This window comes from Eumetopias jubatus, unplaced genomic scaffold (genome assembly GCF_037043125.1).
Source record: "Eumetopias jubatus isolate StellerSeaLion01/CBP00866 unplaced genomic scaffold, mEumJub1_p1.0 scaffold_14, whole genome shotgun sequence".
Lineage (NCBI taxonomy): Eukaryota > Metazoa > Chordata > Mammalia > Carnivora > Otariidae > Eumetopias > Eumetopias jubatus.
Genome location: NW_028274820.1, coordinates 102,527,997 through 102,597,410, shown reverse-complemented (window position 1 = coordinate 102,597,410; position 69,414 = coordinate 102,527,997). Strand labels below are relative to the sequence as shown.

The following is a 69,414-nucleotide window of genomic DNA, read 5'->3' as shown; positions in this document are numbered from 1 at the left end:
TGGAATCCCAAAGTAATTCTGTACCACCTGCCGTCCAGTTTTTTTCCCAGGTAAGGGAGTGACAGGAAAGCCTCATTCTATTCCGATCAGGCAAAGGGAACCAGCATTCTCCTAGGAGTTAGGCTGAGCTGGGTAATGTTTAAAGAGACCCGTTCCCTGGGACATCCTCTGGTAAAGACTGTGGGGAGATGCAAACACGCCTGAACCAGGGTTTAAGTTCTGGTTGGGGAGGTCAGGCCGCTACAAAGAACACGCAGGGTAGAAGCGTCGGATGGGGGCTTCCTGAGCGAGGGGAGGTCGCCTATTTGAGAAAGGGCTGCAGACGTAGATGGGGGCAAGTCTGTCGAGGTGGGGTCGGCGTGATTGCATATACCCCCGGGCGGTGCAACAGGGGCTGTCCCTTCTCCCGCCTGACCCCAGGCGCTCCAGGACGGGTGGATGCTCCCGGGGCAGCCCTTGGAGGTTCCGTCTAGCGGGGCGCCGCCGGTCAGGCCGGGCGGCGGGGAATGGGGGCTCGCGAGCGGGGGCTCCCTACAAGGGCACATTTTGGGTGCCGGTCCCCGCTAGGGTAGAGGCTCCCTAGCTCCCCGGGTCGGAGAAAGCCCACGGGGCGTCGGGGCGTGTCCTCTCCGTCGGCCCACCACCGCTCCCTGCTCATTGGCTGTTAGAGAGTGAGCAGCAGGAAGGTTGCCCATTGGCTACGAGGATGTGGCCGCACCCGCGCTCTAAGCCCCGCCTTCCCACCCCGCCGGGATTGCGAACAGCGCCACCTCGTGTCGGGGTAGCGCGGCTTCGCGGAGTTTGGAAACCCCTGTGTGCTGTGTGCTGGTTTCGGATGCACTCAGCAAATGTTGCATGCGTGCCCACCGTGGGCAGGCCTTGTGCCCGGGGCTGATTTCCCCTGCATGGCAGGGACAGGCTTGTATGTCCCGGGGGGATAGCACCACCCTCCTAAATTCCTTTCATCTCATCCAAACCACGCTACCCTTTAGGAATTTAACAATGGAATGGGGAGTTCATTCTCTCCGGGAGTGGAGGTGGGGGTGGTTTCTAGCTACTGTAGCGTTTCTTCATTTCATTCAGTCCTTACGTCTAGCCTCAGCTTCTTTCCAGTGAAAAAAGCTATTTCTGATTTCAGACGTTTTGGGAAGTAGGGACATCCCCGATGTTGGTTTTATTTTTTTCTCCGTGAAAGTGCTGCTCGACATACAAATTCATCTTTTGGACTGTGGTCCCCAGTTTGGGGGAGTGTGTTTCCATTGTTGAGACTTCTTAACAACTAAAGTACCTGACTGAGATGTGTCTGCATCCATGTCGGTCACAGTAATGGGACACCCTGAGCCCTACTTAGAGTCCAAAAAGGGGATTTTATAACTTAAAGGAGATGGTCATTGAGCGTTCCCTCTCAGAGATGGGTCATATCATTCCTGATTTTCAAGTCAGATTAGAATCTATAAATTCCTACCCAGGTCACTATACCACTTCAATGAAATGTGGTATTCCTGTTAAGATTTGTTGACAGAGCTTTGAATTTGGCAGAATTTTGAGTTCTTTATCTCTCTTTTTAATTGTAAAATGTAGCACATATACAAATGAACATTAAACATATAAATATGGTTGTATGATTAATTATAAAACAAGCTTACATACCTCTAAATCAAGTAATGCTCACTGCCCCAGAAACACCTCCAATCCCCTCGTAACAACCCCTCCCTCTCTCCCTCACTCCACAGGTGACCCATGTGATGGTTCTTGTCAAACCATTTCTTTTCTCTAGACTAGTGTTTTGCCCTCTATGTATGTATTCCTAAAGGATATCGATTGGTTTTGCCTGTTTTGAATTTTCTATAACAGAATCTTACTGAAGACTTTTTTTTGTACCTTGCATAAATATTTTGCTCAATTTCATATAGTTGTGGGTGGTTCATTGCTCTCTAGTTTTCTACTTTGGGAGTTTGCAACAATTTAGTATCTCCATTCTGCTGAGGCTAGATATTAGGCTTGTTTGCAGTTTGGGATGTTATGAATAATGTTTCTATAAATGTTTTTGTACATATGTGCTGGTGAGTATGTGCACCTGAGGGTTTACCTTGGAATGCAATGGTGGAGCCATAAGCCATATATCTCTATTTTATGAGCTCATGCATGTTTTTCAAAGTAGTTGGACAGTTTACTTTCCTGCCAGCAGTATGTATGAGACTGTCCACTGCTCCACATCCTCCCCGATACCTGATATTGTCAGACTCTAACATTTTTGCCAAATATGGCTGATTAGCTTATGTTATCTTATTGTGACTTTAATTTACCTTTCTCTGAATATTGATGAAGTTAAGCACATTGTGTAAGCTCATTGGCCATTTGGATTTCCTACTATGTAGTGTGTCTGCTCAAATCTTTGACCATTTTTTTAAAATTGAGTTGTCTGCCTTACGATTTGTAAGAATTCTTTATATTAGATTGAACCATATGAAATCGCTGGTATTTGACCATTCTGACCTACAAAAAATGGCAGTTTCATATGGTTCAACGTAACACATTCTCAATACTGGCCCTTTGTTAACTATTTGTATTGAGAAGTATTTTATCCTGTTATGTGGCTTCTCTTTTTGTTTCTTCATTCATTTTTTGAGGGTCAGAAGTTTCTAATTTTAATGTGGTTGGATTTATCAGTCTTTTCTTTAATGGCTAATGCTTTTTGTGTCCCGTTTAAGAAATCTTTCTTGTCTTTTGAGCTGATGGTGACCAGATTGTGGGGGCTTGGAGCTATGTTCTCAGGGCGTTCTGCTTTGGGGCCTGGGTCACCCTGCCCCACTGTGGGGTGGGCAGATTCCTTTGCCCCTGAAGACTTGGCTTGATGGGGGAGGGAGAGGCCACTCCTGGGGTCCTTCTTCTGCGGATCCTAATTTTCCAAGAACAGCTTTCCGGAAGATTGCTTCCTCACCATTCTTGTTGCGTGCGGGAGATCTTTCAGTGAGTCGGCAGAACAGTGTGTCCCTGGGCCAGGGTGGGGCAAGACCGAGCTAACATCTCTGCGGACGCTCAGGCAGGGTGGGCTGTGATGGGGTGAGTCCAGCTCAGAACTGTTATATCTGGTTTCTGAATTGTGTCCGAGGAGCAGATGAGGTGGGGCAGGGAGAAAACTGACTGGAGACTGTGGAGGGGTAGGAAGCGCCCCGCCCGCCCTCTACTTTTGGAGTTTTGGGTGTATAATGACATGATTCTGACCAATTGGCTCAGGCATCAGGGCATGCCTGATGGAGGCGGAGGAAATGTCATGGTTTATTGGCTCTTACTCCTCAGTGTCACCTGGGTTGGGCAAAGTAGGCGACTGTCCAACCTGTTCACAGTTTCATTTCCAGCACCCACAGTGCCTGCCACACGGGGCATGGGGGTATTAGTAGATATTTGTTCAAAAATGCATTAACCGTTTTCAAAGCATTGTTATGAAAAAGTTATTTTTTTCTTTTCTAGTTTCTCCTGAAGAAAACTTTTAGTAACCACTAGGTGGCAAGGTTAATCACATCTATATGACTTATAAGGGGGAATTCAGTTATGGAATTGGGGATTTGAATTTAAATTGAATCTTGCTTTAATTTTGTTTTTGAACTCAACTATTAAGTTTAGAAAACATACCATCATAAGAAATGTTTGCAAAGTTAAAATAAAGACCCTGGTGAATTACTTCCTCAAGCTAAAGATGGTACGGATTTCTCTTCTATCTGGTTTCTAAATCAGTCCTTTTATGGCTCTACTGGATGTAAGTTCTTTCTGTTCTTCATTCAGATAAACGAATGTCAACTCAGTTCACCCTTTTGCTCAGAAGTGGCGTTTTACTGTCAGAATCTGGCAAAACCTCCTTTGTTTATTGCATTTGGAGGATCTGAGTCTTGGAGAAAACCTGGCCCCTTCACAAGCCATGTTCACAGCTCCCCCTCGGTCCCCCACCCCTCCTGCCCTCCCTCCTTCACAGCAGCCTCACAGAGTCCCTGGTCTTTGGTTTCTTTTCTGCAGGAAATCAGATGTCATGCCATCCCTGCTTTTCGTTAAAAAACAAAAAAACCCACACTAAAACCCCTAAGAAATGATGTGTTTATTTGAAAATACAGCTAAGATCACAATCTTGAAGTATCTATTTTGATGGGGAAAATGAAGATATAGATATATATATATATATATATATATGGAAATGACTCTGAGATTTTGAGATAGAGATAGGCAAATAATCCCCAATTTATCTCTTTATCATTATGGTAAAACTGACCTTTTTGTTTTTTCCACGAACTGTTCAGTGAGTTTTAATACATGCATAGATTGGCATAACCAACACCATGATCAGGATAAAGAACAGTACCATTGCCCCCCAAACCTCCTTTGTGCTACACCTTGTTCAGTCACACTAAGATGTTTCTGTACCACATTGTGCCTGTACTTAACAATTACAAAAAATATTGTGCCACTTCCTCTGGCCATCATGGTTTCTGAGGAGAAACCACAGAAATTTGGATCATTCTTCTCTATAGGTAACGGGTCATTTTTGTTTGGTTGTTTTCAAGATTTTTTCTTTGTCTTTAGTTTTTAGCAGTTTGATCCTGATGAATCTATGCTTGTTACTTCTTTGAGTTCATTCTGTGTAGGGTTCATTGTGCTTCCTGAATCTTGAGGTTTATGGCTTTCACCAAATTTGGGAAGTTTTCAATCATATTTCTTCACACAAACAAAAGTCATTCTTCTGGATAGCTTTCATTTGCCTCTCCAGACCGTCTTTCTACCTCTCTCTAGCCTTCTCTGTGCCCCCAAAGAGAGTCTTATGTTGATCGCATCCGTAAGCTCTTACGTTCTACGATGTTGGGTTTGGTTGTTAGGGAGCACTGGCAAGAGATCAGAGTGGGATAGTTTGGGTATTTATCCCCTAGGACCCCTCCCTGAAAGGTCATCTCAGGCTGGCTGTGTTTCTACGGGAAGGTGACAGCTCAAATCAAGCACCATCTCCATCAGCTTTCTCGGTCTCTGGCTGAAACACAGTGTTCCCCTCCCTCATCTTTTGGGCTGAAGGGTAATGACATCCTCTCCGATCCCCCCACCACCCCCCCACCACTGCCCTTGGTTACAAACCCCAGTATGGTACTTTCACTTATCGCTTCCTACACTTTGCTGGCCCCCTTGTACATAGTCCCTTTATCAAACACTTCTGGACCCAGACAGGTAGAGTGGTTTGGGGGGCTCATGATCAGCCTTACTCTGTCACCCCCACCATTCCTGAGGACCCCTGACCCCTGAACAGGTAGCTGTCTCCCATTGTCTTCACCTGCTTTTGATCCTTTTCCGAATTTGGGCATCCTGAAGAAAAAAAGGTCTATTTGATTATCACTGACAGGTTTTATACCAATTGATAGAATTAATGACTTTTGCACTAGTCATTGTTTTACATTGTTTTGAAATTAACTCAAGCAAAGGAAGTCCTGGTGTGTACTTTTTAGTGTGATTATCTCATTCATACAGAAGAGGACAGAAAATGGATATGTGCAGTTTTTGTAATCATAATCATAATGTGTCCACCAACTAGGTTAAGAAGAAACTGCGATCACTCCAGTAGACCTCTGTGTAGTTCTCTGTAGACACACCCCCCCTCCCCATTCACCCCCCACTGGGAGCAAACTGCTATCCCGATTTTCCTGTTATCCATCTCCCTGCTTTTCATTTTAGTTTTGAGATATGTCGGTATAAAGAACACATTCTTTGATTTTGAAGAACCCAAGAGCAAGCACAAAGCTAGGTGTGTAGGAATGGTCAAGACAGCCCCGCATGAAGATCGGAGACTGGACTGCCCTCCTGCAAGTTGTGGAAACCCTTTCTGGTGGAAGTCGGTGCACAGTCAGGAGCATGTCTAGGGAAATGTAGAACTCACCGGGTTTGAGGCACTGGCAAGGCTGTATTGTGGGCCAGAAGGAATATGGTCAGTGGGTCATTGTGTCTGAACTCCCACTCACTGGACTCGAACAGAGCAAAGCAGAACCCTTCTGTGGGTTATATATATATATGTGTGTGTGTGTGTGTGTGTGTGTGTGTGTGTGTGTAGGACTATCCTGGGCATACCCAGGTGGTAGGATTCTGAGGGGACAGGCACAGGGTCCAGACAATTCAAGTAAAATACGAGCCTGATCATCTCACTCTTTGATCTGATGCTGGTTGATCATACCCCAATTCTTCTCCTCTGACTCTCATTTTACTCACATAGGCCCAAATGATGCTTCTTCTCTAAAGTAATCCACATTTGTTTGACAAATTTATACTGTGAGGTGTCCAATTTTTAGATGCTGTTTGATTTATATTTATCACTAAATCCTTCCATTATCCTTGGGTTTTAGGTATAATTGCTCCCACTTTAAAAGTGAAAAGACTATTGCCCAGGAGGTCTTTGTAAGTGACCTAGGGTTGAGGAGCTAGTAAGTGGCAGTGGCTGAGATTTGTGCTCTGGTCTTCTGACTTCAGACTCCGAACTTGCCCAGAGCACCGTGCCTGCTTCATTCTCCCTGTTGTCTCCGGTTTGGCTCTGCCAGCTGGAGAGCTTTCTGGTCCGAATGCCTGCCTTGTCCAACTCCTTATTTGGGTTTCACAGGACAGTGAGATTGTCTTTGCTCTTCTTGGTCTTTTGATCTGTATCATTTGGAGAATTGGATAAGCAAGTACTAAGAAAGTCTGTTGAGATTCTGATCGGAATTGCGCTGAGTTTATGCATCCATTTGAAGTGTCTTTACAAAACTGAGTCCTCCCTTCTATGGACATGGTGTATGTATTTCTATTTATTCATTTATTCGTAAACATTTCCCAGTAATTTTCTTAATGTCTTTTTTTTTAAAGATTTTATTCATTTATTTGACAGAGAGAGACACAGTAAGAGAGGGAACACAAGCAGGGGGAGTGGGGGAGGGAGAAGCAGGGCTCCCGCTGAGCAGGGAGCCTGATGTGGGACTCGATCCCAGGACCCTGGGACCATGCCTGAGCTGACACTTAATGACTGAGCCACCCAGGTGCCCTTTCTTAATGCCTTGAATATATAAATTTGGTCATAAGTAACTCACGGTTTCATTGCTATTATAAATGGCTTCTCTAAGAAGTTATTTTCTCTTTTTTTTAAAATCAGTAAGGAATTAATTTTTCTCATATACACATATTAAAAGGTGAGCAATTCAGGGCTGATTTGGCCCATGCAGTTATGCTATAGAAGGCACAGGCTCCTTGGGGCTTCCTTTGCACCGTCTCCAGCCCATGGATAGTACCCTTCTGGCTACAAGATGGCTCCTCCAGCTGGAGGTACAGGTTCCTGCTTCCAGGACGGAATGGATGAAATGGGAGAAGGAAGGAGAGAGTGCCTGCGGGATCGACCACAGTGGCTTCTTCATCTGTAGGAATGCTCTCTGCCTCAAAGTCTGATTTTAACAGAGCTGTAGCAACTTACTTGTTATGTAACAAAATATTTGTATTATATATATAATATGTAATTGTTATGTCCTCTTACTGTCAAAATCTTTCCATACCTTGTAAACAGCATATGGATGAATTTTATAAAAATGCAGTCTATCTTTGCATTTTAAGGGGATTATTTAGTCCATTTGTACTTATTGCAAATACTCATATAACTTAATTTATAGCCTTTCTATCATCTGCTTTCTATTTGTTTTGCCTTTTTTAAAAATTTTTTTATTGTTATGTTAATCACCATACATTACATCATTAGTTTTGGATGTAGTGTTCCATGATTCATTGTTTGTGCATAACACCCAGGGCTCCATGCAGAACGTGCCTTCTTTAATACCCATCACCAGGCTAACCCATCTCCCACCCCCCTCCCCTCTAGAACCCTCAGTTTGTTTTTCAGAGTCCATCATCTCTCATGGTTGGTCTCCCCCTCCGATTCCCGCCCCTTCATTCTTCCCCTCCTGCTATCTTCTTCTTCTTCTTTTTTTTTTCTTAACATATATTGCATTATTTGTTTCAGAGGTACAGAGCCCTTTTTTTTTTTTAAGTAGGCTCCATGCCCAGTATGGAGCCCAATGCAGAGCTTGAACTCACGACCCTGAGATCAAGACCTGAGTTGAGATCAAGAATCGGACACTTAGCCAACTGAGCCACCCAGGCGCCCCTGTTTTGCTTTCTTAAATGTTTCTTTTTATCTTTTCTCTGTTCTTATTTTTTATTTTATTTATTTATTTATTTTTTTTAAAGATTTTATTTATTTATTTGAGAGAAAGAATGAGAGAGAGAGAGCACATGAGAGGGGAGAGGGTCAGAGGGAGAAGCAGACTCCCTGCCGAGCAGGGAGCCTGATGCGGGACTCGATCCCGGGACTCCAGGATCATGACCTGAGCCGAAGGCAGTGGCTTAACCAACTGAGCCACCCAGGCGCCCCTCTGTTCTTATTTTTTAACTGAATTTTTTCTTTCTCTATTTTTCTCTAAACTGAAATTTAAAGTTTTATGATTTTTTTCCCTATTTTTTGGAATTACTATTGAATTACTAAAACACTTAAATTTAGGTGTTCGGTGGATGAACCCATAAATGAATGAGCTGACAAATGCTAAATATAATCAACATCTTTACTTCTTTTCCAAACAACACAAAGACCTCATACCCCTTTAATCTACTCATCCCTTGCCAGGAAGGATGTGATGTAATGCTGGCATTGACTGCTTTTAATACATCCTCCTGGTCTGAAATTTTAGTCTGATGTGTTTGAAGCTTCTTTTAATGTATTTTATTTGAGAGCCTCCAGTAAAAACCCTGGGCTCTGAGTCTTCAGCGGGCTTCCTTGAGCAGAAACACTGCATATGTGTTTGTAGGAGAGCCGACCATACTGCTTCGTCCTTGGCCCCCCATCTTGTTCATGTTTGCTAGATAGAAATGCCAGCCAAGGTTGGGATAGGGAGCCCCCCATCTGTTAGAGATAACACAGTCTTTCCCTTTCCTGATGCACAGGAGCGCCACAAGGTCTAAATGAAGGGTCGCTGTCAATTAGGAGCATGCAAGTTGTCTGATGTGCATGCGAATCCTTTGATCTCAGACAGTGCCCTTCTTCGTGTGTGGTCGCTCTACAAAATCTGAGGACTGAGGTCGGGACTTTGCAGAGATTAGCTCTGTAGCTGCCGTGGACCCCCCCCCCCCCGCACCGCCGTCAGTATGTGAGCCTGAATCAAACTGTGTATAAACTTTATGGAGTGGCCTCTTCGTTTTCTGGTCTCAAAGTCCACCTTTGAACAGTGTTACTGTGCGGCCTCAGTGGTGGGAGGACATAGGACACCTGAACCCGGATTCCTCCAGAGTCCGCCTGATGCGCCTTTGTCCCTTGTTGATGGTGCTGTGGCTAAAATGTAGCCATGAGTACAACCCTGTGCGGAGTCCTACGGATCCTTCCAGTGGAGCACTGAGTGTGTGCTTTCAAGACTCAGCACTCTGAATTCATGATACTACTTCCACTGGGGCCTATTCAAGATGGCCATGAACTTAAACATACACGATTTGTGGCGTGTCTCGCAGTCGTGGGTACCTTTTCATGGGACAAATTCAGGGTTTCTACGTCATCATCTTTCTTTCACAAAATGATTTCCAAAGTGACTGCATTTTGGTGTTATATTATCTATTTCTTACAATTTCCAAACAGCCAAAAAAAAAAAAAATCCAATTCTCAGTTTGCCCAGCCTTCAGTCTCTTAAATCTGAATTTTAGGGAGAGGGGCTCAGAGTCCGCACCCCCTTCACCCTTGGTGCGCAGGCATTTGGACCTCCAGTCCCAGAACCAGCCTCTAAGAGAGTTTACTTTCAAGGCCGGCAACTCCAGACCCAGATGGGAGGTTGGGAGATGGAGGAGCATCGTAGGGTTGTGTTGCCTCATCCTCCTCTGCCTTGCCCAAGAGACGTTCCCTGGAATAACTAAGCAAGAAGCTGGGAGAAACAACAGGACAGTTTATTGTCATCCCGGCTCACGAGGGGCCGTGAAGCAGGGCGGGAGGGTGCAAGGTGAGCCAGAAATGGGCAAGAGTGGTGTGATGATTGGTGGAGGGGGCCATGGCAGTGGCTGTGGCCATGGCACGGGCGCGGGAGGGGGAAGGAAGGATAACTAGAGCTAGTGCAGAGTCCCTTTTCCCCAGCCTGGTCCTTCTCCCAGGAGCCAGAGACAAGGGACGCCCACTCCAGAAAGAGTCCAGGCATGAGTACTCAGGAAAAGCAGAGCTAGATTTCACTCAGTTCCAGCAGTTTCTTCTGGTCTGTTTCCTAAGGGAGGCAGAGGGGCAGGACAGTGTGGGGAGAGGAGGTGCAAATTCTTTCCTCCAGCACAGCTTCGTCCTGGAGCCAACCGGATCCAGCATAGCCTCATAGTACCTGATGCCAAAAGCCCCAGCGTCCCACCATGGATACAGACTTTCCTGGCTTCCTGGGGTCTTTGTCCTGGGGGCCACTTGGTCAGGGCCAGGGGCTCTCTGGGCCGGGCCCCCACTGGGGTAGAAAGATAGGCACGGTGCCCCTTGGGACTCACTCTAAGGGTCCTTTTCCCTCCCCAAGCCATGCCTTCTCCATCTCTGCTCCTCTGGACACCCCTGCCACCCAAACACAGACACATACTTTAGGGACTCACCTTCTTACATCGGGACCTTCTCCAGCAGTACAGACACAGGGGAACCAGAGATGCCAGAAGCAGCAGAACCCAGACACCCAACAGCATGACCTAAAAGCTTATGAACAGGGCCTGGGGACAGAGGACCAAAGCTGTTGGCACCAGAGTGACTATGCCATCTGCTCTGTCTCTCCCTCATTTTCAACACAGGGCCTCTCTCTCCCCCTTCATCCTCACATCTGTAGCTTCTGGAGGGGTTGAGGAAGGAGCCCTGCACGAGGGAGGGGGTGTTGACAAGTCTAGCATGCAGAGAGCAGCCAGAAACCCCTCTCACCAGGCCTCAGTGTCCTCATCTGAACAGTGACAGGCTCAGGCTACTATTCGGTGCCCCGGCAGCCTGAAGGCTGGAGAGGATCCAGGGAGGATGTGCATTTAATCCCTCTGCAGCACTTTGCACCCTTGCAATGTTGGTTCATTTATGAGTATTTCAATGTTTGTGTTTTCCATGAGTCTGGAACACTGCCAAGCACAGGGACTGTTTCTAGTCTGTTCAATGCCACAGCTGTGGTGAGAGTAGTCTAGCTGGGTGTGGAACAGGTGACGCGAGCTACCATCTTGGCCCTCCCTGCCCAGCGCCTGCTGCACCCCTTCCTCTGCACCCCCCCCACCGCCACCTTCAGCATGCTCAGGTGGGAGAGGCACAGGTGCATCCTTCTGGCTTCGTCCGGACTTGGGGTGCTAGGGGGCGCGGTGGCCTGAGACCAGGCCGTCGAGGAGACATGACAGATATAGTCTCTAAAATAAAAGTGGTGCTCATAGAAATTACGAGCCCCAGTGACGATGGCGGCAATGGCCGTGGAGAAAGCTGCCAGGGCGAGCAGGGTCCTCAGCAAGGCCTGGTGAGACTGAGACCTTGGAGACTCAGTCTCTCCGGGAGCCCAGCCGGGGAGACATGGGTGGGCTCTGGGCAGGAGGCTTGGTTGGGGCGGTCTCCAGCTTCTGGGCCTGGCGTCCCACCCCAGCCCTTCCCGAAACTCAGCCAGTAGATGCCACCCCGTTTCTTGTAAATGAAGGCGACAGCTCCAGCCAGCACAGCCTGGGGACAGATGGAAGCCAGACTGGGGCTAGCCCAGGAGATGCAAGCCCTCCGGCTGCCTGCTTCTGTTTCCCTTTGCAACCCCCACGGACAGAGCCAACGATTGGCCGGTCCTTCCTTGGAACACTCCATGTGGACCCGAGGTTTTGAGCTAAGCTTTGTTGTCTGTAGTTAGTTAGGCCTGGGTCAAACTCCTGAGGTGGCAGGACCCTCTGTTTTAGTGACATCGAAGAGCCCTCCCTCCCTTCTCCAAAACCCTCCTTTTAAAGCAAGGGTGCTTTATGGAGGTTCCAGATGGGGGCGTGGAAGCCCTAGTTTGTTGGGGAAGCTCTCAGTGCAGGATGGGTCTGTGGGTGGCCTCTGGTCCAGGCGCCTGTCCCGGCAGTGCCCTGTGACCCCGTCACCTGGGCTGACAGAACAGGAAGTCTGGTGGATTCGAATGGACAGATGGATTCGAATCCTGTTTGGTGATGCTATAACTAATCTGAGTGTTTTGCCATTGGGTGGACGAGGATGATTACTTTTGGCTCTTCTCTCAGTCAGTATTCTGTGAGTGTGGGTGTGCCGAAGGGCCCCTTGGTGCTACCACGACCTGCCCCCAAGCCCCTATTGCAGATGGCACACACCCATCTGTGGACATTCACCACTCTCCTTTGGTGGCACTCACCAGATTCCCACTGCGTGGAGGACCCGCAGAAGGCTATGGGAAATGACGAGGAGTTGACCTTATCTTGTAGACTATACCCTCTCTGGTATGTTCTGCTCCCCATCTCAGTGCAAGAGTCTGGAAATGAGCTGGGTCCTAGGTCTTTGGTTGATGCTTGCTGCTGAACCTGGGGGGAGGCGGCCAGGCTGGCGGGAAACCACGAAAACTGGCCATGTGACTTTGGTCAGACCACCACTTCCCTTGGCTATTTTCTCATCTGTAGAAACAGGGAATCAGCCTCGATAACTTCGGGGCTTTTCGACTGCTGACATTTTACAGTATCCTGGTGATGGTGATGGTCTATCACCTCTGACAGGAGGCGAATCTGTCCCTTCTTGGCCCATCGACCCTCCTCCTGCCCGACTCACCACAGCCCCTGTCCAGATGGCAGCTCCTGAGCCACACAAGGTGCAGTCATAGAAGATTTGGAGGAAGCCCCCCAGAACTCCACTCAACACCCCCAGCATGATCTGCACCCACCTGGAGGAAGAAGAAGAACCTAAGAAGCTGGCTCCCAGATCCCTGGGCCCAGGAGCAACACTCTGCCCCCATGTCTCAGGCAGCTTTAAGGACCTGCCACTCCAGGTATAAACAACAGGAACCACGTGAAGGAGAAGGAGGGGAGGGGGGAAGGAGGAGGGCAAGCCAGCCCACGCTGGGTCTGGCAGAGGGGAGAGGGTAGCTCAGGGCTCCACTGGCTGGGACTGTAAATGGCCATGGCTCCCCCGCACCCTTTTAGCCCAAAGCCCACCCTCCTTCAGCTTTTATTGAGAAAGCCAGTAAGTTAGTAAAAAAAAGTCAGAAATAGATCACAGGCAATCTGGATTTCTAATAAGGAGATAAAACTGGCTGAGCCTCCAGTTCCAAGAGCTTGGCCATGAGCGTGCACAGCAAAAGGAGGGTCTTCTTTTCCTGACACAGGGAGCCCGGGAGCCCCTCTGGGCCCCTACTCACCCAGGAGGCCACCAGCATCCGGCTTCTGCCCCAGGTCTGGGAGGTGGCGCCAGGGGCAGGGGACCGAAGCAGGAAGCACCCACGTATCAGGAGCGTGGCCAGAGCTGACTCCTGGTGGATGTGCACGTGGATGTGGGTGGGCTGTGAGGTCCCAGGGTCCGCCTCACCACCGTCTGCTGTCCCCATGCCTGCGGACATCTGTCTGGGAGAGAGGAAGGGAGGGTGAGCGAGGAAAAGTTGGAGGATGTGTTCAAAGATCCCATTGGCCGTTGGGACTGGTGGAGGTCTCTGGTCACAGAGCAACGTCCTTGGCCCTTTCTCCAGGGTGTCACGTCAGGACAGCCTGACTGCTGGTACAGTGGCGACCGCTGAGCCCACTGGAACCTCCCCCTTCACCCCAGATCTGCTGTCCCCTCCTCCTCCCACGGCGTCAGGGTCTGGACCAAGCAGTGCCCCGCAGTCCTCACCTCCCCATCCTCTTCTGCCAGCCTGCCGTCACAACCCCCACCCTGAGCCCTCAGGCTACGGGGCAGAACCCCAGGCCCCACTGCCTGTTGAGCTCCCGTTGCTATAGCTACTCTGCAGGTGGGCCTGGGGACACCCCTCAGCTCCTAAGTTCCTCCCTCTCCACCAGTAGTCACTCTGCTCCACCTGGCCTGTTGAAGCTCCCCCCACCAACAATGAAGGAACCAGTTGCAGGTGAAGGTAGAGGTCAAGGCCAGCCGGACTTGGCATCAAACAGGGGCACCTGGTCTCTGCTCCTGCCACCTTCCTGGAGTCCATGGTCCACTGGTGGCTGGTTCCTCCCTCCCTCCATCCCCAGCAAGCTCTGGGCCAGGCTTTGGACGCCTGTGAGGGGGTAAGTGGGGAGTCCAGTGGGGAAGTGTCCTGGGAAAGGGCTGCCTGGTGGTGGGCCCCACCTCACCTGCTCTCCCTAGGGCCCCCGGGGCTGAGTGTGCCACAGGGATGGCCAGCTGGGCTGGGCTGAGCTGGAGCTGGAGCTGGGAACCAGGCAGACAGAGGAGGAAATTGGTGGAGCACCAGAAGGGCAGGGTGGAGGAGGGGCTTGCTGAATTTTAGCAGCAACCTCTCTGGAAGATAGCCAGGCAGAGGGGCCCCTGTGTGGGGGGTTTCCAGCTGCCAGCCCATCCCTGGGCTCTGGCCTGGAGTGTGGGCATGAGGTGGGTGGCCTGGGAGCCCATAAAGCTGATAAGCCCTGGGAAACCCCTGGAAGCTGTCCAGTCCCCCATGACCACTTTTGCAGGTGCTTTCTCAACACAGGTCTGCAGGTGCTGTGAGTGTGGGCCCTGTCTGTGTTGTGAGAGTCCGTATGAGTGTGTGTATGTGTTGTGTGTGTGTGTGTGTGTGTGCACTCATATGCGTGCACTCTGTCTTTCTCACCAGCCTGGTTATCTACTCAAGATGGAATCCCCCTAGAGGGGCCCCTTTGCCCTAGCTGTTTTCTGGGATGTTGCAAAGCTGAAGGTCAGACCCTCTTCCCTCCACCTCTCCTTCTGCTCTTCTCTTTCCCATCTACTGGTCCTCAGCTAGCTGCCTGTGGATCCTCCCAGCCCTGCTCTGCTGAGGCTCCCAGAGGACAGCAGGTGAGCAGGGTCCCTACAGACCAGGTGTCCCCTTCCCAGGAGACTCTCACCATAGGACCTTCCTCTCTTGAGGAGTCTTCAAGGCTGGCCCCCAAAGCCCCCATCCTATCTCATGGGATGCTGCTCCCAGTTCCCATAGGACTTGCTAGGGTGCGGAGGGATGCCTAGACAGGGTGTGACCTGGGGAGGGGCAGGAGAATGTGTCTGGCTCCAGCAACCTCACCAGGCCTCAGCCCTCCTTTATTCCTGGTGGGGTGGCTAAAGCTCAGGCGGTCTGGTGGTGAGAGGTCCTTCAGAGTGAAGCTGGAAGGTAGAGGGCCCAGGATGTAGCATGGGTCCTGGTCTTCTCTCCCCAGCTCCAGGAACACTGAAAGGAGCGAGACAGAGAGAGTGACCAGGGCGGCAGGGATGAGCCTCACACCCTGGAGTCTGGGGGGCATGGGAAGAGAGTCCTCATGGGACCAGCCTGGTCCAGGAGAAGAGCAGGGGGCTCAGCTGAGCTAGGGTTGGAGTGTGGTGGGGGAAGTGGTGGTACCCAGGGGCTCAGTGGGAGCTGGAGCCAAAGGCACATTCAGGGCTGCCCCATGATGCTGGCTCCTGGGACCCAAGGGAGAGATCTGGCTGGAATCCGGGCCAGACTTCCTTGTATGTGTCTGTGAACAAGTCTGAACCTACTTGTGCATCTATAGAATTGTCCAACACCTGTCCTTTATACCACTAAGGAGACCAGGTAGGCACAAGAATGACACTGCTCTGTAAAGGACATAGAATACAAGGGAAGACTTTAGGGTTGCCATCTTGCTGATGTTAGAATCGTTATTAATACCGTTGTGATTTCCATCAGTGATGCCAAAGTGGGATGCCTATTAGAATTACTTTTGGAGCTTTGCAAGTTGATTCCAAAGTGCATATGGAGACGTAACCTAGCAAAAAAGGCATGAAAGAAAAAATAACACGAGGAGGGTCACAAAATAACTCAATTAAATATTAAACTCCATACCCATCATTAAAATAGTGGCAATGGTACCTGACTCATCAGACTCACCAATGAACAGAATATAAAGACTAGAATAGATTCGAATTCCTAGGAGAATTTCATTTTTGCTCGGGAGAACATTTTAAATCAGTAGGAGAAAGGTAATATATTCCTCAAACAGAACATACCCTTCAGAAATTAACCACCTGGGGAAAGAAACCCCACAACAACTTGGATCTGTATCTTCCAACTTACAAGATAAATCCCAGATGGATCAACATTTAAATGCGAAAACTGAAAGCATAACACTACTTAGAAGAAAACAGGGAAGAATTATTTTATAATCTTGATGTGGTAAAGTCCTTTTTAAGTATGGTATATAATCCAGAAATCAAATAAAGATGGAAATTGGTTAATCAAAAAATAAATCATAAATTGCAAAGAAATATTTGGAAATCATGTCACAGATGATAAGTTTTCGAATACCCAAGATCGTATACAAAACAGTAAAACAAGAAGGACCTGGGTATGGACAGAGAACTCACAAAAGAAGGAGAAAAGGGGTCTTAAACATATGAAAAGATGACCAATATCACTCATACTAAGAGAACTATGGACTGAAACTATACTGGAATAGTCACAGAAAGCAGATCACTGGTTGCCTTGGGCCAGGGTCGAGGGGTTTATTGGGGAGAGAACATTAAGGAATTTTTGCAACATAGAAATGTTCTCTACCCTGATTGTAGCTGGGGTTGTACAAATGTACGAATTTGTCAAACCTCGCTGAGATATCCACCATAAAGGAGGCATTTTGCTGCATAAAACTGATTAAAATCTATAAAGGGATGTAATTTAACTGATATATATTTGAAAAAGATTAAAAAGTTTGCTGACACCTCCTGCTGGCCATTGAGAGGGGCAGTGGACATTCCTTGACCTTGCTTCTGTTTGTGAATGGCATGGGGTAGCCCCACACAGGGCAATATTTTTTGAAATGACACACGCATATTCCCATTGACCTGCCAATTCCCCATTGTTTGCAAGAGGAAATTGATGTCTATCAATAGGAGCTGACTGAGGGGTGCGTGGGTGGCTCAGCTGGTTAAACATCTGCCTTCGGCTCAGGTCATGGTCCCAGGGTCCTGGGACGGAGCCCCGCATTTGGCTCCCTGCTCCTTGGGGAGGCTGTTTCTCCCTCTCTCTCTGTCACTCCCCCTGCTTATGCTTTCTCACTCTCTCTTCTCTCTCTCTTAAATAAATAAATAAAACCTTAAAAGAAATAGGAGCCTGCTGAAAACAATCATGATGCATTCAGACAAAGGAACACTGTGCAGTCAGACAAATGAGTGAGAAAGCATTTTATGGACTGATGTATGATTATCTTCAAAACACAGTTCGGTGAACAAATCATTGTGCAGTTAGTTTATGTAGTATCCTGCCATTTGTGGGAAAAGGGGGAGGAGAATATATTTTATATGCTTCTCTATGCAAAAATGTCATTGTGGGATATATAAAAAATGATAACATTAGGCAACTAGGTGGCTGGGAAAGAAAGATGGGAGGGAGGGTTTTATAGGTATATCCTTTTATATCTTTTGAATTTTTTAACCATATGGAAGTATAATGTATACATATATATATTAAGTCCCTGAACTAATTCAGATTCCTTTCCTTGCCCAACCCAAGACCCAAACAAACTGCGTCAGACCATTCTGGGGAGAGGCCCAAGAATATATGTGGTGAAGAACTCTAGAGGTGATTGGATTTGCATCCCAGGTTAAGGCCACTGTGACACAGCTACCTGCTCTGGGAAGATCCTTTGGATCTTGACAAGGGACTGTTTTCTCTCCCTTCACTCATGCAACATATTCCTTTTTATCTTCGCTGGTTCCCAGACCTCAGTTTTCTACGTCTTCTTCCCAGCAGGCAGGATGACCCAAAACATGGTGACTGTGAATGGAATCGATGTGGTCTCTACACTGTCCCAGCCCAGCCACATCAATATCCACATCCACCAGGAATCAGCTTTGGCACAATTGTTAAAAGCTGGGGCTTCTCTGAAGGAGCTCTTTTCTCGCCGTTGGGACACCGGCCCTTCCGAGGCCAGGGTGAGCTATGGGCAGCTGGTATTAGGGGTAAGAGGAGCAGGTGGTGCAGAGGATGGTAACTCTCCTTCAATGGGATGAAAAAAAAAGTGCGTTGACTCTTTATGAGAACTTATTATTTGTATCCCATCTTTTTTGGGAAAAGAAAGTTTTGGCAGGTTCCCCTACACATTTAGGTGGAAAAGAATGATGGGCCTCTTCCTTGGGACAGTGGGGGTTGTCCCAGCGGAGGTGGGGGACAGGTGGCTGTTAGCTGAGTTTCACGGAACCCATGTGGACTGAGGGCCTGCAGATGCGAGGCACTATTATAGGCATTTTGGAGAAAACTACAGAGAGAGTCCCTAGTCTATAACCTAAAAGGGCTCAACATCCATCGGAAGGGAACACACCACTACATGCATGCCTAGAATGAAAGGTAGAGCAGGTGACATCCTTGGGGATCGGCCTGCGGCAGTTGGCATCTGAGCCAGACCTCGCATGGAGGAAGAGTGTATGTAGACAGATAGAGGTGAAAGATGGAAGGAAAGGAATTCCAGGTCAAGATAATGTCAGGAGCAAGGGTGAAGAAGCCAGAAAGCTTCAGGCAAGTTCTGTCAGAGTAAAGAGAATGGGACTCAAGGCAGATCAGACTGGAAATGCAGCCCAAGGCTCTACTGCTGAGAGTCTTGACTGACAAGGTGAGAAATTGTCCTGAATCAGCTTCAGTAGTGGGAGGGCTACGGGTGGTTTCCCAGCAGGAACCTGGGCTTTTTAATGAACCTGCCTCCCAGCCAGGAGGTGTCCAGGGAAGAAGGGTGGAGGGTCTGTGCCTGCCTGGGCCCAGCCAGAGATGCCAAGGAAAGAGAGGAGTCTCCGTCATCTATGGATGACGTCTCTGTGACTTGGGAGTGAGTGGGCTTGGTGTACGACGGAGGAGAGGAATCCAAGAACATGCTGAGGTTTGGTGTGACCAGGAGCCCGAGGCCCTGGAAGGCAAGCGAGGCAGACACTGGAGGTGCAGGTGGGGTGTGGAACTCGGATGTGGCAGATCTGAGGCGCTGGCAGGCTGAGAAGCTGGCGACGGCCAAGAGGCAATGATAGCTGGGTTCTCCAGGAAGCAGACATGAGTCAGCGTTAAATGTGCAAAAGGTTTGTTGGAGTGTCACACCTATGAATGAGAAAGGAGGGACCAAGACTGGGCAAGGGGAGCCTCCAGATTATGATGCAGGCCTGACAAAGTCTCTGCCAGCCCCGTGGGGAGCTTGGGAGCAAGAATGGCCACTTTATCAGAGAGCCACGTTGGGTGGAAATGACCGCCGCATCCACCGCCTTGCTTCACCAGTGGCTGGGTGGCCATCCCCAAAGAGTGTGCCTGTGGCTTGAGAGGCGAAGGGACCCTGAAGCTGCTGACCACCGAAGGCTGTGAGCTAACACACTCCTTTCTTGAAAGGGGTCCTTTCAGCTTATCGTGGGCAAGATGGTGGGACTCCTAAGGGGGAATGAGGAGAAAAAAGTGGGAGTCATCCAGTGGGATGACAAAGAGTGGCGCTGAGGAAAAAGCCATGACAAAGGCCTGACACGTCAGGGAGACGGAGGAGAGCCCCAGCATGCTGCTTCATGGATGTGAAAGGGACGGAACCTTCCAGAAGCAAAGCTGCAGAGAGGTCAAGACGGGAAAAGTAGAGGAAAGCCAGCCAGGTACGAGTTGGGTGGCCTCTCCTGGGACGTGTGGGCTGGTGGGAAGGGAGGTGGCTTTTCACCCTGTCTTGCAGGTGATCCAGATATTGCTGGGGGCTGTGAGCTGTGCTCTTGGAGGGTTGCTCTGCTTCGGGCCCTGGGCAGAGCTGCGTGCCTCAGGCTGCACCTTCTGGGCAGGGTCTGTGGTGAGTCAGGAAGGGGCTGTAAGCTCGGTGGCAGGCAAGTGGCTTATGGGCAAGGAGAAAGTTCCTTCGGATCTGGGTCAGGGATTTGGGGAAGAAACCAAAGACCGGGATCCAAATGCCCTTCACCAGGAGGAAGTCGCCTTGAGGGGCAAGCCAATCCCTGTCACTCTGTACTTTCCTCCTTCAGGCCAGACTGGGAAGGCAGGGCAGCTCTGATGGAGTCCTATCCATCTGCTCCATGTCTTTGCCAGTCCCTTGGATCCTGCTTCGAATCGGCTGTCCTGGGAATGGGTGGGGGAGTCACTTCAGGAGAGTAAACTGGAAGCCTTTTCCGGTGTTTTCTCTCTGCAGGCTCTTGTAGCAGGAGCTGGGGCCATCGTCCATGAGAAGCACCAGGGCAAACTCCCAGTGAGTCTTGGGTGTTCTCTGCCCCCTCCCATGTCTGTTTTCCTGCTCTATTTTTTGGTCTTCTTCTCTTTGGTTCTTAATGTCCTGGGATCTTTCCTGGAGGGGTGGGGAGGGTTTCCCGGGGCAGGAAGTGAGGAAGAAGAGACAGGTTTGGGGCCAGGAGGGTCTGCGCCCTGCATTTTTCCCTTCTAGGGCTGTGCATCAGGTCTGCTCACGCTGGCTAGCGTCTCCATGGCCGTGGTTGCTGTTGTCCTCTGTGTGAACAGCTTAACCTCGCCAAGTGATGGCTTCCTTTACATCAACTCTGTGTGTGAGTCCCCAGAAACTGCCACCCCGACCACTGGGTACAAAGAGACATGGCAAAGGAGTCGCATGTCACGGTAGAATGAGGATAGGTGCAGAACCTACATGCAAATGCTGATAGTGAGAACAGAGTCCAGTCTTCCAGGAACCTAGCACAACTATCTGTTTGCAAGGAGCTGGGGCACTGGCAGGCCTAGAGATGTAGGTTCTTGGAGTGTGGACCTCATCCTAGGTCTTTGGTTCAGGAGGTTTTAACTTAAGCTGGAGACATTTCTCAGACCCTCATGGCATAAGAATTCCTGAATCAACGGGGATGAGGAGCAAAGGGCAGACATTTAAGAGAGAATATCACAGAACGCCCTTCTATCTTTTCTGGTGTGCGGCTGTCCTAGTTACCTATTGTGTAAACACAACACCCAACACGGTTTGGCTTAAGACTCTCATTTATCATTACTTCTCACATTCTGTGGGCTGGCTGGGCTCAGATAGGCAATCTTCACTTGGGTTTTCTCATGCAATTGTTGTCAGATGTCAGTGGGGGGTGAAGTCTTCTGAGAGCTCGAGTGGGTTGGAGCTCCAAGATGGCGCTCACATGGCTGGGAGCTCAGCTGAGGCTATCAACCAGAGAGCCTACAGTGGCTTCTCCATGTGGTTTGGGCTTATCATGGCATGGCAACTAGGTTCCAACAGGAAGTATCTCACTGTGAATATTTCAGGAGGTGGGAAATGGAAGCTACCAGCACAGTGTCACCTCCACTGTATTTTGTTGTCCAAAACAGTTACGGGCTGTTCCAGATTCTAGGAGTAGAGAAATAGACTCAGCTCTTCACCAGGTGTGGTAAGGTCACATTGCAGACAAGCAAATGGGGTGGAAGCTATGGGTGCCCCATGGTTGGAAAATGTAATCTGCTTCAGTGGCAAGTAGTCAGTTGGACAGAGTCTGATACCTGGCCAGGTTGATAAGGTGGTAGTAAGAGCAGACTCAGAGGAGCAGACTCCTGACTCTGTCTTTTTGCTTCGTTTATCTCCAGAATTTATTCCTAGGCATCCATACTCTGCTCCTGGCTGGCTGTGTCCTGCAGGTCATCATATCCTTGGCTTCCCTGGGCATGGGTCTTCGAAGCTTGTGTGGCCAGAGCTCCCAGCCCCTGGTGAGCTGTGAGGGAGGCACAAGGGGAAAGAATGGGGTCTGTTTGGTGAAGCTCTGGGAACAGGGAGGAACATCAGGGCCAGGAGCATCCCTCAGCTTCTTTCCAGCACTCAGCTCAGTCCTTTGCTGTTTGGGGAGCGTGCGCCAGCACCGTGTTTGGGTTAGCTGCTGCCCTCTGCCTCTTCAGACCCTCCTTTGTGCCTTCCTGTCCCAGATCTCTGGGTAGCTCCCCCTCCTCTGTACCTTTTCCTTCCCCTCCTTCTTCCATTTACCCGATTTCAAGTTCTAGGAAGCTAACTAGGCCCCATCTTTTCCCCAGCAATGATTGATTTCCCCTGTTTTTTTCAGGATGAGGAAGGGTCCGAGAAAAAGCTACTGGGGGAGAATTCAGTGCCTCCCTCCCCCTCCAAGGGGAAGACTGTGGCTGCCGTCATCCTGTGAGCCCTGCAGACCCTGCCTAGGCCTCCACATGCCCCTGGCCAGAGGAGCCCGGGGCCTCTGGAGAGGCCGGCACCCCGTCCCCCGGGCCCCTCACTCACTGCCCTGCCCCTCACCTCACCTCTCCTCTTCCCACCTGTCCTACGCCAGTGGCCTCAATTCAAGGAACAGGGGCTGTCGCTTTTCTTGAATGCCGATTAAACAGAAACAACAGGAAAATAATTCTGCCCAGAAAAGATGGGCTCTTCCTTTCTTCCGCACATAGTATGCTGTGAAAACATCTTTCTCTGTGCTGACATGTATGGGTTTAAGTGAGGGCCAGTTTGGGACATGGAAACAAGGTCCCAGTAAGACCCAATATATGTTTCACTCTATATCCCAAGTAGCGAACTTCCTTTTTATGATTTCCTTCTGTTCAAAGTAAAGTGAAAATAACTCTCTTATACTTAGAATCTTTTTACCTGCTGAGATTGTATTTAAGCATCTATAATTTTGACTATAACTTTCTGGGGGGTTATAGAACTATGTGAGGCATGAAACAAGACTTTTTCCTCCCCTCCCTCCCTTCCTCCCTCCCTCCCTTCCTCCCTCCCTCCTTTCCTTCCTTCCTTCCTTCCTTCCTTCCTTCCTTCCTTCCTTCCTTCCTTCCTTCCTTCCTTCCCTCCTTCCTTCCCTCCTTCCTTCCTTCCCTCTCTTTCTTTCCTTTTTCTTTCTCTACACACACACACCCCTATTATTTTTCACTTTCTTTTTAAATGATATGAGGAATTTAAAAAACTTTTTTCATTTTCTTTATACATCTATAAATACATAGTATACATATATAGTTGTAAGCATTTCTGAAGGGTAAGAAAGTAGGTTATGGTCTGTAGAATTAACAAATGATCATTATTCGGGCTTTTTTTTTTTCTGATTCCAACATAGTCGGCAGCCTTGCATCTCTATGTGGCTTTATGAAATTTCTGTGAGGTAGGATTTATCCCTCCTTGGCAGACTACAGGGGAAGAACTAGTCTTCAAATCCGGACAGACTGCCTCAGAGTCTCCACCTTCACCCACCGCACAGTGCCGCCTCATGGGGCTGTGCCGAACAGGTGCAGGGCCGCTAAAATGAGTGAGGCATGGCCCTGTGTGTGGGGGTTCAGAATGGAGGGCCTGCTTCTGTCTCCCCAGGGCCTCCTCACCACCTAGTCCTTAGATAGAGGTTTTTAGATAAGCTTGTGTAAGAAAAGGCCACAGAGATGACCCAGAAATATGTTCAGAGTATTGGACAGGGGTTGGCAAATTTCACCCTGAGAGTCAAATCCAGTCTGTCACGTATTTCTGTAAACAAAGTTTTATTGAAACACAGCCACACCTATTTGTTCACACATGGTCTATGCTCCAAGGGCAGAGGTGAGTAGTCTCAACAGAGACTGAATGGCTCACAAAGCCTAAAATCTTTACTATCAGGCCTTTTCCATAAAAAGTTTGCCAGCCCCTGGTGTAGGGGACCACTTTGGGGCTGGGGGCGGCAGTGGCTAGTCCCACTGGGTGATTGACAGGAGCCTCTATTCTTGCTGCCTCAAGTGTGAATCTGCCCAGATGCACTGGCCTGTGGGATGGGCAACTCGGGGCAACTCTGGGCAATTCGGAGAGCTTGCTAGAGATATACACTCTGCCCCCCCAGATCCGCTGAATCAAAATTTGCATTTTCACAAGATGCATAAGGTGGTGCTTCCTGTGCTGAGCACATTTTGAGAAGTGTGGGGATAGATAATCACACCTGGGTGCCTTGCTGGGAGTATTCAGATATGAAACGAGCCCCCTTGAATTGAATCATTTTGTTTTAATTCTTTGTATGAACTCGTTAGATGCTATTAATTTCTGTGCGTCAGTGTTTCTAAACCAGTCCATTTATGACCAGATCAGATAGAAGTGTTTTTCATTTTTCATACTGGGAAATAAATGTCAACTTGGTGGGTTTTTGTTTTTTTTTGTTTGTTTGTTTTTGTTTTTTTGGATGTTGTTGCATGAAATGTTCTTTTTTTTTTTTAAGATTTTATTTATTTGACAGAAAGAGAGCACAAGCAAGGGGAGCGGCAGAGGGAGAGGGAGAAGCAGGCTTCCCGCTGAGCAGGGAGCCCAATGCGGGGCTCGATCCCAGGACCCCGGGATCATGACCCGAAGCGAAGGCAGCCGCTTAACCGACTGAGCCACCCAGGCGTCCCACGTGAAATGGTGTTTTAATGTCAGAGTCTGGCAACTTCTCCCCCCTCCCCGCCGGAAGTTGCTAAGTCTCTGAAGGAAGGTGGCATTCCCTCTCTCTGACCCTTTCCCCTCACCCCGTGACTTAGCCCTGGAAGTTTCTCAACCTTTTCCTTTTCTGTAGGAAATCAGATGTCAAACCCTTCTCCCCTTGCTTTTGTTTACTTAGAAAAACCTACAGTTATTGGTCTGTCTGCACGGCTCCATCTTGGTCGTGAAAAAGATGGAAACAACCTCATGACCCTGACATGGGTCAGGCAAGTAATCCCAAGCTGGTTTATATTTATTGAAGGATTTAAAACCAGAGTATACACAGGAAATGGTTTTATTTTCTAATTACTGCTTTATTTTGTTTTGGAGCCCAGTGCAGGGCTTGAACTCAAGATCAGGACCTGAGCTGAGATCAAGAGCCGGAGGCTCAATTCCCTGAGCCACCCAGGAACCCCTCTAATTCCTGCTTTTAACTTTGTCAACTCCCCATTTCCCCGTTGGATGTGGGGTCCTTTAGCATCAGGACCAGATTCCAGATTCCATAACCTGGAAATGGCCTCACATTTGGTGTTCAAGACCCAGTGCTGTTCGTTTTTAAAACTGCACTGGACAGAGCTTGCCTCCCCCTCTGGTGTAGACCGGGCTGCTGGGAGGGGCTGGGACTGGGAAGAGGGACGAAGGGCAGGGCCTCCTTAGTACCTGTTGCAGGAGGCAGCGGAGGGAGGGGATGGGGTTGGGACTGCCTAGGCTCAGCTCTATCCAGCGGATGTAGTGACATGGGTGGCGTCTGTCCTTGCTCTATCTGGGAGGCACCAGGCATTTTCCCCGCCTTATGCTCTGTTAGCTACCGGGGGCGGGGCTGTTGGGCAAACTTCCTGGAAAAGCATCTCCAAAGGAGTGAGGGCTATGAAATGTCGGGAAGGGGACGGCTTTCTAGCAGTGGGAGCGTTCCTTTACTATTTCTTTTTTTTTAAATAATTTTTTATTGTTATGTTAATCACCATACATCATTAGTTTTTGATGTAGTGTTCCATGATTCATTGTTTGTGCATAACACCCAGTGCTCCACGCAGAATGTGCCCTCCTTAATACCCATCACCAGGCTAACCCATCCCCCCACCCCCTCCCCTCTAGAACCCTCAGTTTGTTTTTCAGAGTCCATCGTCTCTCATGGTTCGTCTCCCCCTCTGACTTTCTCCCCTTCATTCTTCCCCTCCTGCTATCTTCTTCTTCTTCTTTTTTTTCTTAACATATATTGCATTATTTGTTTCAGAAGTACAGATCCGTGATTCATCAGTCTTGTACAATTCACAGTGCTCACCATAGCACATACCCTCCCCAATGTCTATCACCCAGCCACCCAATCCCTCCCACCCCCCACCACTCCAGCAACCCTCAGTTTGTTTCCTGAGATTAAGAATTCCTCATATCAGTGAGGTCATATGATACATATCTTTCTCTGATTGACTTATTTCACTCAGCATAACACCCTCCAGTTCCATCCACGTTGTTGCAAATGGCAAGCTCTCATTCCTTTTGATGGCCGCATAATATTCCATCGTGTATATAATACTACATCTTCTTTATCCATTCATCTGTCGATGGACATCTTGGCTCTTTCCACAATTTGGCTATTGTGGACATTGCTGCTATAAACATCGGGGTGCACGTACCCCTTCGGTTCCCTACATTTGTATCTTTGGGGTAAATACCCAGTAGTGCAATTGCTGGATCGTAGGGTAGCTCTATTTTCAACTGTTGGAGGAACCTCCATACTATTTTCCAGAGTGGCTGCACCAGCTAGCATTCCCACCAACAGTGTAGGAGGGTTCCCCTTTCTCCACATCCCCGTCAACATCTGTCGTTCCCTGACTTGTTAATTTTAGCCATTCTGACGGGTGTGAGGTGGTATCTCATTGAGGTTTTGATTTGGATTTCCCTGATGCCGAGCGATGTTGAACACTTTTTCATGTGTCTGTTGGCCATTTGGATGTCTTCTTTGGAAAAATGTCTGTTCATGTCTTCTGCCCATTTCTTGATTGGATTATTTGTTCTTTGGGTGTTGAGTTTGATAAGTTCTTTATAGATTTTGGATACTAGCCCTTTATCTGTTATGTCATTTGCAAATATTTTCTCCCATTCTGTCGGTTGTCTTTTGGTTTTGTGGACTGTTTCTTTTGCTGTGCAAAAGCTTTTTATCTTGATGAAATCCCAATAGTTCATTTTTGCCCTGGCTTCCCTTGTCTTTGGCGATGTTTCTAGGAAGAAGTTGCTGTGGCTGAGGTTGAAGAGGTTGCTGCCTGTGTTCTCCTTAAGGATTTTGATGGACTCCTGTCTCATGTTTAGGTCTTTCAACCATTTCGAGTCTATTTTTGTGTGTGGTGTAAGGAAATAGTCCAGTTTCATTCTTCTGCATGTGGCTGTCCAATTTTCCCAACACCATTTGTTGAAGACTGTCTTTTTTCCATTGGACATTCTTTCCTGCTTTGTCAAAGATGAGTTGACCATAGAGTTGAGGGTCCATTTCTGGGCTCTCGATTCTGTTCCATTGATCTATGTGTCTGTTTTTGTGACAGTACCATACTGTCTTGATGATGACAGCTTTGTAATAGAGCTGGAAGTCCGGAATTGTGATGCCGCCAGCTTTGCTTTTCTTTTTCAACATTCCTCTGGCTATTCAGGGTCTCTTCTGGTTCCATACAAATTTTAGGATTATTTGTTCCATTTCTTTGAAAAAGGTGGATGGTATTTTGATGGGGATTGCATTGAATGTGTAGATTGCTCTAGGTAGTACTGACATCTTCACAATGTTTGTTCTTCCAATCCATGAGCATGGAACGCTTTTCCATTTCTCTGTGTCTTCCTCAATTTCTTTCATGAGTATTTTATAGTTTTCTGAGTACAGATCCTTTGCCTCTTTGGTTAAATTCATTCCTAGGTATCTTATGGTTTTGGGTGCAGTTGTAAATGGGATCGAGTCCTTGATTTGTCTCTCTTTTGTCTTGTTGTTGGTGTATAGGAATGCCACTGATTTCTGTGCATTGATTTTATAGCCTGCTACTTGACTGAATTCCTGGATGAGTTCTAGCAGTTTTGGGGTGGAGTCTTTTGGGTTTTCCACATACAGTATCATATCATCTGCAAAGAGTGAGAGTTTGACTTCCTCTTTGCCGATTTGCATGCTTTTGATTTCTTTTTTTGTCTGATTGCTGTGGCTAGGACTTCTAATACTATGTTGAATAGCAGTGGTGAGAGTGGACATCCCTGCCGCATTCCTGACCTTAGGGGAAAAGCTCTCATCTTTTCCCCATTGAGAATGATATTTGCTGTAGGTTTTTCATAGATGGCTTTTATGATATTGAGGTACGTACCCTCTATCCCTATACTCTGAAGAGTTTTGATCAAGAAAGGATGCTGTACTTTGTCAAATGCTTTTTCTGCATCTATTGAGAGGATCATATGATTCTTGTTCTTTCTTTTGTTAATGTATTGTATCACGTTGATTGATTTGCAGATGTTGAACCAGCCTTGCAGGCCAGGGATAAATCCCACTTGGTCATGGTGAATAATCCTTTTAATGTACTGTTGGATCCTATTGGCTAGTACTTTGGTGAGAATTTTTGCATCCATGTTCATCAAGGATATTGGTCTGTAATTCTCCTTTTTGATGGGGTCTTTGTCTGGTTTTGGGATCAAGGTAATGGTGGCCTCATAAAATGAGTTTGGAAGTTTTCCTTCCATTTCTATTTTTTGGAACAGTTTTAGGAGAATAGGTATTAATTCTTCTTTAAATGTCTGATAGAATGCCCCTGGGAAGCCATCTGGCCCTGGGCTTTGGTTTGTTGGGAGATTTTTGATGACTGCTTCAATTTCCTTAGTGGTTATAGGTCTGTTCAGATTTTCTGTTTCTTCCTCGTTCAATTTTGGTAGTTGATACATCTCTAGGAATGCACCCATTTCTTCCAGGTTATCTAATTTGCTGGCATAGAGTTGCTCATAATATGTTCTTATAATTGTTTGTATTTCTTTAGTGTTGGTTGTGATCTCTCCTCTTTCATTCATGATTTTGTTGATTTGGGTCATTTCTCTTTTCTTTTTGATAAGTCTGACCAGGGGTTTATCAATCTTGTTAATTCTTTCAAAGAACCAGCTCCTAGTTTCGTTGATCTGTTCTACTGTTCTTTTGGTTTCTAGTTCATTGATTTCTGCTCTGATCTTTATTATTTCTCTTCTCCTGCTGGGTTTAGGCTTTATTTGCTGCTTTTTCTCCAGCTCCTTTAGGTGTAGGTTTAGGTTGTGTATTTGAGACCTTTCTTGTTTCTTGAGAAAGGCTTGTATTGCTATATACTTTCCTCTCAGGACTGCCTTTGCTGTATCCCAAAGATTTTGAACAGTTGTGTTTTCATTTTCATTGGTTTCCATGAATTTTTTTAATTCTTCTTTAATTTCTTGGTTGACCCATTCATTCTTTAGTAGGATGCTCTTTAGCCTCCATGTATTTGAGTTCTTTCCGACTTTCCTCTTGTGATTGAGTTCTAGTTTCAAAGCATTGTGGTCTGAAAATATGCAGGGAATGATCCCAATCTTTTGGTACCAGTTGAGACCTGATTTGTGACCTAGGATGTGATCAATTCTGGAGATTGTTCCATGGGCACTAGAGAAGAATGTGTATTCCGTTGCTTTGGGATGGAATGTTCTGAATATGTCTGTAAAGTCCATTTGGTCCAGTGTGTCATTTAAAGTCTTTATTTCCTTGTTGATCTTTTGCTTAGATGATCTGTCCATTTCAGTCAGGGGGGTGTTAAAGTCCCCCACTATTATTGTACTGTTGTCAATGTGTTTCTTTGCTTTTGTTATTAATTGCCTTATATAATTGGCTGCTCCCACGTTAGGGGCATAGATATATTTACAATTGTTAGATCTTCTTGTTGGATAGATCCTTTAAGTAGGATATAGTGTCCTTCTTCATCTCTTATTACAGTCTTTGTTTTAAAATCTAATTTGTCTGATGTAAGGATTGCCACCCCAGCTTTCTTTTGGTGTTCATTAGCATGGTAAATGGTTTTCCACCCCCTCACTTTCAATCTGGCGGTGTCTTGGGTCTAAAATGAGACTCTTGCAGACAGCATATTGATGGGTCTTGTTTTTTAATCCAATCTGATAGCCTGTGTCTTTTGATTGGGGCATTTAGCCCATTTACATTCAGGGTAACTATTGAAAGGTATGAATTTAGTGCCATTGTATTGCCTGTAAGGTGACTGTTACTGTATATTGTCTGTGTTCTTTTCTGATCTATGCTGCTTTTAGGCTCTCTCTTTGCTTAGAGGACCTCTTTCAATATTTCTTGTAGGGCTGGTTTTGTGTTTGCAAATTCCTTTAGTTTTTGTTTGTTCTGGAAGATTTTTATCTCTCCTTCTATTTTCAATGATAGCCTAGCTGGATATAGTATTCTTGGCTGCATATTTTTCTCATTTAGTGCTCTGAAGATATCATGTCAGTCCTTTCTGGCCTGCCAGGTCTCTGTGGATAGGTCTGTTGCCAATCTAATGTTTCTACCATTGTAGGTTACATATCTCTTCTCCCGAGCTGCTTTTAGGATTTTCTCTTTGTCTCTGAGACTCGTAAGTTTTACTATTAGATGTCGGGGTGTTGACCTATTTTTATTGATTTTGAGAGGGGTTCTCTGTGCCTCCTGGATTTTGATGCCCGTTTCCTTCCCTACATTAGGGAAGTTCTCTGCTATTATTTGCTCCAATATACCTTCTGCCCCTCTCTCTCTCTCTTCTTCTTCTGGGATCCCAATTATTCTAATGTTGTTTTGTCTTATCGTATCGCTTATCTCTTGAATTCTGCCCTCATGATCCTGTAGTTGTTTCTCCCTCTTTTTCTCAGCCTCTTTATTTTCCATCATTTGGTCTTCTATATCGCTGATTCTTTCTTCTGCCTCATTTATCCTAGCAGTTAGTGTCCCCATTTTTGATTGCACCTCATTAATAGCCTTTTTGATTTCGACTTGGTTAGATTTTAGTTCTTTTATATCTCCAGAAAGGGTTTCTCTAATAAGTTCCACACTTTTTTCAAGCCCAGCTAGTATCTTTAAAGTCATGATTCTGAACTCTAGGTCCGACATCGTACTAATGTCAGTATTCAGTAGGTCCCTGGCAGAAGGTACTACCTCTTGTTCTTTTTGCTGAGGTGATTTTATTCGTCTTCCAGAAAGTGGTCGCTTTTCTGTTCAGAGTGTTGTTACTATTCTTATCTTCGATCTCCTGTTGCGTTCGTAGGTGTTCAGAATGGTTTGATCCCTATTCAGCTGAATTCCTGAGACCAGACGAAATCCAGGTCTCCTACTCCTCCGCCATCTTGCTCCGCCCTCCCTCCTTTACTATTTCTCAACCCTGCAAAGAGCATGGCCTCTTCAGTTATGTTACAGGGAATGGGGTAAAGCCGCATTGTCTCAAACTGGACAAGGAAGACCCTGGAGCCTCCAATCTAAAGAACTGTTCACAAAAAAAATGTGCAGTGAAGGTTTAGGAAAAAATGTCAACTTTTATTTTAAAAATTCCTTTTCAATTAGGAAGGAGACATCTCAACTGTTCGTTTTCACCGCTAGATGCTGCTATGAACTTCTTCAGTACTTATCTGCCGAGTTCATTCCTCGCCCTCCCCTCTTGAGGACCCCCTTCATGAGGATTTCTAATTTTTTAGTGAATTCTCTTGACATCTTAAAAAAAAAACAAAACAAAACACTTGTGCACTTAACCAAATAATTCTAAAGGTAGTTGATATCCTATCCTCTATCTGAAAAATACAATGCCTTTAGAGTGCTCCTTGCTATATGACCTTGTCTTCAATTTCAAGTTCTAGCTTGGTTTATTTTAACCTCACAAATTAGACATCTTATTTTTGCATGTGTACTCAATGTTTGCTTAGATTTGCTTATGTTTTTATTAAGAATAAAAAGCTCTCCTTTTCTTCTTGTAATTCTGGGCTTCTTTTTGATACTGCTTTTTCTTCTTCCTTAAGGTACATCCTTTCTAAGTTTCTTTAAAAGTAAAGGTCTCTTTAAAAGTAAAGGTAAACCTTCTCACTTTGTCTTGTTCAGAATATTCTTTATTATACTCAGCTCGAGATAAATAGTTTCACTGGATAGACAATTCTTTCTTTAACTAAATGTAACCAATTCTGGTGGCTTTTAAGATCTTTTCCCTTTCTTTGGTGTTTTGAAGATTTACTTCAGAATGTATGGGTGTGTATGAATCTATTTTCCCTTGAAAAATTCTTCGTGAGGAATTATTTTTAAATAATTTTGAGTCCCAGAATTCACACTTTTGTTTTTAAAGATTTATTTATTTACTTGAGAGAGAGGGAGAGCACGCATGCAGTTGGGGAGGGCAGAGGGAGATACAGTCTGAAGCAGACCCCAGCTGAGCGTGGAGCTGGAGGTAGGGCTCGATCCCACCAACCTGAGATCAGGACCCTGAGCTGAAACCAAGAGTCAGACACCAACCGACTGTGCCACCCAGGTGCCCCCACACTTTTGTTTTTAAAACCTGAGAAACTCTGAGTTACGCCTGTGATCAGTCCCTTTCCTACACTCTCCCCTTAATTCCCTCTGATTTCTCTGTCAGACATGCGTTGGACCTTCTCACTCCAGCCTCCTGATCTCCTCGCTCCTTTTCTGTTTTTCATTTTCCATCTCTGTTTCTACCTGTTGCATTCCAGATAACTTCTTCATAATTATTTGATGAGTTTACTCATTACTGCCCAAGTTATTATAATTTGTGAAATTTTAGATTCTTGTTAAACATTTCTAGACGTTATCTTTCCTTCTTTTCCAAACCTTCCTAATCTCTTTTGATCCTCTCTTGTTTCTCAGTCATGCCGCTGAGGATCTATTTTATTTCTTTAAACTTACTGCATTATTTGTTTTATTTTCTGTAGGAAATAACACCAAAATTTGAAGTCTTTGTTGTTTTCTGCTACCTACTCATGATATTTATTTATTTTTACTTAATTTATTTTATTTATTATTATTATTTTACCATTTTAGCATGTTTAAGTGTAAGGTTCGGTCACATTAAGTACATTCACAGGGTTTTGCAACCACCACCACCACCTGTCTCTAGAACGTTTTATCTTCCCCAACTGAAACTGTTCCCATTAAACACTAACTCCCCCCCCCCCCGTCGCCCCTGGTAACCACCGTCTACTTTCTGTCTCTGTGAATTTTATGCTCTAGGTACCTTGTATAAGTGGAATCACACAATATTTATCCTTTTGTGACTGGCTTATTTCAAGGTTCACCTATGTTGTAGCATGTGTCAGAGTTCCCTTCCTGTTTAAGCATGGGCGATATTCCATTGTATGCATATAGCACATTTAGTTCAGCCAGTCTCCTGTGGATGGACGATGTGGTCTGTAAATGTAAATTTGGAAATCAGCAGTGAATTGTAATGGTAAACAAACCCTCCTATTTGTATATACAGGAGTGATATTAGGGAGAGTTGGGAGGACGGCTTCTAAATATTTGTTGGATAAATCAATAAATGGCATGAATTATTTTTTCCCTGCTGTGCACAGCATGTGTTTGAGCCATTTATACTCTGTTTGCATTGTGATTAATGGCACAATATTTGGGTGGTCACTGAGTAGGGCTGCAATTTCCAATGTGGGATCAGAAGAACATTCCCACTAGGCAATACATCAGAACCATCTGGAAACTCTCAAGTTACCTATCTTTTCTTGGTTGAAATGCATTGAGGTGGGGAAAATACTCTTTGAGAACCAATAGGCTAATGTTAGTATGGAATTTCATAACGAGGTGGCCTTCGCATTCATTCCCCACTTTATTAGGAACAGTCCCGGATTTCCACTTGGGAAATCTCTTTTCCTCATTGTCTGGCTATGTGTTCATGGTGGGGCTTTATCCTCAGTTCCAGGGATAAAGCAGGTGACCCAAACTTAGATCAAGCAGCAGATCATTTCCCCCAGACCATGGTGATTGTTTCGGGAGTGGGCACACCTAAGCTGGTCACATCAGAGTAAGTCTTCGGGATACCAGAGGAGGCTCTTTCTCTTTATGCTGAACTTGAACCTGGAAAGCTGCAGAGTTGGAGCTGTTGCAGCCATGTGGCCACCATGAGAGGTCTTCCTGGAGCTGCCAAAGACCACCTCGGAGCTCGAGAATGAAAACAAGCTGTGGAATCAGAGAGGACGTGGGAAAAACCCAGTCCAAGGGATATTGCTTGAGCCTGAATGCAGCAGTGCTTGAAGCCGGAGTGACTCTTGACCATTTTAGTATATGACCAAATAAGTCACCTTTTGCTTAAGCCACTTGCAGTTGCAACAGTTCTAATTAATAAGTGGAGAGACAGAGCTCTGACCTGGCATTTGAGTTGGTGTCCAGGAATCTCTAGGTCCCAGATCCTGGGGTGCTGCTCTCAAAGCATCCTGAGCCGACCGTCCCTAGCGGTCTAGTGGTTAGGATTCGGCACTCTCAAAGCGACCTGCGCCGGGAGTGAACCCAGGTACTTGTTCGACTGTTGTTACTTGGTGGGATAGAACATTATCTAACACTGGGGAGAAAATCACAGATGCACCAACATGACTGTCGCATTATACTGACACCATTTCCCTAAACTACCACTCCCTTGTGAACAAATTTGGGTTACAAAATCTTACGTGTAGGGACACCTGGGTGGCTCCGTCAGTTAAGCCTCTGACTCTTGATTTTGGCTCAGGTCATGATCTCAGGAGTCATGAGATTGAGACCCACATGGGGCTCTGCACTCAGCGGGGAGTCTGCTTGAGATTCTCTCCCCCTCTGCCCTCCCCCCCAACGGTTCTCTCTTTCTCTCTCTAAAAAATAAGTAAAATAAATCTTTTTAAAACAACATATGTGTAGCATAACAGATTGTATATATTCTTTGCAATGTATGCCAATATACACATGCATATGTAGTAAATATATGGATATTTATTTATATATGCATAGGATGATTTTGGAAGAGAATACCAAAACTAGCAACATTGACTGTCTCAAGGGTGGGGGGAGTGGAATTGAGCATGTGGGAGATGAAGTAGGAGGGAGATTTTCGTTGTATACCCATTCCTATGTTAGGAACATTCCCTAATCAAAAAAGTAATTTGATTTAAATCATTAAAAAAACGTTTTAAAAATTGAAGGAAGACTTCCCCTAGATCCTTTCTGTCTTCTCTGAGCCATCTGGCTTTATCACTAACCTTTATGCTTGTGTCATTTTGCTTCTTTAAAGCGAGCCAACAACATGACATCCTATGATCCATGGGGTGACCCCGCGAGCACAGAGAACCCAGACGGCAGCCAGGCCGGAGGCGGAAGAGTCCAAAAACTCATAAATCGTGAAGAGCCCTTCTCTTAAGTGATCGAGCAGTCTCCCTTGGGAGAGCTGAGATTTCGAGTAGTCCCCCTCCTTGGCTGCTTTGGGAATTGGGAGTCGCTGGCCAGACTGCCCGCGAGGGGAGGAGCCCCTGGAGAGTCTGCGCTGGGGCGGAAGTGCCTGTGCAGGCTGCCCCTCCTTCATGTGCAAGGATGCGCAGAAAGCCAAGGATGAGCAGGTACATGGAGGAAAATAGAGGCTGAATGAGCTGAGAGGAAAAACAGGCCCTAAGAGAAGCAGAAGGGAAATTAAGAACATCCAAATAGCATATTTAGCATCTTTTCTTTTCTTTTCTAAAGATTTTATTTATTTATTTGAGAGAGAGAGAGAGAGACAGCACCAGCAGCTGGGAGGGACAGAGGGAGAGGGAGAAGCAAGTTCCCCGCTGAGCAGGAAGCCCTATTTGGGGCTTGATCCCAGGACCCCGAGGTCATGACCTGAGCCAAGGTAGACGTTTAACCGACGGAGCCACCCAGGCGCCCCTGTTTAGCATCTTTTTAATGGCTGCATAATATACCCCCAATCTCCCTGCCAGTGAGTTTTGACTTCACGTCCTGTATTTTTGTCCGTGGAAACACCGCTGCGCTCCTGGACTGCATTGACCAGAGCTTCTATTGCTATGGGAAGAAGTCTTTGGATAGGATTGCTCATCAGAGGGTATAAATATTTAAAAAGGCAATAAATGTCATCAGAGAGCTTTCCAAAAAGGCTGCAATAATGTACATTTCACCGGCAGTACATTAAAGCATCCTTTGTACTTCTTAACTTTACCACTAATTTTTATCCGTGGTAGATATTATAACTCTTCCCAATTTTTGCAAGTTGTTATTTTAATTTTCACCTCCCTTACTGTTTATGAAGTTGAGTATCTTTTTCACATATGTGCTGGCTGTTAATTGTGCACCTTCCAACGGTCTACACATATGGTGCACCCTTCCTGGACTTTTGTGAGCTCTTTTTTAACAGATTTTCAGTTTTCATCTTTTTTTCAAATCTGGTGGGTTTCTTTTTTCTCTTTTAACTTCATTTATGTCATCTTTGTCATAATAAAATGTTTAAAGCTATTTTTTCTTTGATGACTTCTGTCTTCATGTCTTGGCTAAGAATGTATACCCAACTCTTGGATTGTACATACAGTTTCCTATATTTTGTTCTAATATTTTTGTTTTATTCTGTACAGATAAGAATTGAATTCTTCTTAGATTTTTATATAGTGTGAGGTAGGAGCTCAGCTTTATTGTCTTCTAGTTAGAAAACAATTCCAGTCAGCAACACTGACTAATTAAACTGTTAATTCCCTGATCTTTGTCATATATTGAATTCCATTATTAACTGGGGTTCTCTATGTACTATGTATTATTCTATTAATTTGTCTGTTCTTATTTGATTATGTTCAGGCATTTTTCATCCCATGGGAGCCTTAAGAGAGTGTTATCTGGGACACCTGGGTGGCTCAGTTGGTTAAGCAGCCAACTCTTGATTTGGGCTCAGGTCATGAACTCAGGGTCCTGGGATCGAGCTCCTCATCCCTCTGGCTCCAGGCTCAGTGGGGAGTCTGCTTCAGGAGACTCTTCTGCTTCTCCTTCTGTCTCTCCCCTTGTACATGTGTGTGCTCTCTTTCTCAAATAAATAAATCTTAAAAAAAAAAGAAGAAAGTGTTATCTAATTCTGCACATGACAGGTTGGGATTTCAACTGGAATTAAACTAAATGTCAATTTTGGAAGAATGTATACTTTTATGGCATGGTATTTTCAGGAGAACATAGCATATTTTTCTATTAGTTCAGATCTTGTTTCATGCTTTACAGTGTGGTTGAATTTTTTATAGTTAAGTATATCATACATGTTAGTGTATGTACGACGTAAAGAAGATCAATCAAGTAAATATCCGTTTGAAGAAATAGAGCATTGACTTTGAGGCTTTCCACTCTATCCCCATCACTCCCTTCTTGACCACATCACTCTTTCTCCCTCTCACCATGGTGTAATCACTCACCGATCCTTTATGACAATCATTCCTTGCTTTTCTTTATAGTTTTACTGTAAAAATTATGTCTGTTGCCCTAAATAATATATATTTTTAGTTTTGTCCATTATTAACCTTGACAAAAATGGAATCAGACTCCGTGTTCTCCTGGGAATTGCTCCTTTCTTTCAACATAATGTGTATGAAATTTGTCCATGTTGATGCTGGTACCTGTACTTTGTCCATTTTTACAGCTGTGTATTTTTCCATTGTATGAGTATTCTGCAATTTGTTTAGTGAGTCTACTGTTGATAGATATTTGTGTTGTTCCTAGGTTTTAACCTTAATGAACTTTTTTTATAACAATATCATCATGCCTTCATGTAAGAGTTTATCTAAGGCAATGTTTTTGCTTTTGTATTCCCTAAAAGAATTTTAAAAGTCTAAGTGCTCTCTTGAGCATTTTAAACTGAACTTCTAAAATTTTTTCATGAATGCTTGCAAAGAATGCAATTTCTAGCACATTGTAGATATTAAAAAATAATATAAAAACAGAAATTGAATACCAGCCAGAAGCTATTTAAAAAATACAGGGACAAGCTCTTTCTTAATAGTCTGTTCCTTTTTCTCCTTCATTGTCCATTTACCTCCCCCCACAGAATTGTATTTTATTATAAAGGATTTTTATGCAGGGAAATTATTATCACCCTAGTCACATACATTTCTGCTGTAAAAGTATATGTGAAAATTGGGATGAATTATGTGACCATAAAGCTTTAAGTTTGAATAATCTCTCTGTATTTGGTTATTACTAAGGGGTTATTAGTACACAATTGATCTAAGCCAATGCAAATGTGTCACATTCCTAGAAAAAAAAAACAGTAACTTTTTATTTTTGGAAATGCATCTCCCAAGGGGATGAATGAGACTTTTTTCCATTTATTCCATATATATGTGCGTGACTATTATTCTTTGCTAGAATGAGACAATGTTCAGATTAATTCTATTCCCATATTTTGTTTTTTAATTGGTGCAGGCACTGACAAGCCTCATTCACATAAATAAATAAATAGGAATGGAGACAATTTTGTTATGGCAATGCCACTCGGTTCTTAGTACTCCCTCCAGGATAAATGTCAAAACCACAATAGTGATCTGTCATTAATTTTTAATTGTCTGCTAATGGATACATCTGCCTTCCTTTTTGTTGAAAACACAGCAGTGTAAACTGCTTGACTTGCAAAAGGATTTATTAAGCAGTCATTGGAGACATTAGATTTTGCAAGCTCTGGGAGGTATGCCAAAAAGGCTTTACCAGACCTATCAAATGACTGTACTATATCTCTTACTCTTTTACTGAGAGCCTGGAAGTTATCCTGTTTAACCCAATATATCTAAAATGTTCGGGAAAATGGAAATATTGTGAACTTTGACAAAGCTTTGTCAATATATTTTGAGTGGAAAATTCTATATAGAGAGAAGCTGAAAAAAATAGTGTACCGAACTCGATGTATCCAGCATTATCATACGGGCCATCTTTGTTTCATCTAAACCCCATCCCTTTCTCTCCTGATTATTCAAAAGCCAATGTTAGATATCATCACTTCATCTGTGAACATTTCAGCATATAACTCTAAAGCCGTAGGACTCTCCCTTTTACTCATATCATATTTAGGAGATGAATATTTATTATTAAATATCTAGGCAGTGTTCAGTCCCCCCACATTGTCATGCACTTTTTTTTTTACATTTTATCTGAATATAGATCCACACAAGATCCATACACTGCAACTTATAACAAGTGTATACGCTTCTGTCTGGAGGCATATGATGCCCAGTTGTGTCTCTTTTAGTGATACCTGGTAATCATTGATGATCATTGCCTAGATCCATTCATTTATTAGGGGTTGCAAAATGATAATACTTTATCATTCCTCTGTGTTTATTAGCTAGAATATTTCTTTTTTTTTTAAGATTTTATTTATTTATTTCAGAGAAAGAGAGATGAGAGATAGAGAGCACGAGAGGGAAGAGGGTCAGAGGGAGAAGCAGACTCCCCGCTGAGCAGGGAGCCCGATGTGGGACTCGATCCCGGGACTCCAGGATCATGACCTGAGCCAAAGGCAGTCGCTTAACCAACTGAGCCACCCAGGCACCCTAGCTGGAATATTTCTATAAAAAGAAGGCTTTGGCCACTGGGGACTCTTTCAGGTTGCCTCTGTGTCCTTTTGATGTGCCCCCATATAGTCCTATGTCTCTTAAGGAAATTAAATCCATACTCTAGAACATCCCAAAAAAGGGAAACTCCAGGGGCACCTGGGTGGCTCATTCTGCTCCACCTATGAGTCCATCCCCCCAAACCCTGGCAACGCACTGATACTTTACCGTCCCCAGAAAGTCATAGAGTTGGAATCACACAGTACATAGCCTTTTCAGATGGGTTTATTTCACTTAGAAATACGCGTTTAAGTTTCCTTCATGTCTTTTCATAGCTCGAGAGTTCATTTCTTTTTAACACTCAATAATATTCCATTATCTGATGTACCACTGTTTATTTATCTATTCATTTATTGAAAGATACCTTTTTTTCCCACATTTTGGCAATTAAGAATAAAGCTGCTATAAATATTTGTGTGCAGACTCTCATGTGGACGTAAGTAATATATTTTTAAATAAAGGCAGTAAGGGGGGGCTTTCTAAGAATGACAGAAGCCATAAAGAAAACATTTGTTGAAATTTCCAGGCTTAGCTAAAATATACCATAACTAACTTAAGACAAACACCAGGGGGTGATATTTGCAAGACATCTGACAACATTTGGCAGTCCTATCTTACTTAGCACACTGTGATTTAAACCAGACGAGATTCCCAAACTCTTTGATTATTATATTTTGTTTTATTTTATTACCTGCATGCCTGTAGTAGAAGAGGAAAGTATCAGGGATCTCCTTTGGATTTGTCTAAGAAAACTTGTATTTAGATCTGTTAGGAATTATTAGATTTCCATGTACATCTCATGAGTAGAGAAACACATTATTAAGAATGACAAACATAATTCTACAGACTTTTAGAGAAGAAACACAGGACAGAGTCCCAAGTTTCAAACACTGAATAGCTCACAGACTCCTTTGTAGGACCAATATTTGCTGTTTTTCTCTGTAGCTGTAGGAGAAAAGGAGCAATTTCCCCCCATCTCTATTGTTGACATTTCTTTCACCAGTGGTTGGAAGCACCTGTGTTTTGAAGGGCTGTTACTGCAATTCCATGAGTTAATGCTGAGAGAAAAGAGGAGACCGAATGGTTATAAACTCTGAGTGAAAAAAAGAAAGGGGCAGAGAAGGATTGTTAGCAGGTGTAACAGAGAGTGGGTGATATTTTCCTTTCTTGAATCATAAATAAAGGGGGCGCCTGGGTGGCTCAGTCAGCTAAGCATCTGCCTTTGGCTCAGGTCATGATCTCAGGGTCCTGGGATGGAGTCCGGGTCAGGCTCCCTGCTCAGCCGGGAGTCTGCTTCTTCCTCTCCCTCTGCCCCTCCTCCCCGCCTTCCTCCCTCGCCCCTGCTTGTACTCTCTCTCTCTCTCAAATAAATAAAATCGTTTTAAAAAATCACAATTAAAGGCTTTTCTTGAATCAACAAGAAAAATACATATAATTTAAAAGAAAAAAAGTCAACCATGTCTGTGAAGAGGCAGTTTGGAGGAAAAGGAAACTGTCCCCAGTAGACGGTTATCCCATCTTGGTCTACAGAGCAGCTGAGGAAATGCCTAAAGACAGAGTCAAGATTCTTTTTTGGGGGGCGCCTGGGTGGTTCAGTTGTTAAGCATCTGCCTTCGGCTCAGGTCATGGTCTCAGCGTCCTGGGATCCAGCCCCACATCAAGTCCCGCATTGAGCCCTGCAAGGGGCTCCCTGCTCGGTGGGAAGCCTGCTCCTCCCTCTCCCACTCCCCCTGCTTGTGTTCCTGCTCTCATTATCTCTCTCTCTGTCAAATAAATAAATAAAATCTTTAAAAAAAAAGATTCTTTTTTTCAATGATTAATTGTTATTTTCTTTAATGCACAGAAAGTAGGCTGATCAAGATCCAGTCTTCTCTCTATGGTGGGGACACAGGAATATTAGCCTGGGTAGCTTATAGCACATAAAACTACATGTTCACCTCGACCATGAAAATCTTATAAGGCTTGCATGGATTTGACACTTTCAAGCAATGTCCCTTCCTTGTATATCAACTGCTTACAAAATATATGCTGAGACAGTTCAGTGAGTTGATTCAGGCATAAAAATAAAATAAAATTCATGAAAAAGTTTCAAGCTGATAAATGTCTATTAAAAATAATTATTTTTTGGAGGAGCTGATCTTTAGCCCTCTTTCCACCCCCCTGGCAAAAACTAGCTATGAGAGGCATTTCTAGCTGGTGACAGAAAATGATGTCTTCTACGTATTGGACACATGCTTTTCTGTCCTCCACAGCAAGAGGGCAGACAGCCACCTCATTCAGTGTAATAGGCATTACTATTTGAAAAGTGAAAATTACAGTATTAATATGGGAGAGTATTTTATAAGTCCAGCAGGGTTTTCATTGCAAAATGTGAATTGTGTTATCTGCGTTACAAGTGCCCTCCTCTCTCAACTAAGCAAAGAACCAAGAATTACCTGTATCTCACTTTTCTGCTTATAGCTGTTCTTCAAGAATCAGTCTGAACTCAAACATGTGAAGGAAGGAACACTGCCCCACTCACCCTGAGGATGTCTTCAGAGTGGTGTTTCAACCCCTTGGACGCAGGTGCTCCTCAGCAGAACCAGTACATTCAGGCAGAGGAGGGGCATTGACCAGGGCACTGAGAGGCACCCCCCTTCAGTGCCTGTCGCTTCGCCTAAATCACACTGTGGGTTGGGATGGATGTCTCCCCGGGGTTCTGTGGAAGTGCAAGTCCATCTGGGGAAGACACCTATTCAACCTTGTTTCCCCCTGAGGTCAGATCATGGGTAATCCAAGGGCAGGGTATATGCAGAGAAATAAGAAGGAGATCAGAACCAGAGACCATCTCAGCAAGACACCTGCCTCAAGCTCAGCCTTTGCTGCCATCTGGAATTACGTATAAGAAACTATCTTTATGCCAGAGAGGCTCATGGCAGGGATGGGGAGATGCATGTCCAGTTTGAAATCTTTATTTCTTCCAGAACCACCAGATTTGGGTCCAGAGAAAGGCAGAGGATGGCTTGGTTTGGGATGCCCCAGATGTTCATTGGCTTCTCTGGGTCTCCATTCTCCCGACTATCTCAGATAGAGAACTTGTTTTGCGCAAAACCATTGCAAAGATGTGGTAGGGAGAAAGAAATGGAGCTGTTAACAAAAGCAGAACAAAACAAAAATCCCTTCTTCTCTGGCATCTCCCAGGGCTTCTGGATCACCCCAAGGATGTCTTTTTGAGGAAACACACCTGTTGTTCCTGTCCCCAGGGACACGGTCTAACACCTCTCCTCCCTCCACAGAATTTGTGGCTAGTTTTTTCATCTCTCACTGCGTGTGTGTGTGTGTGTGTGTGCGTGTGCGTGTGTGTGTGTGTGTGAAGAGACCAGAAGCCAACGAGAGAAGCTGCATAGGAGAGGAGGGAAGATTGGTCAGAGATGGTCTGCAGAACTTGCAAGATATTCCAGGATCCACCAGGCAACAGGGCTTGTTCTCTCTCTCTCTCTTCCCCTGTCTCCCTCTCTCTCTCTGTGTCCCTCTCATCCCAGGCCTCCCAGTAACATCTGTGTCAGTCTGGACATTTGATCTTTCCTTCTTTTTTTTTTTAAATTTTATTTAATTATGTTATGTTAGTCACCATACATTACATCATCAGTTTTTGATGTAGTGTCCCGTGATTCATTGTGTGTGACACTCCTTGAACATGTCTGGAGTCAGTTATGTGATACAGCTGTGAAGGTCAACATGGTACCTTTGTCACCAATAGAGGTTTGGAGATTGACACTTGGGTGTCACATCAAGTTCCTAAGACTCATCCCAGAATTAGGCATTTACCCATGCAGCCCCAGGCTGCCTCGCAGGACTGCAGGTCTCCCTTACAACCTGCTAAGAAGCAGAGAAGGAAGGGGCGGGGCAGCTGCCAAAAGGGAGAAGTCAGGGGCGGGGCCACCAAAGACCCTCTCATCTGATTTACTATTTCCAGTGAATTCATGACCTCTGTTCAGATTATACCCCAAGGTTTGCCCTCTTCTCTTTACTACCACTGAAATGTCTGGCAGGACCCTTTCCCCAAATTCTCACAGAGAGCACACATGATTGAACTGGATGGTACTGGGTTTGAGGTTCAGATGTTGCATTAGGTAGGATGCAGCTCGAAAACAAGAAATACACCCCCAGGTGAACCCAGTGTGGTCTGCGGCGGGTTTTATAGAGCCTGTGGGGTGCGAAAGCCGTTCACAGTTTAAAAAAGTTGAAGACATCAAAGGAAGAATAATGTTTCATGACCACATATGAAAGTTACATGAACTTCAAAGGTCACCGTTTGTCAGGCTTTATGGGAAAGCGCTTGTGGCGGCTTTTGCACTGACAAGGCGGAGTTGAGTAGACTGGAGACATTTTTTTAAAAGATTTTTTATTTATTCCTTTGAGAGAGAGAGAGAGAGAGCCCGAGATAGAGAGCATGAGCAGGGGGGAGGGCAGAGGGAGAGGGAGAAGCAGACTCCCCGCTGATCAGGGAGCCTGACCCAGGGCTCGATCCCAGGACCTGAGATCCTGACCTGAGCTGAAGGCAGATGCTTAACTGACTGAGCCACCCAGGCGCCCCGACTATAGACCATTTTTAAGCCTAAATATTCACTATCCGGCACTGCCACTCCCGCTCTAAGAAATTATAGTTCCTTTATTTCCCGACCACTGAGAATTTCCAAGTGACTGCTTTTCCTAAGGCTCAGCCCCCACCCTGTTGCACTGACCCCTTTCTCTCCTTCCCCACCATGGTAGGCCCCCTCCTGCACCTGTTCCCCGGCCTCTTCTCACCTCGGGATCTCTCCCCCACCTCCATCCTCATCATTCTCTCTCGCAGGGGTGGGGTTGGGGGTGGGCATCAGCTCTTATGACCAACTCTGATGAAATCAGGTAGGTTTCTGAATAAAATAAGGAAGATGCCACCGGCTTTTCATAAAACACCTGTCTCCCCTCAACAGCCTGACGGCACAAAGGTGGGACCAGAGGTGGGGCATCCCCACGGCTTCACCCCCCACCGCCTGCCTCCCAGCACGTCCCCAAACACTTCCGGACAGTTAGTTTCTCGTGTACCGTCACAATTTTTAACAAAAAAAAAAAAAGAAAAATAGTTTTTCCTTTGGATTTTATTGACCTAAGAGCACTTGAAGAAGATGGACAGTATGTCTGATGTGACGAAGAACAAAAGAACGTGAAATCATGTAAAAAACAAAGAATCTGACACAGACATGGCGACTCTGAAAAGATAAGTCAGCTGATTGCAGAAATCACTGAAAATGCTCAGTGTCCATGAGTAATACACAAGTTAATTAAAGCGGCAAGAAAAATCAAAATGCATATAATGAGGACAAAAGTTACCCCACTGCAAGAAAACATCCCTCTTGTGACTCTGAGCAGCGCCCCGCAGGCCCACTTACTCCTGGGGTCTCTCAGGTGTCGCCTTTGCTTTCCCAGCTGCGCCTGCACCCTGTCCAGGTAGCGCCTGTGCTCTTCCCCGCGGGCACAGCCGCCCCCTCGCCGCAGCCTCTGGGCTTCAAAGAAGAGGTCATTGCTGTGGAAGGCGCCCTCATTCTCCCTCTCCAGCCTCCCCACCACAGCCATCAGCTCGACCAGCTGCGCCTTCTGCTCCTCCCCGGTGGCCATGTTGTTGAAGCCACAGTACCTCCTCCCACACTCCCCCACCAGGCTCCTCAGGCTCTGGTTTTCCGTGTGTGTGACGTAATCGTGCAAGGACTCGCCGTCCAGGTCCTCCTTGTGGGTGAAGAGGACCACCACGTGCTTCATGGCTCCTGCCCCGAAGACCTCCTTCACCCTCCTCACGGCCACCGTGTCCTGGGCAGTGAAGCGCCCCAGCTGGGTCACCAGCAGCAGTACATGGGGCCCCGGGGCAGAGAGCAGGTAGCAGTCCCCGATGTCCTTGTACATCTCTTGGGTCTGAGCCTCTGCCTCAAAGATGGAGGGCGTGTCAACCACCAGGAGTTTCCTTCCGTTCCAGGTCCCTGTCTCGCCCTGGCAGGTTTTGGTCACAGGCTGGGTCCCCAGCCTGGACTCAAACACTGGCTGGCGGAGAATGCTGTTGCCTGTGGCACTCTTCCCAGTGCCCGTCTTGCCCACCAGGACGATCCTCAGTGAGGTGGATGTTACAAACCAGTTATCTTCCTCTCTGCCTATAAAAACAAATTTTTTGTGTCCCACTAAGTTAGTGATTCTTACGGTTTTCGGGTCTTGGACCTTCATGATACCTCATGAAACTTGTGGACCTCCCTCCCCCAAATCAATCCTATCTAAATACCTACAAAAGTGTGTATACAACTTTCGGATGCCCGTGGATCACAGAAAACCTACGTTAGAAGCTCATGCTTCGACCCACAGCCCAGGGAGGAAGCGCCCTGGGATCTCCAAGCACTTCCTCTAGAGCAGGGAAAAGAGGGCTTTTCGGGGAAAAGGACTGTGGTCCCCATGCTTTTCCACAGATGGTGCTTTGGCCAATTTCACGCTACAGAAATATAAGTTTAGAAGGAGGCAGGGGACGAGAAGCCACAAGTGAGAAAATATTATCCCCTCTTCTCCACCCCCACATCCCCATCATACCCCCACAGCAGCGCTCAACACATGCATCCGAACCTCAGGAGAAAAGGACAGCTCAGAGGTCAGAGGTGCAGTGACCTCCCACCAAGGACCAGCTGACTGTCCCGGGTCTCTGCTCTTGGGGTGGGCACTTGGATCTTAAAAAGTGAGATGACAGAAGATCGTGAATGTCAAGGACAAAGTCTGGGAGATGTCCCCGGATGGGAGGCTAGTGAAGAGTGAGGAGCATTAGAAGCACAGGGGTTGGAGGGATCTGGCCGACCGAATCGCAGGAGATGTCTATAGAATGGTGTTGGGGAGGGTGACACTGAGCCGAGAGTAAAATCTTCAAGGGGTGAAGGCGGGTGAGAACCCCAGGACTTTTAGAGTTCTTATGAGTTCAAATGAATTAAGTTCATTTCAGCCTCCTAAAATCTCTTAGTTTATTCCTTCTACTCTGCGTTGGCACTTCCTTTCCTTAAGTATTGGTAACAAGGATGATTCCTAAATCTCTACGGGAACTTTTCCTCTTTCCTGTTGGGAGCAGACCAGGAAAGAGAAATTGTTCTTACAGTCGGGTTCCAAATCCTTCAGACTCTGACTTGGGAGTTTCACTTCCACATTTCCCACCAAACACGTGTGGGTGACAGTGGATGGGGTGATGACCACAGGGAAGGTAGAGAGCAAGTGATTTTTGCCTCTTTCTTCTTCACTTTTTTTTAATTTTTATTTTTTAAAGATTTCATTTATTTATTTTAGAGAGAGAGAGAGAGAAATAGCATGATTATGAGGGGTAGGAGACAGAGAGAGTATGAAGGAGACTCTGTACCGAGCATGGAGCATGACACAGGGCTCGATCCCAGGACCCTGAGATCATGACCCAAGCTGAAACCAAGAGTCAGACGCTCAACCGACTGAGCCACCCAGATGCCCCTCTTCTTCACTTTAAAATAACAGGGTTTCTATCCCTGTGTTTGAGGTGGGGGTCGATGGAGAGAGAACGGCGACTCTCCCGGGTGCCCGGAGCTCCTGAGAACGTCCGGGCTTCCTTACCTTCAGCCATCGTTCCGTATCTGCCCCTCTGAAGCCCTTCCATCGTCTTCTGGAATAGAAAACAGGAAAGGAATAGAAGCAAGTATTCATATAGGAGTTGCTAAGGCCTGAGAACACTTTTAATGCAGACATCTAAGAATAATTATCCTAGGATAAGCCATTTCCATTGCTAGTTTTTGAACTCATATTATACTTTCAAATACCTATGACTAATTTTGGGCAAACCCCAGGCGAAGCTAGCTTATGTTGACGCAATGCACTTGTTGCTTTTGTTTTTGCAACTTACAGGAAATTAGGAAATATTTTAAAACAAATCAGTTGATTCTCTTTCTCCAACTTGAAGTGAAATGAAAAAAACCATTCTTCTGTGGAACCAGGAGTGGGACATTATTATTAGTGTTTGCGATCAAAGTAGGTGAACTCGCTAGAATACAGAGAAAAAACCTGCCTTGCTGTAAATGGCATTGGTTTGTCTGAAGTACTGAGAATTTCCAGTCCCAGAAGCTGTGTCAGATGGACATTCCAGGGGCAAAGAGGAAAGCACAAGGTTCCTTCCAGTGGGAGGGCAGAGTGGGAACAAGGACTCTTTCAGGGACTGACAGCAGAGGAAAGAGTGGTAGAGAGCCGGGCACTGACACCTTCCTTACCCCTTCCAACCCCCACCCCACACACCCATCAGGGAGAAGGTGGTGCCATAACTGAAGGGAAAGAATCAACATTCAGGACAAATTCAAGATAACCTCATCGCCTGCTCAGATTTTAATCCAGCTTCTTTCCTGGTGGGCTCTGGGTCCTCTGAGGTCTCCCAATATCATCATTTTTGTATCCCAGCAGATTTAACCAGAAATCGGCACAACCATTGATTGGCATGAAAGTTTCATTGCAATGAGACAGAATATTGGGTCTTTCTTCTTGGGGTTAGAAAAGGCAAGGGTGCACGAGACACGCAACGGTAATTAAGATGAGCTCTGAGGCTGCATTGCATTTATTTAGTTTTAAAGGTGATGTGGTTGTGAAACCCCCTTATTAAGTGGTGAAGTCCACAAAGTTATACAACAAATGGCCACCGTTTACCATGAACGAATGTAAATAGTTCGGCATCTGCTGCAGCTGCTCTGTTTGACCGAGAAGTGGAAACATTACACATACAGCTCCATCTACATTTTTCGGCTCCCCAGTGTCAGTCCCCCTCCCTCCTTCCTTCAGAGGGAGCCAATATTCTGAGGATTTTAAGGATCATACTCGTTTGTCTATTTATACTTCTACATACACATGTCTCTATAGATAGTGTATAGTACTGTGTTCTATTTGCAATTTTTTATGTAAATGATGTTATGTATGTAACGTTTTATCAATTTTTTTAAAGATTTTATTTATTTATTTAGAGAGAGCACGAGTGGGGAGAGGGGCAGAGGGAGAGACTCTCAAGCCGACTCCACACTGAGCGTGGAGCCCTTCCTGGGGCTCGATCCCACAACCCTGAGATCATGCCCTGAGCCGAAATCAAGATCGGACGCTTAATGGACTGAGCCACCCAGGTGCCCCTCAATTATTTATTAGCAGACGTTTAAGCTGTTTCAAACTACCTGCTTGCTTCTACAAACAATGCTGCAGAATAATCCCATCTCTGTCCCCCGGCGCACACGTGCAACAAATTACCTGGGGCAGACAGCTGCCGCCTGACTAGATATTGCCAAGTACGACCCCAGGATGGTTGGGCGAACTCCCACTGGCACCGGCCACAGAGGAGAATTCCCAAACCTGCACTTGAACTTGGTGACGTTAGACTTAATTTTTTGTCACTCTTAAGGGCGTAAGTAAGGACATCTGAATTGGTTTAAACTTGCATTTTACTAATTACCATTGAATGAAAAATGTTTTTCATAGTTTATTTGTTATTCGGGTTGCTTCTGTTATAATGAAATAACTTTTGCTCCTTCTTCCATTCATGCAGTGGATGTTTTTGGCCCTCCTTGGGGGAAACCATCCACTTCCAGGTTATCAGAATGTACGAAGATAACTTCCTTCCTTTGTTTCCTTTCTTCCTTTCCTTCTCCCTCCTTTCCCCTGCTCCCTCCTTTCCTTAAGCCCTGAGAAGAGCATTTTCCTCACCCTTTTCCATGGGCTGTCCTAGCTTCCGGTCAATTATCTGGCTTCTGCTAAAACTGCTCAAATTCTCTGACATCTTTTGTACTTTAGATGGCATTTTCTGAGGTTTGGGAACCTCAGAAAATATGCTGGAATCCATCAATTCATGTGATAAAGACCGTGATAGAGGTGAGGATGTTGACAATGGGCTTCATCATCAGAAGCATCCTCTCTGCAGCCATCTGTAACCTTCAGAGTTCCTTCCTGTCCGCGATTCTAATTGTCCTTCTAAATTCCCTGTGATGTGATCAAAATAGGTGTTGAACTGTCAACAATATTTGCATATTAGGAAATTGAACATCAAATGACCTGCCCAAGGTCACCAGATTGCCACACAATTAAGATTAAAAAAAGGGCAGGTGCTCCTTGGCCTGCAAATTCTCCTTGATTCCACAGGGGGTAAAAGAGATTCTTCTAAACAAATCCACTAGCCTCTCGGAACACCACATACAATGTTACCATCCCGCAGTCAGGACATAAACTGATGTTGACAGGCTGGAAGCCTGCCTTAAAATGAACACAGAGAATTGTATGGCAAAACCTCGAGTGCACATTTTTCTTCTTTTTTTTTTTTTGAAAGATTATTCAAAAATAAAATTGCAGGAGGCAGGAGTTGCTCTGAATTGAAGCATTTCAGTTTAAAACAATCTGATGTTTTGACTTAAGTGAGACCCAAATGGAGTAATGTGGCTGACACAAAATGCCAGTGAACCTCAGGTTACATTAGCTGAGATGCAGCCCAGGTGGTTCTCCTGAGCCACCTTCTGAGTGGTCAGACTGCAGGGGGAGACATACGTTCCCCCTGAGGGATAGATTTTTAGGCAGATATTAACAGATAAGAAAGTGTCCAGGGCCGCCCGGGTGGCTTAGTTGGTTAAGGGTCCGACTCTTGATTTTGGCTCAGGTAATGATCTCAGGGTCGTGAGATCAAGCCCCCTGCCTGACCCGGTACTCAGTGTGGTGTCTGCTTGAGATTCTCTCCCTCATCCTCCCAACCCTGCCTGGGTGCATGCTCTCTCTACAACAAAACAAATAAATGAAATCTTAAAAAAGAACGTGTCCAGAGGTGAGTCCGAAATGATATTGACAGAAAAGCCAAAATGAGTCATAGACAAAATAGTAACAGGATGGTAAAGCATCAGAAAAGACTGGAGGAAGCACGTATAGCTGCAGGAATGCAGTATGTGTCAATCTCAGAGTAGGCAAAAGTGAGAGAACGGGGAATGGAGGCAGATTTCTCCTCCAAAGGAAAATTCTGCCTAATCGCCTCCAAAACGGGACCAGGTGTCAGCAGAGAGTGGCAAGCAGCGAGCAAGCGGAGATGATGACAGCATCGGACAGGGATAGTAGGAGGGTGTAGCTTAGGTAAGAGTTTAAGGCAAAGAAACATAATGTACATTCTGATTTTTAAATTATATGAGCCTGATTTTATTTTTTATTTTATCAAACTTGAGAAAGCAAGCTCTCTAATGCTGTTCTGAGAAGGATAAAAATATTTCTTGTGTGCCTTATTCATAAATATCTCCTTCACTCAACTGCCCAGTCCCTATATTTCCTGGTATGAGTGTCACTTGTTGGGTACTTTAGTCATTGTGAGGTTGTGATGTGTCTTTCACTGAAGGGTTAACAGACAAAAGGATTGTTCCCATATGCCCTGAGCATAGTCTCTTTGCCTTAGAATAGAGTCCCTCCTCCTGTCACAGGAAATGCGGGGGGGAGGGAGATTTGGGAGAGCATGGAATGGCTTCCAGAGCAAAGTCATGAGACAATGTCCCCTGAGGAGTCTCCTTTGAAAGGCTGGGTTCACGGGTGGTGAGAAAATAATGATTCCATATTTGCCATTTGGAACCCTGAGAATCCATCTTCCTCTTCCAGACAGACCTTTTGGACGAAGACTCGGTCATGAAATCGCTGGGTTGTGAGCACAGGGTCAGAGGTTCCCACCCTGTTTCCCGGCCACCCGAGTCCACTGTGCACGAAACTCTGACCATCACCGGCCGGGTCCACTGAGGGGCGAACCCACAAGGGCGGTAGCCTGGGTGAGATCACAGCAGAGTCACCAGCCAGACCCGGGGCCCTCAGACCCCCAAAGACGCTGGGACCTGCACCGGGTTCCCCTTACCAGGCTCAGCGCTGCGGGCTCCGTGCTGGACGGCGGCTCCCCAGGCTACTCTCAGGGCGCAGGCCAGCTCTGGGCGGTGGGGAGCGGGCGGCTCCCCGAGGCTCTCGGGGCGCAGGCGGCTCTGGGGGGCGGGCGGGCGCCTCTGGGGCGGCTGCAGGTTCTCGGGGCCGCTCTCCAGGCGGAGAGGGCGCCGCAGGAAGTGGGGGTGGGGGTGTGGCTGGGGAGGAGCTGCGAGTGAAGCCTTAGGTTCCAGGGCTGGGCCTGGGGGCCAGAAGGCAAAGGGGCTTAGCGAGCGCGGCCCCCGCTCCGACCAGGACAGACCCCCGGGGTCCGCGGCGGAACTGCTGCCCTCAGCACCGGGAGAGCAGGGAGCAAGGGGCATGTGGCTCCCTTAACGGGTCGACTCCTGCCCCAGCCTGCCAGGGTCGCCATGCCTCCTCCCATTTGCTTTTTAGGACTCGTTGAAATAAGCAGAGCGTGGAAGTAGAGGCTCTGAAGGCAGTGATGGACCCCCCAGGTTAAGAAACGCCCCCATGACCTAGTGGGGCGCCAGCCACTCCCCTCAGCCCCTATGGCAGGAGCACCTGCTCCGCGGGACTCCCCAGACCCCTGGTCAAGGCTCTGTTTCTAGAATGCATGCTCCTGCCTACCAGGGACAGAAAGGCTGTGCTGGTCCACGGAGGGGCTGAAAGAACAGCTCTAAGGACGGGATTTGAAGGACTTGCCAGACCCCTTGTGCTGGCTGTCCCTTCTCTGTCCTCTGACAAACCAGCCCTGAGGGGCTTTAGGGGTCTGGAGCTTCTGGGTCCATTTATTGGGGGTGGGGGTGGGGGTGGGGGTGGGTGGGGAGGGGAGGGTTGGGAGGCTGTGGCTCTTCTCTTTGTCTACTGATTGCACAGTTAAGGCTACAGTTATGAATCTAGAACAATTACTTTGCTTTTGTTTCTCTTGCCATAGGAAGCTGCTGGGGCCGCATCAAAATACAAAGCTTCTGCACAGCAAAGGCAACAATCCACAAAACTAAAAGACAACCTACTGTATTTGCAGCATCATTTAAAGAGCCACACTATGGAAGCAATAGATGAATGGATAGAGAAGATCTGGTATATATGCAATGGATTATTATTTAGCCATAAAAACGAAATCTTGCCATTTGCAACCTGGACAGATGTAAAGGGTGTAAGGCAAATAAGATCAGTCAGAGAAAGACAAATACCCTATGATTTCACTCATATGTGGAATTTAAGAAAGGAAACAAATGAACAGAGAAAGCAAAGAGATAACCCAAGAAACAGACTCTTAACCATAGAGAACAAACTGATGGTTACCAGAGGGGAGGTGGGTGGAGAGTGGGTGAACCAGGTCATGGGGATTCGGGGTACATTTAACATGATGAGCAGTAGTGAGTAACGTTTAGAACTGTTGAATCACTATATTGAACACCTGAAACTCACACAGCACTGTGTATTAACTACACTGGAATTAGAATTAAACAAATAAGCCAAAACCTGTTACGTTGCAAAGCAAGATCAGAACACAATACGTGCTTAGGCAGGGCCCGGTCTTGTCCTAGAGAATCTCCAGATTCCTTTCTGTTGCTATTGGAAGGTAGGCTTAGAATCACCTAATCATCATCGTCTGAGATTTTGGGGGGAATATAATTTAAAACAATCTCTTGCCAACTCGGAAAACCTCTCCATTAACATGGAAGAGAAAAAAACCAGTTTTATCTTTGAACAGGCATGAAACCAGAATGCGATGTGTATCACAGGCGGTCCTCCGAGAGATTGCAAAGACGAGGAGGTTGTAGGCTGCTCTGTAGCCAAGCGGATGCAGCCCACTACTTCCGTGCTCTCAGGAGAAAGTGCGACTACTCCTCAGGTAAGAGGCTCTGACAATACTATTTGTTACACACAGTTATGAGGAGTGTAGATTTATAGTAAATCTTGCAATCAGGGAGTGTGAATCCTCCAACTTTTTCTTGTTCAAAATAGTTGTAGTTCTTTGTTTTCTTTGTATAAATTTTAGAAGAAGCTTGTGAATATCTACCAAAAATCCCACTCGGATTTTGACTGAGATTGCGTTGCTCTGTTGATGAAATTAGGGGAGAATTGACATCTTAATAATATTGAATTTTCTTATCCACAAACATAGGCTATCTCTCCATTTATTTAGGTCTTCTTTGATTTTTCTCATCAACATTTGTAGTTTTCAGCATTAAAATCTTAGATTTATCCCAAAGTAGTTCATGGTTTTTAATGCTACTATAAGAGTGCTGATGATTTAATTCCAATTTCCAATGGTTCACTGCTGATAATGGATCCTTGCATGTTGACCTTGCATTCTCCTACCTTGCTAAGCCAATTTCTTAGTTCTGGAATATTTTTTCCCTTTTGGGGATTTTCCGCATAAATAATCATGTCATCTCTGAATAAAGAGAACTTTATTATTTCCTTTACACTTTTTATGACTTGTTTTTTTTGGTGGTGGTGGTGGTGGTGGTGGTTGTTTTCCCTTTCCTCATTTCACTGGCTGGATGTCCAATAGGATGCTGAACTGGAATGATAGGGTGGACATCCTGGCCTTTTCCCGACCTTAAGGGGAAAGTCTCCAGCCTTATGCTTCCTGTATTCTTACTGATTTTCTGTCTTTGTGTTTTACTGAATACTAAGAAAGGAGGTTAAAGTCTCCAAGTACACTTTTGGGTTTATCTGTCCTTTTGATTAGTTTAGGTTTTGCTTCATGTATTTTGAAGAAGTTTTAGGTGCACACATTTTTAGGATTATGAAGTCCTCCTGGTAAGTCGACATATTTATCTTTCTGTAATTGTCTGTCTTTATCTTTTTCTTAAAGAAAGATTTATTTATTTATTCGAGAGAGAGAGAGACAGACAGAGCATGAGCAAGTGGGGCAGAGGGAGAGAGAATCTCAAGCAGATTTCGTGCTGAGTCAGAGCCCGATGCGGGGCTCCATCTCACGACCCTGAGATCACGACCTGAGCTGAAACTAACAGTCCCGGTTGCTTAACTGACTGAGCCAGCCAGGCGCGCTTTCCTTTGATCATATTCCTTGTTTGTAACCTATTTTTCTATTAATATAGTGATTCAGCTTTCTTTTCATTAGGGTTTTCATGGTATTTCTTTACCCATCCTTTGACTTTTAACCCATCTATATGGTTGTGGTAGACACAATTCTAAGATGGGCCCCAAGCTCCGTTTGTTCCTGGTGTACGTGCCCTGGACTATCCCCTCCCCTTGAGCATGGGCAGACCTGTGAATAGGATGGAGGCCACTTCCCATGGCAAAGGTGAAGGGACTCTGCCATGGAATTAAGGTCCCTAAATGCTGGTTTTAGGTTAGTCAAAGGGGGATTATACCAGGTGGGCCTGACGTAATCAGAAAAGTTTGAAAAGCAAGAGCTTCTCCTGCTGGCTTTGAAGAAAGCAAATATTCCTTATTGGGAACCCCCTATCAAGAGGGGCAGCCTGGGACCCTCCAGGAGGACTGCAGTCCTACAACCACAAGCCACTCAATTCCGCCCACAACTTGAACGAATTTGGAAAACGATCCTGAACTCCCGATGAGAACGGTTGCATGGCTGACACCTTGATTGAAGCTTTGTGGACTCTGAGCTGAGGACCCAGTTAGGCCATGCCTGGACTCCTGACCCACAGGAACTGTGAGCTAATAAGCGTGTGTTATTTCAAGCTGCCACGTTTGGGGTAATTTGTGAGGCACCGAAAGAAAATGAATACATTGGTTCTATATATAGTGAGTTTCTTTTAAGTAACGTATGGTTGGTCTTGCTTTTTAATCCAGTCTGGCAGTCCCTGTCTTTTCAGGGGTGTTTAGACCATTTATCACAGTCTACATGTCAGTAATACTAGGCCACTTCACATGTGTTTAAGAAACCTACACTAGGATACTTACAATTTCTCCCTCCTGCGTGTCCTCCTATGTTATATGTTTGACTTTTACATACGTTGTAAGTTCCTCAAAACACTATGACTCGTTTTGTTTTTGACCGTTATCTTTTAGAGCTATAAAATGTAAGAAAATGGACTTTCTATTTATCTTCTTTTTTGCCACTTCTGGAGCTTTTTATTTCTTTCGGTAACTACAGATTTCTGTCTGGTATCACATTCACTCCTTTGGCCCGAAGAACTTCTTCCAATATTTGTTGTCCTGCCCGTGGGCCGACAGGAAATCAGCTAAGCTCCTGTGAGACAGCCTTTAGCTCTCCTTCACATCTGAACGCTATTTTTATTGTTCATAGAAATCTGGGATGACACTTTTGTTCTTTCGGTGATATACCAATATCACTCAGTGGTGTTCTGGACTGCAGGGTCTGACAAGAAATCATCTGTTCTTACACTCTTTATTCCTCTAATATAATCTGTCTTCCCCCCCGCCCCCGAGTTATTTTTAAGTTTCTCTCTTTATCTTTGGGTTTTAACAGTTTGAATGTGAAGTGCCTAGATTTTTATTTGTTTGTTTCTGTATTTATCCTGCCTGAACTTCCCTGGGATTCTTGAATCTGAGTCTTGGTGTCTTTCATTGTTTTTAGAACAGTCTCAACCATTATCTCTTCACTATTTCTTCTGCTCGTTCTCTCTCTTTTTCTTCTTCTGGTACTTTGGATACACCTGTTACCTGTTTGAATTTTTCACAGCTCTGGGACCCTGTTCTGTTTTTCTTCTTCTCACTCGTTTTTAACTGTTGTTTTCGTTTGGAGAATTTCTATTCTCTTATCTTCAAATTCACTGACTCCTTCATCAGCTGTGTTGAAGAAACTGTGTTGCTGTGCCTTCGAAGGACCACTTCATCTGTCTTAGTGCTTTTTATTTCTACCACTTATATTTGATTCCTGTGGTTTTCCCCTGTCTGTTGAAATTTCCCCATCTTTTAGTTCATGTTGTCCAGTTTTTGTTCAATCCTCGTTATTTTAAAATCCCTGTCCAGCTTCAGGACTATTTCTGCATCTGTTCTGTTGATTCTTTTTCATTATTTTTGCCTGCTTTATGAAAAAAAGTTTCATAATTTTATTACATTGTGGACATCATACGTAGAAGGAAAGTAGGAAATGAAATCAATAGTACTTATGCCTGGATACTGACCCCCTTTTTCTTCTGCCAGGCTGTTAGTGTGGGGTTTGAGTCAGCCGCCCAGGAGTTGGACTGGGTTGGGATGTTGCTGTAATTACCGTGGGAGCAGCTTAGGCCCTGTGTTTCTCTGGAGTTGCCTTGAGCTTAGGGTGGGCACTCAAATGCCACATGGTTTTACTGAGTGTTCTCATCCTGTCCACCTTCAGCTTCTAGTCACATCTACACAAGTGTGCCTCCCAGTGTTCCTCCAGGCCCGTCGTGGACGGCTAGTGCTTATTACTCAGTGCTCACGTGGCAGGTGCTGGCATGGGCGTGGTGGTGGCTGGGCGGTGGCATCTCTTGTCCTGGTCTGGCTTCGGGCCTAGGCGTGGCTTGTGCACCTGAACCTGGGGACTGGGACTTTCTCAGTAGGTCTGCCTGTATTAGGTTCTCTAGAGAAACGGAACCTATTGGATATATATCTTTTCACTTTTGCACCTTGTAAGTCTCTGGCAACTCATCCTACCCTACTTTATATTACCGCCAGCTCCCAGCTCTACACACACATAATGTGCAGTGTTTATTATCATGAATAAGAAATGTACTTATGGGTGTGAAATGGATCTTTCTATGAAATTTATTTATTTGTAAGTATGTATTGTTATGAAAAGATTCCTCTTGGAATTTTTGATTCTGTACCCCAGTCTTATAGAATTTAACCTATGAAGTGCTCACCATATTGTTTCATCCTACATGAAAACTATAAAGATTAATATTAATATCAACATCTCAAGAAAAAACTGAATGCCCTTGGGCATAAGGTCATGGAGCAGGTAAATAGGGGACGGCTCTGAAACACAAGCCCCCAGGCACATGCCACATCCTTACGATGCCCCAAGTGGCATTTTACCCATAGATGTCGAAGCCTTCCTTTGATTCAAGCGTATATTTGTATATGAGAATTTAAAAGTCATAATACTTCTATTTATTTTAAAATCACATTTCCATCTGCAAACAAGACAGACAGTAGGTAACGACATGTGGACACATGTATGTAAGAGAGTAGAAACATGAAAGAGAAACAGGTTAAAAATCAGCCCCACTGGTAAGCAGCCTTGGCCAATAGTGGGAGCTCATGCACACGTGGCCCCGGAAGGCCAAGCTGGGGATGCCGGCCATCCCCTCAACCCCAGCCCCTTCTCTGCTGCCTCTTGGGTTGCCAAGTTGCTCCTTCAACTTGTTAGAGCTGTTCGAATCCCTAGCTCAGAGCCCCTGTGTGAACCTGGCAGGGCTGCTGAGGATGCCAAAGAGGGGGATCACTAATAGAATTTTGCCCAGCCACGCATCATAGAGCCCAGCTCACTGCCACAGGGGCCTGAGGCCTCATGACCGCCGCTCACCCCGATGTCTATCCTGCTACCCCATTAAACGGGGGCATCTGAGCACAGGTGTGTAAGCCCCTCGTTCTCCAGGTGGAGCTGGGATGGCTCTAGGGCCCCTTTCACAACCACCTTCTCTCCCCACCCCTGAACCCTGGGCCAGGTGAGGAGGTGCCTCCTCTGGCGTCCAATCTTGACTAGAGCTTGGCTGATTTAAAGAGAAGGACTTCCTTTAAAGTGTTTTGTCACATTCTGAAATAGAAATAAGGAAATCCTATCAGTTGGTGACACAACCCAAGGATGGCGTCTGATTTTCTAATGATGTGGCGTTCAAGCACTTTCCTGGGCTGGCCCACCCGGACAAAACTCTACAGGACCAGCATACCCTCCTAATTTCAGCTGCTCTGAGGCTTGTGTGGGTGGGCCTGTGGCTCCCTCTCCTCTGCATTGTCTGAGAAGAGCCTGTTTTGTTTGTTTGTTTGTTTGTTTTGCATAAAAGTCCAGATCAATAACCACGTTGAAGACATTACCCAAACTTCTACTTCACTTTGGTAAGACAGGAACCATAATCAGTACTAGAAAATTGGAAAACATTATTTTCAGTATAGTTACATTTGTCTTTTTGGCAGTACATTACTGTAAAGTAAATAGACTGATTAATCAGAAGGAAACATTAACATGCATGAACCTGACATCTCTTTCACAGGGAATAATAAAACCCAGAAGGATTCCAAAGGCGGACGTGCAGCTGTATGTAAGAGCTAGATAGGCAGTAGGGAGGGTCGTGTCTGCTTTGGTCTGTTGGTGTGCCCCCAGTATGTTTCATATGCTGAAACCTCAGTGCCCAAGGGGATGGTTGTAGGAGGTGTGGTGTTTGGGAGCTGAGTAGGTGGGAAAGAGATTTTACTCCTCCTCAGCGCCAAGTACTTCGTGCCTTACCGGCCAGGCTCCCACTCCTTGGAAGGGCGGCCCCTGGGAGGGCCACGTCCCAGCGGAAGGTTTTGCGGGAGCCGGGCCCCGGCGGGACGCTGCCTAGGTAATCCCCGCCAGGGAAGGAGGAAAGAAGAGCCTGTGGGCCCCGAAGGCACACCGCACGAGCGGCGAAGTGATCATCAGTCGACGGGCCGAAGTCGTCCTTGGACTGTCAGTCGGGACTGACCTCCTGCAAGGCCTTTGGTCTCAGGCGCCAGAGCAGCAGGCCGAGGAGCAGCGCGCCCCCGAGCAGCACGAGCGCCCGCCGCCACCCGCGCGGCGCCACCTCCAGCCAGCGCCGCCCCCGCCCCCGCGCCCGCGCCGAGCCGCCGGCCGCCAGCAGCTGGGCCACCCGCCCGAGCCTGAGGTCGGGGGGCGCGTGGTGCAGGGACTCCGCCAGGCCGTACACGGCGTTGGTGAAGGGCGCGCCCGCGTGCTGCCGCGCCAGCCGCTCCACCAGCGCCAGCAGCTCCTCCACCTGCGCCTCGCGCGCCGCGCCCGCGGCCCGGTTGCTCAGGGCGCACACGCGGCCGCCGCACTCGGCCACCAGGGCCCGCAGCGCGCGGTTGTCGGTGTCGCGCACGTAGTCGTGCAGCGAGGCCCCCTCCAGGTCCTCCCGGCGGGTGAAGACGAGCACGGCCCGCGCCAGGACGCCGGCCCCGAAGAGCTCGCGGACGCCGCGCACGGCCTGCTCGTCCTGGGCGGTGAAGCGGCCCAGCTGGGTGACCAGCAGCAGCGCGTGCGGCCCGGGCGCCGACAGCAGGTAGCAGCGGCCCCGCTCGGCGCAGTCCGGGTCGGCGCGGCGGCCGTCGGCGCTGAAGAGGTCCGGGGTATCGGTGACCTCGACGCGCCAGCGGGCCCAGCGGCGGCTCCCCAGGGCGCAGGTCCTGGTCACCGGGGTGGACGCGAGCCTGGACGGGAAGCGCCCGTGGCCCAGGATGCTGTTGCCCGTGGCGCTCTTGCCCGCGCCGGTCTTGCCGGCCAGGATGAGCCTGAGCCGGGGCTCGTGCGCGGGCGGCGCGTCGTCCGGGTCCTCGGAACCTGTGAGGACACAGCAGGGGTGGGCTGCCCGCCTCGGACCCGCCTCCCGCTCCCCGGGGCCCCGGGGGCGCCTGTGGAACACGGCAGAGCACCAGGCCTTGGGCTTCTGCTTCTCCGACCGAGCCTTTCCTAGGGGGTCTGGTCAGAGCTTGTTCCGCCCCGGGGCGTCTGTCCCCATGTCTCTTGCCTCTTTGGCCTCAGCACAGGCCCCTGGCCCCGCTCCAGCAGCTGGTGCGCATCTCTCTGGAGGGCACCGCTCCGTGATGGCAGGCCCTGACTCCGCGGACGTGCTGTCTGGGCCCGCACGCGGTGCAGACCTGTTGCCGCTTGACACCTGCCCTGGCCTCTGGGATGCTTCTCCCGGGCGCCGTCCCCGCGTCCCAGCCAGGAGAGGCGGGAGGGCACGGAGGCCTGGGAGTGAGGGGCTGTGTGCAGTCCCGGCCACCGCGCGTTGGAATCACAGCCGCAGCGTGTGCCCGCCGTGTAACCGTGGGGAAGTTGCTCCATCTGAGTGTTAAACGTCTTCCGCACAGATGGGAGTGGTGACAGAGAGTTGTTTCTCCCGGGGTTGCTCAGAGGATTAGGGGGCTGGTCTCTTTCCTTCTTCCCTCCTTCCCAATTGCCCTCCTCCTCCCCAGCTCTCACACCTGCTGCCAGGAAGATACCTGTTAAGCCCCCATCCTTGTTCTCTAGCACATTCTACCTGGTAAATCGTGTTCCCTCTAGTCCATGGTCTCATTCCCTCCACCTCCTCTTGTGTGGGGGTCAGAGTAGATTTCTCATCCTCGGTTTACCCTCTGGGTTGGGAGGCACAGACTAGTCAAAGCACTTAATATCTCACAGTAGGGCGGGGCGGAGATGCAGCACAAAGGCAAATCTGGGCTCTTGCTGTTTGAGCCCAGCATGGAGACACCTCTGGGATTTGTGTCTGTTCAGTCTTGAGTTGGCACGTCCCCTTGTTCCCCAGAGCTGACCCCCGAGGCCAGTACACACCGCGAGGCAATTCTTACCATAGGCATTTTCTTCATCTCTTGCCATCTTCCGTCCTCCCATTTGCCTGAAAGAGCCCCGAAGACAATTTGTTCATTCATTCATTCATTCATTCATTCATCCATCCATCAAATAGGTATAACTACCTTCGTGGGTCAGGCAAGGTCCAAAACGCTGGTGGTGCCCCAGTGAAAAGGTCAAGGCTCCTGCCTTCCCCTGACATCAGCATATGGGGAAGAACCACCCTGGGAGGACCTGGCTGGCGTTGGCCCGGTACCGGGAGAGCATTTGGTGACTTTTCAGGGACCTCGAATGGAAAAAGCAGAGGGCAGATGATAGCAGCTCCTCTGTATCAGAGAGTGAGCTTTAGATGCTAATGTTTTCCCAGGTGATTCTGTGTCAGTGACATAAGCTGTAGGTTCTGAGTTTTCCCAGGAGATGCCACAGCCAGGGGAGACTTTGGAAAACCCTGAGCATCGGAAAGTTTGCTCAGTGACTTAGGAACCACCTTAGGGCAGTCGGCCTGGGGCAAAAACAAGAAGAGAATTTGCATTTTGTTTGTGGAAATTGGAAAGAAAACATCCCTCCCAAGCTGATCTGAAGAGCCTGTGATCTGCTCTCAGCAAACCGAGTAACTGGGCTTGTGTCATTTGTCCAAGTTTGATCTGTGCGCCTGGGGAGACGGGCCACTGCCCTCCAGCTCCTGATGGTCTTGCCCCAAATCTGAGGCCTCTCCGACTAAGTGATTATACCCAATTCCCACGTGGTTTAATACAGTGAAACACTTCGCGATGACGTTTGTCTGAGCACACGAGAGCCTGGACACAGGCGCGCAGCCCGTCCCCCGTCCGCCTCCCCGGCCCCCTGTCCCGCTCGCCCCCTACTCGGTGGGCTGCTCCGCAGAGAGCGGGATTCGGCACCTTTCCTTTCCCACCTGTGTGCTTGCTCCTCTGACCACTGATTCTCTCCCACGTGTCTGAGTCCTGTCTGTGCCTCACCATCCATTTCACGTCTACCTCTTCATGGCGACACCTGTTTACTGTGGGTGACCGTGTTCTGTCCCGTGGGCACCACATGAGGAAAAGCAGAGGCAGGGGCTGCTGGATAACTTGTCTCTGGCCAGAGGACTCAGGTGACAGGTTTGCCTGGTACTCAGTCCAAAGTGTTTTGTGTTTCTGCAGCAACACCCTGCCACCCCCCCCAAAGCCCTCAGTAAAGGTCACCCCACACGCCTTAGGTGAGGAGTGGTCTTGTGCATACAAATCAGCGAACTCCCATAACTGACCCCAGAGCAGAAGTGAAGAAACAGCCAGAAGATTCAGTGCAAAGACCAAGCATGTAGCTAAAGCCAGAAGCCCTTGTCCATGCTGGAAATGGGAGGCTGTGGTATAGAATATTCACGCAACTGCTGGGCCCTTTGGAACCTCCCCCAGGGTTTGGATGGGGATTTGGAGCGTTCTTCCAGAGTTTCTGAAAGCTGAAATCCGGGGTCACAAAGCTGTGTAGTCAGTGAAGAATGTACGACATGGAGACTCCTGTTATCTTAAATGGGATTGTAGATGATTTATCTAGTCCAGTGCTTCTGAACCTGCTATCTTTTGGACATATCTAAGGATCCTTTAAAATATATCTATTTCTTTGACATTTGGATTCACAGATCTGTACTTGAAAAAACAAAACCAAAAAAGGTATGTCTCGCCCCACCCCCCTGAGTGATTCTAATGCCTTTGGTGGGTGCTCTGAGTTTCTGAGCCATTCACCCCGTCCAAGCCCTTCATTTCCAGTGGGGATGAGGGTAGGAAGCGGGCTCGCAGCCCACACAGCCCTGGGCGGCTCGGGCTGGGGGGAGAGACGTGTAAGGGCACCTGTAGGGCAAGGGTTTGAAGACGGTGTTCGTCATGGTCGCTGGCTCCTGCTAGTCCCTGTCGCACACAGGGCTGAGGAGGTGGAGCGTTTGAGGAGGATCCAGCTCATAGACATAATTTTCACTTTGTACCACGGTCTGAGGGTAGACCGGTTTCTTTGTCCTCAGAAATATCTTTCAGCTTTGCTGCATCTGCCCTCGGGGAGTGTCTGCCGGCTTCTCCAGTGTGCTCTGCTCCTGGAGTCCTTCTAGCAAACACCTTTATTACTAGTCGGGGAGTAGGGAAGGAGAAAGGATTTAGTCCCAGATAGGAGTGTGTGCAGGCCAGGACTGGAGAAGATGCTTAGCACTTCTTCTGAACTTACTTTGAAAGTCAGAGCATCCTTCCAAGCCTAGAAGTGTGAAGCGCGAAGTTACCTTTCTAGAGCCCGCTCCCCTTCCTCATCCTCAGCGGTAGTAGAAGGCAGGTGCTCGCTCAGTGAGCTCACACAGGCCCCCAAGTCCTCACAGCTCCCACTCCCCAGGCGACCCCCTTGCCCTGTGGGCTCACCTTTCCCGCAGCAGTGGTGACAGGCTCTGAGGGTGGCAGAGAGGCCCCTGGCCTAGTGCTTTCCCTTTGGCTGTGAGCTCAGAAGGATGCCCCTCCCAGCACGGGGAGGAAGTGTCCCAGCCTCTCAGAGCTCAGAGCCCCCAGAGGGAGGGTGTCAATTTAAAGGGACAGGACCGTGGCCAGCCTTTCCGATGGGAAACCCAACCCCTGCTTTGGACTGGGGCCATGTTTTCCAAAGGTCCCTGTAACCCCCATCTTGCCCCCAGTACGGGGCTGTAACCTCAGAGAAGAGCAGTTGAGATTTCTGAGGCCTGTTTCAGTTCCAACCTCTGCCCACTAATCTTACCTCCAGTTGCCTTTTGTTTTTTTTTTTTTTTTTTAGGTGTTTTCCTATGAAATGGCCTCTTGAGAGTCTCCTTCCCTCGACTGGACATCAGGTTGGACAGGGTCACCAGCATGGTCCTATCTGCCAGTCCCGTCATTCTTAAAGAAAAGGAGGACTTTTCCAGTCATTAAAGATCAGACAGCAGGCAGAGGAAGGAGATTTTTCATACGAGGCTTAGTCTAGCCTCAGTTGCTCTCTCTGACCCAAGTTGCTGTTTCTTCTCTCAGGAGGGTCATGAGAGAGGTGAGTAAATAGCCAGCCGTTGTGTGGAGAGAAGGCTGCAACAGCATAGGGTGATATGGGCCCTGGACCTGGCTAGGTCATTAATCCACTCTGTGATCTTGCCTAACTCACTTAAACTTTCTGGAGTTAACTTCATCTGAAGCTAATTGGTTGGGGTCTGATTTTTACCCATTCTTGCTAGCTTCTTCTCTCTAGTGACGAGAGCCAACCCACTACCCTCCACCGGTTCCCGCCCCCCCCACGCAGCTTTGTTGAGATATAATTGAATTGTAACACTGTGTATGTTTAAAGGGCACAATGTGTTGATTTGATACACTTACATATTGCAAAATGCTTACCGCTGTAGTATTTATTAAATAACACCCGTATCACATCACATCATTGCCATTGCTTTTTTTTTTGAGTGACAGCATTTAAGATCAACTATTCTCTTAGCAACTTTTAATGTATGATCCAGTGGTATTAACTCTAACCACTGTGCTGTGCATTAGACCCCCAGAACTTCCTCATCTTATAACTGGAACTTTGTACTCTTTGACCAATGTCTCCCCATTTCCCTTCCTCCAGCCTCTGGTAACCAACGGTCCACTCTCCATTTCTGTGAGTTTGGTTTTTTAAAATTCCATGGAGAAGCGATATCATACAGTATTTGTCGTTCTGTGTCCGACTTATTTCACTTAGGATAATGCCCTCACGTTCCACCCATGTTGTTGCGAGGGACACTATGTCCTTCTTTCTTGTGGATGAATAATTTTATATATATATGATTATAAATAAATTATATTAATATTATATTAAATTATAGATAGATAGATTTTTATCCGTTCATCTACAGATGGACACTTTGGTTGTTACCACGTCTGGCTCTTGTGAATAATGCAGGGAATGTGGGAATCCAGATATCTTTTCAAGACTCTGCTTTCAATTTCTTTGGAGAAATACCCAGTAGTGGGATTGTTGGATTGAGCGTTCCGACTCCTGTCTTGTGGGCTTCGACCAGCAAAGCCCACGGTGGCAGAAATAATTACTCCAGACTATGGATCAGTCAAGAGAGGTGAGATGGAGCCTGGGGATAAGAGTCCGTGAGCCACTCCTAGACTCTCCTGTTTATTCATACAAAGACTTCAGGTAACAAAGTAACATACATCATAGGAATTCACGGAAAGTGCAGAGCAGGGGGTTACAAGGTTCTTGAAACAAACAAGGCAATTAATCTTAAGCAATTCAAAGGGTAGACTTTACCATTCTGGAGATGAGTTTTCTATAGGTAAGGCAAAGGCAGGCAAGCCTACGAATCCCCCAAATCTGGTGGAGCCTGTTCTAGATGAGCAAAGCATGTCCTGTTGTTTTCAACAAGACAGAAAGCAGGTCTCTGCTGGGTTATGCGGTCCTATAACTTAGTAACCCATGATTGTATTCCCATACTGGATCACATGGTAATTCTAGCTGTAATTTTTGGAGGACCCTCCATACTGTTTCCCACAGTGACTGCACCAATTTACATGCCCACCAACAGTGCACGAGGGTCCCCTTTTCTCCACATCCTCGCCAACACCTGTTGTCTCTTGTATTCTTGATGACAGCCATTCTGACAAGTATGAGGTGAGATCTCATTGTGGTTTTGAGTTGCATTTCCCTGATGATAGTGACACTAAATCTCTTTTCACGTACCTATCACCATTTGTATGTCTTCCTTGGAAAAATGTCTATTTAGTTCCTCTGCCCATTTTTTAACTGAATTTATTATTGGTTTTTTTTTTTTTTTTAAAGAACGTATTTATTGATTTGAGGGAGAGAGAACACGAGCGGAGGAGAGGGACAGAGGAGAAGCAGACTCCCCACTGACCAGGGAGCCCGATGTGGGGCTCGATCCCAGGACCCCGGGATCATGACCTGAGCTGAAGGTAGAAGCTTAACTGACTGGGCCACCCAGGCGCCCCTTGAATTGCTTGTTTTTTGATGTTGAATGATATGAGTTCTTTATAAATTTTGGATATTAACCCTTTATCACATATATGATTTGCAAACATTTTCTCCCATTCAGTGGATTGCCTTTTCATGTTGTTGATGGTCCATTACTGTGCAAAAGCTTTGACTTTGATGTTATTCCATTATTTATTTTATCTTTCATTGCCTTTGCTTTGGGGGTCAAATCCAAAAAAATATTGCCAAGGCTGATGTAAAAGAACTTACCCCTGTCACACTGTATGTTTTCAAGCCTCTTAAATTTATTGAGGCTCATATTGTGGCCTGTTGATCATATTTAGGAAAACATTCCTTGTGTGCATGAAAAGAATGTGTTTTTTACTTTGTTGGGTAGAGTGTTCCAGTGGTAGCCCAGTTGGTTTATAGTCTTGGTCACATCTTCTCTTTCTCTTTTGACCTCTGATTAGTTGCTGTGCCCATTGTTCAAAGTGGGGTATTAAAGCCTACAGCTTATTGTTGAATTGTCTATTTGTCCTTGACTTCTGTTATTTTTGTTTTGTGTGTTTGAGGTCTTGATTGTGAAGTTCACGTATGTTTATAACTATTATATCTTCAAATTCACCGATTCTTTCTTCTACCAGCTCAAATTTATCATTGAGCCCCACCAGTAAATTTTCTCATATCAGTTATTATACTTTTCAACTGCAGAATTTCTGTTTTGCTCTGAAAATAATAATTTCTGTATTTTTTTAAAGATTTTGTTTATTTGTCAGAGAGAGAGAGAGAGATAGAGAGAGAGTGTACAAGCAGGGGGAGGGGCAGGCAGAGGGAGAAGAAGAAGTAGGCTCCCCACTGAGCAGAGAGCCCGATGAGGGGCTCATCCCAGGACCCTGGGACCATGACCTGAGCCGAAGGCAGACGCTTAACGACTGAGCCCCCCAGGCGCCCCTGAATGAATATTTCTTTATTTGCTATATGACCTTAGGAGAACTCCTAGGGACTTTAATCATTTTTTTAATTGAGTTTCACCGGCTGTGGCTTCTCCACCGGTAAGAAGCCTGCCGGGTTCCTCACGGTGCGTTCTGGAAGTGGAAGGGTGTCAGCCATTCTAGATAGAACCCCGGCTACATTGCTGCTCCCTTCTTCTTCCTTCTTCCTGGGTGGCTGGATTTTGTATAGTTTTTTTGTTGTTCTCTGTTGTAGCTAAGGCACTCTCGCTGAGTGGGGAGCCAGGTGGCAGGATTATGTGCAGACCTGCTCTCCTGCTAAGTGCAAATACCGCATCCTTGTAGAGGGGAGAGAAACGCGGCCGTCGCCCTCCATTTCCAGTCACTTGCGCTCTTCGAGAGCCTACAAGTGAGTCACGTAAATACAATTTTCAAGTTATATGTCTTCCTGACAAATAATAGTCGAAAACAATGAGGCTGCTCAGCTGTTTCTTAGCTACTTGGCCTTTGCGTTAAAATTTGTTAAAATTTTGAAAGATAGCCACCTCCGCGTGCACCTGTACCGATTTAGAGCAGAGCTGATTTTGTTCAGTGCACGTCAGAGTCAAAAGTGCTAACCGCAGTGCTCGCTCTGACCCCGGCCCCAGTGCAGGCTGGAGATTTCCAGGAAATCCCGCAGCTCATCCTCAGGCCAGCACCAGCCTGCGGAGGGGTGGGGAGAGTGTCCCAGGAAGAGACCAGTGCCATCGCCATCCCGGGATTCCTCCCAGGCCCGCCTTCCTCCTCCAGTGCCCTGGGAGCACAGCAGTGGGCAGGAATAAAAGGACAGTTGGGGGGCGCCTGGGCGGCTCAGATGGGTAAGCATCTGCCTTTGGCTCAGGTCATGATCTGGGGTCCTGGGATCGAACCCTGAGTCAGGCTCCCTGCTCAGCAGTGAGTCTGCCTCTCTCTCTCTGCCTCTGCCCCTGCTTGTGCTCTCTCTCTCTCTCTCTGTCAAATAAAGAAAGAAAGAAAGAAATAAAATCTTAAAAAAAAGGACATGGGTTTGTGACCTAATCTTGTGGTCGTGTTTCCACAGCTCAAAGTGGTGAGGAAGACAGACTCGGGGGAGGTGAGGGAGGAAATGGCTGTGGGTGAGATAAGATGTATGTTTTTCTGTACACACGTGAATTTACAATAAATCACCCTGTTGCTCATTTATCGGAAATGTAGGGGATTATGGAAACAACAAGAAAAAGCCATGCTGTGGTGTGCTGACAGACACGTTACAATCGTTCCTTTATCCCTGTAAAAGTCTTTTTTAAAGATTCATTCAGTTATTTGAGAGAGAGAGAACACGGGGGAGGGGGCAGAGCGAGGGAGAGAGAGAGAAAGAGGGAAGCAGACTCCCCACTGAGTGGGGAGCCAGATGCAGGGCTCAATCCCAGGACCCTGAGATCATGACCTGAGCTGAAACCAAGAGTCGGACCCTTAGCCAACTGAGCCAACACGTGCCCACTTGTCAACGTTTTATTGATCACATTTAGCATGTGCAGTAAAGCACTTAGACGCTCTCTCTTTACAGGAAGATCGGAGTGAAGCAGCAAACGATGTTAAGTTGAAACCGAAAGAAAGGAATGAAGGTAATAGCACCAACTGTGCAAACTTACTTGTAAATCCCAGCAAGTCACTCAGTGCTGTGAGCTGGATCTGGCAGCCGCTGGATTCTTTCCTCGATCCCTGTTCTCCGGAGCAGGGCCTCTTCCACCGTGGAATGCCTAAGAATCCAGGTGCTGCCAAGCAAATGCTGTGGGATTTGGAGGTGTGGGGAGGAAAAGTCTAGGTGGACGAGGAAGGAAGGGAGCTGTGTGTGTGTTGAGAGAAGCCGAAACCTGGTGGGGAAACCTGCCTGTTTTCTTGCTTCTTGCTCCTTTGGCTGTTGGTGCCAGGTGGTAAATAAAGCTGGTATCGGGAACTGTCCGGAACTGTCCGTTACTCTGCGGCCCCAGGGAGTCAAAAGCAGTGGGAGAAGAAGGTGCATCCTCGCACTGCTCCCCCACACCAGACCCCTCAAGCCAGGAGCCTGGGACTGGGCCCCCCTCGTGCTCTCCCTCTGAGGACCACGGTGCCCTGTTCTGCCGTGGAGGTTTTATAACTACAAGCAACCAACATGTGAGAAGATCTGCGGGTCCGCGGGCCCATGCTTCGTGCCAGTGGGAGAGTCCGGGGATTTGTCCTCGCTGGGCGAGGCCCCAGTATTCTCCTATGATACAACTCTGGAGTTGGCCTCCAATTTAGATAATCTAGGACTTCCTCATCTTCTTCACGTAAAGATACTGGGCCTCACGTGGGTTATGGTTTTGTTGGGGTTTTTTTTGGTCTCCTCGAAGCCATAGACAACGATAAGGGGAGAATCAGACCCACACGCTTTTCCACTGCCTACATTTCATATATTAACAGGAGACATTCAGTGCTGATTAAGATAAAATAGTCCTTTTGAGTGTTTTTGGTACTGTGTAAAGAGCATGGGATTGACTCTTGCTGCTGGGACTGGGTATGCATTTACCTTTTAGGCCGAGGGGGCTCATCACCTCCTCAGCTCACCCCACCTGGACAGTCTGCCTGTTCCCCTGAAGAGTTCAGGAGGCTGCACCTGCACTGCCAGGCCTTAAGTTCCTCTCTCTCTCTCTTTTTTTCTTTTTGTTAAGATTTTATTTATTTGAGAGAGAGAGCACAAGCAGGGGGAGGGAGCGGGAGAAGGAGAGGGTGAAGCAGACTCCCCACTGAGCAGAGGGCCTGACGTGGGGCTCCATCCCAGGACCTGAGATCATGACCTGAGCCAAAGGCAGACGCTTAACCGACTGAGCCACCCAGGCGCCCCTCTATCTCTCTTTAGAAGAAACAAATTTTTGGTTTTTGTTTTGGTGTTACATAAATTGTTGACAACAACTACATTCTCCAGAGGATTTAAATCTAAATTCTCCTGAGAAGGCTTTCTTCTCTCATCGCTGAGACTTCCGTGGTCTATCTGGGCCAGATACCTGGTGGGAAATGAGGAAGAACATAGTCCAGCGTATTCACCCTGCTCGCATGGTGTGATGCAGGGGGGAGATCTTTGGGACA

General features: G+C 46.7%; 4 protein-coding genes and 2 long non-coding RNA genes across 11 annotated transcripts; 3 read left to right on the top strand and 3 right to left on the bottom strand.

Annotated features, from left to right (window-relative positions):
• Positions 1-10,223: 10,223 nt before the first annotated feature.
• TMEM176A (transmembrane protein 176A) lies at positions 10,224-13,559 on the bottom strand. Its single transcript, XM_088018401.1, is given in 6 exon segments — positions 10,224-10,265; positions 10,627-10,737; positions 11,280-11,517; positions 11,646-11,701; positions 12,776-12,877; positions 13,362-13,559. Coding segments are annotated over 6 exon segments (747 nt in total).
• Positions 13,560-14,934: 1,375 nt separating this feature from the next.
• Positions 14,935-22,210, top strand: TMEM176B (transmembrane protein 176B). Its single transcript, XM_028089201.2, is given in 7 exon segments — positions 14,935-14,965; positions 17,865-18,076; positions 19,798-19,908; positions 20,260-20,316; positions 20,509-20,739; positions 21,651-21,770; positions 22,118-22,210. Coding segments are annotated over 6 exon segments (816 nt in total). The 5' UTR covers positions 14,935-14,965; positions 17,865-17,872.
• A 21,940-nt stretch (positions 22,211-44,150) lies between these two features.
• On the bottom strand, positions 44,151-51,113 carry LOC114202947 (GTPase IMAP family member 5-like). 3 transcript variants are annotated; one of them, XM_028096340.2, is made up of 3 exons: positions 50,933-51,113; positions 46,663-46,708; positions 44,151-45,209 (listed from the first exon to the last, which is right to left on the bottom strand). In XM_028096340.2, the coding sequence occupies exons 2-3, from the start codon at positions 46,703-46,705 to the stop codon at positions 44,323-44,325; spliced, it is 930 nt and encodes a 309-aa protein (XP_027952141.2). In that variant the 5' UTR covers positions 46,706-46,708; positions 50,933-51,113; the 3' UTR covers positions 44,151-44,322. The 3 variants fall into 3 exon arrangements, with proteins under 3 accessions (XP_027952141.2, XP_027952140.2, XP_087874653.1); XM_028096339.2 differs by having other exon boundaries at positions 46,663-46,711; positions 50,933-51,112; XM_088018527.1 differs by lacking the exon at positions 50,933-51,113 and adding an exon at positions 50,692-50,729 and having other exon boundaries at positions 46,663-46,711.
• A 20-nt stretch (positions 51,114-51,133) lies between these two features.
• On the top strand, positions 51,134-54,993 carry LOC148162576 (uncharacterized). Its single transcript, XR_015766784.1, has 3 exons — positions 51,134-51,449; positions 51,890-52,035; positions 52,673-54,993. It is a non-coding gene; the product is annotated as an uncharacterized LOC148162576 (long non-coding RNA).
• A 1,984-nt stretch (positions 54,994-56,977) lies between these two features.
• Positions 56,978-62,930, bottom strand: LOC148162575 (GTPase IMAP family member 1-like). Of its 4 annotated transcripts, XM_088018524.1 has the most exons (5): positions 62,812-62,929; positions 62,627-62,653; positions 61,332-62,528; positions 60,418-60,464; positions 56,978-59,407 (listed from the first exon to the last, which is right to left on the bottom strand). In XM_088018524.1, exons 3-5 carry the CDS (start codon positions 61,400-61,402, stop codon positions 58,539-58,541), a joined length of 987 nt encoding a protein of 328 aa, XP_087874650.1. In that variant the 5' UTR covers positions 61,403-62,528; positions 62,627-62,653; positions 62,812-62,929; the 3' UTR covers positions 56,978-58,538. The 4 variants fall into 4 exon arrangements, with proteins under 4 accessions (XP_087874650.1, XP_087874648.1, XP_087874651.1 ...); XM_088018522.1 differs by lacking the exons at positions 61,332-62,528; positions 62,627-62,653 and adding an exon at positions 60,544-60,704 and having other exon boundaries at positions 62,812-62,930; XM_088018525.1 differs by lacking the exons at positions 61,332-62,528; positions 62,627-62,653 and having other exon boundaries at positions 62,812-62,928.
• A 2,238-nt stretch (positions 62,931-65,168) lies between these two features.
• Positions 65,169-68,271, top strand: LOC148162574 (uncharacterized). Its single transcript, XR_015766738.1, has 2 exons — positions 65,169-65,343; positions 67,877-68,271. It is a non-coding gene; the product is annotated as an uncharacterized LOC148162574 (long non-coding RNA).
• The last annotated feature ends 1,143 nt before the right edge of the window (positions 68,272-69,414 follow it).

Excerpts from the sequence above, each read along its gene's own strand:
- LOC114202947 (XM_028096340.2), bottom strand. The coding sequence starts at position 46,705 with ATGGAAGGGCTTCAGAGGGGCAGATACGGAACGATGGCTGAAG. Across the intron at positions 45,210-46,662 it reads ATACGGAACGATGGCTGAAG|GCAGAGAGGAAGATAACTGG; the intron begins GTAAGGAAGCCC and ends TTGTTTTTATAG.
- LOC148162575 (XM_088018522.1), bottom strand. The coding sequence starts at position 60,626 with ATGCTGATGTCAGGGGAAGGCAGGAGCCTTGACCTTTTCACTGGGGCA. Across the intron at positions 60,465-60,543 it reads ACCTTGCCTGACCCACGAAG|GCAAATGGGAGGACGGAAGA; the intron begins GTAGTTATACCT and ends GGGCTCTTTCAG. Across the intron at positions 59,408-60,417 it reads AGATGAAGAAAATGCCTATG|GTTCCGAGGACCCGGACGAC; the intron begins GTAAGAATTGCC and ends GTGTCCTCACAG.